Source organism: Gossypium hirsutum, chromosome A10 (assembly GCF_007990345.1).
Source record: "Gossypium hirsutum isolate 1008001.06 chromosome A10, Gossypium_hirsutum_v2.1, whole genome shotgun sequence".
NCBI lineage: Eukaryota > Viridiplantae > Streptophyta > Magnoliopsida > Malvales > Malvaceae > Gossypium > Gossypium hirsutum.
This window is the reverse complement of record NC_053433.1, coordinates 63,946,730-64,018,818: the sequence shown is the minus strand read 5'-3', so window position 1 is coordinate 64,018,818 and position 72,089 is coordinate 63,946,730. Positions and strand designations below refer to the sequence as shown.

The 72,089-nt window shown below is 32.7% G+C and overlaps 2 protein-coding genes across 3 annotated transcripts; one reads left to right on the top strand and one right to left on the bottom strand.

Moving 5' to 3' along the window:
* Nucleotides 1-9,316: 9,316 nt before the first annotated feature.
* Nucleotides 9,317-11,913, bottom strand: LOC107897842 (chalcone synthase 1-like). The gene is made up of 2 exons (NM_001326851.2): nt 11,645-11,913; nt 9,317-10,595 (listed from the first exon to the last, which is right to left on the bottom strand). Exons 1-2 carry the CDS (start codon nt 11,820-11,822, stop codon nt 9,604-9,606), a joined length of 1,170 nt encoding a protein of 389 aa, NP_001313780.1. The 5' UTR covers nt 11,823-11,913; the 3' UTR covers nt 9,317-9,603.
* A 17,368-nt stretch (nt 11,914-29,281) lies between these two features.
* Nucleotides 29,282-35,614, top strand: LOC107897843 (dihydroxy-acid dehydratase, chloroplastic). 2 transcript variants are annotated; one of them, XM_016823421.2, is made up of 14 exons: nt 29,282-30,183; nt 30,645-30,716; nt 31,374-31,421; nt 32,478-32,632; nt 32,711-32,905; nt 32,989-33,100; nt 33,258-33,327; nt 33,434-33,492; nt 33,601-33,724; nt 33,854-33,924; nt 34,272-34,373; nt 34,656-34,736; nt 35,033-35,191; nt 35,280-35,614. In XM_016823421.2, the coding sequence occupies exons 1-14, from the start codon at nt 29,662-29,664 to the stop codon at nt 35,328-35,330; spliced, it is 1,821 nt and encodes a 606-aa protein (XP_016678910.1). In that variant the 5' UTR covers nt 29,282-29,661; the 3' UTR covers nt 35,331-35,614. The 2 variants fall into 2 exon arrangements, with proteins under 2 accessions (XP_016678910.1, XP_016678911.1); XM_016823422.2 differs by lacking the exon at nt 32,711-32,905 and having other exon boundaries at nt 29,298-30,183.
* Nucleotides 35,615-72,089: the final 36,475 nt, after the last annotated feature.

The following is a 72,089-nucleotide window of genomic DNA, read 5'->3' as shown; positions in this document are numbered from 1 at the left end:
GAGTTGGGCTCATTATGTATTCATCGGTTTATCTGACTAGCACTGGGTGCAACATCCGTCAATTTAATTGACTAGTGCTTGGTAAACATTTATCGGTTCATTCGACTAGCGCTGGACACAAACTCTTTCGTGGTTATTCCGCTAGGCACCTAGTGTCGTGTATTAATTGGACTATACCACCAGGTTGTATGAACCATTGAAGAAGGTTGTTATAGGTATTATTAAAGAAGGATTATATTTACTTATGTGCTTATGTATTCATTGGAAGATATGTTATATTTCTTGAATTACATTATTAATGTTATAAAAATAAGTTCAATGTTTTAGATATATTTGAGGTTATTCAAATAAGTGAAATCTAATTAATGTGAATGGGTTCTCATGTTTACAGGTTAGGTATATAGTATACTTGGACTCAACATCCTACAAGAATCTCGTTCTCAACGTCAGTGATGTTCTCTTTTGTGTTTTTGACATGTACCTAGAGGGTATCAATTGATTTGAATCTTTTGTTTATAGATAGCTGTATAGGATGTTTGTATAGTGTTTTGTGAATATGTAAATGGCATTTTAGTATGTTATATCCTAATGTCAAGAATGCTTGTTTAGGTAAGACCTTTTGGTCACTTTTGTGAATTGTAGTGCATGACATTTTAATATAAGATGTTGCCTTGGAAATGGCCAATTATGATGGTATTAGGCACATAATAGAATGGAGTCTTTATTCATGGAAATAGGTAAAGTTCACATGTTTTGGTAAATGTGGTGTTGTTATAATTTGGTGCCCATTGCTTGTGTTCTGCGAACATTAATGTAGTACTTGTGTAGTCAGCTTGATGAAAGCATATATTTATCAATCTTTAACTTGTTTCCTTTCTAACCCAATGAACTAACCTACTTAATGATGAAAACCATGAGTCATTCATATATCTTTCTAGAATTGCATGTTTAACTAAACTCTCATATTTATGATGTTCTGAATTAATTCCTTGTATGAAGCATGCTGAAGTACACTTCTATTTTTCTTATTTCTTTTTCCTTGCATGTTTGTTTTGTTTCTTTACGGACAAGCAACGAGTAATTAGGTTCTTTATTGTAGTTAATGAGCTTGTTTTCGAGTAATTTGATTACATTACTATTAATTTCCAATTTTAGCATTTTGTGCTCGATTTCAATAGAATAAGTGTCTTTACACATTGTTAGGTGTTTAATGACCTGCTAGGCCAATCAAGGCTTAGGGAGAAACTAATGGGTTAATTGAGTGTGCAAGACACTATTTCGGGCCATGGAATTTGAAGAACGATCCCAATGTCGAGACATTCATTAGTGGTGTCGCGACAACCAACTTTGAAGGCTAGAATGGGGATGTAAATGTAATGACCCGAAAGTCAGCAGTGCCGAAAAATATAATTTTGGGACCCCATTTTCGTAAACCAAATTTGTAAATATTTTTATTAAAATATTTACGGAATTATGTTAAAAGTAAATTAAATATTGGTTAGGTGATTTCATTGAATTAGAACTTAAATTAAGATAGAGGGACTTAATTGCTTAAGTGAAAAAAGTATAATGATTATTAAACTATAAACTAATTTATAATTATAGGACTTGAAAAAAAAATTATACCCTTATTGTTAAATAAGGGGACGGTCATATCATATTTATATGTATATGTAATATATATTATGTTAATTATAATATTAAACTACTGTAAATAAAATAAAATAAAGATGAATAATAGATGGTGGATAGGAAGAGAAGCTTAAAAATTCCTTTTCAATTTGTTTCAATTTCGAAGAAGAAAAGCTTAGGAGGAGAAGAGAAACACACGGGGCTGAAAGTTTCAAGTTAATTTGGTTAGTAAATTTTGATCTTTTTTACTTAAATTTTATATTTTTGGAACCTTAATATCATGAACTAGCTTACCCATATTGGAACTTTTAGAATTTATGATGTTTGTGGAAGTTGCCATTGTAGAAAATTTCAAGTTTTTGGTGTTATTTTGATGGATTTTAAAGTTTAGGAACTTCTTCATTAAAATGGTAAATTCTAGGATTATATTGTGAATTGATTGAAAGTATGAATTGTTTTTGGACTTTGAGGAAAAACGGTTAACATGGGATTTGTTAACTAAATAGCATGTTTTGGAATTGAGGATTAAATTGTATTGAAGGTTAATGTCGAGTGCAAATATGTGAAATGTGGTTAAAGGGTTAATGGTTTGAGTAAATGTTTCTTGGTGAGTAAATAAATTAAATTAATTATGTTGTAAATTTTAGATCGAGAAACGAAAGGATCGGCTAGTAATCGTGGAAAGGAGAAGGTTGTCGAGTAATCATCATCGACCTTAATAGCCCTCACAATATGGTAAGTTCGTAGTCCTTGACTCGAACTCTTTATTTAATTTAATTAATTTGGTCATATTTGATATCAAATGATATCCATTAATATAATTGGTTAATTCTTTTGGATGGAATACTATGGAAAAATATTCGAATTTAATGAATTAGATCAATAATATTTTCATTAATATTGTTGTGGTTGATTAAATTATAAAATATGGTTTTGAGGATTTAATTCTTGGTGAGCACAACTATCGTCAGTTATCCGACTAGCGCTGGGCATAATAATTTGTTGACTTGTTCAACTAGTGTCGGGCACAACTATCATAGGTTATTCGACTAGCTCTGGGCTCAATAATTTGTCGACTTGTTCGACTAGTGCTAGGCACAACTATCGTCAGTTATATGACTAGCGCTGGACACAATAATTTGTCGATTTGTTCGACTAGTGCTAGGCACAAAAATGATCTTGTCAAGTTAAACAATAAGTGTTGGGCGCAAAACCTTATGTACGGTCTAACCATTAGGCATTGGATGTCATTTAGTGGATTATACATTTCGGTAAGGTATAATTGTAACACCCCAAACTCAGCCTAGACGTTATGGCCGAATCCGGAGGTGTCACAAAGAATGGGTTTGGAAACGAAGTCAAAACGATAAAACCATTTCAGTTTTTCAATTCTTATGTGCTTGTATCAATGTCAAAACGTTATCTAATTAATTAATATGCCTTTAAACGTGTTTTACAGCGGAAGCTTACGAAAACCGTTGTATTTCAAAAAGGTAGTTCATATTTTTAGAAAAACCTTTATTTGCGTAAAAATCGTTATTTTCATAAAACATTTTGCCAAACCATGCCAATTATAAAGCAAATGAAACCAAAACCAAGATAAAAACCATACAGTCTAGAGAGTCCAAGAAATTACAAACTCTCAATTAAATTAAGAAATGTTAAGTAAAAACCATAAAAATTACTAAGCATTACAATTCTCAGTCGAGTGGTCACCGCTGAGTCTCCGTCACACCAGTCTGCCTAAGTCTATGGATTACCTGAACAGAACAGACAAGCAGATGTGAGTTTTCGTAAACTCAGTGAGTAACCTAACATAATTAAGCATGCAAACATACAGAAATATCATATGCGATCAGATATAGATTCGGGCTCAGACCCATTTCAGATACAGTCAACAGAATCAGATATACAGAACAAAATATACAGAATTCTACCTCCATCCTCTACACACCAACTCTAACTATCCCAACACACCATGTGGGGTTAAAAATACCCACCTATCCCTACACACCTTATTGTGTCATTACGACACAAGTCAGATAATGTGCAGCCAAGCTGCCAGAATATAGGCGAAGGTCGCCTTTTAGAACACTTCCTCCATATATACAATCCTACCCCAAAACAGTTATAGAAATCAGATATAGAATTTACAGATTAAACATACTCAACATGTTTAATACAGAAAATAGAGATTCATGTAGCAGAACAGATGGACATGCATAATAGTGTCCTACTCAGAGTATACTATCAGAAATACCAGGTCACATAACTAGGGTTTGGTTAGACCTTACCGACCCTACGCTAGGCCCATAGTCGATTGGAACGACCCGTGTGCCCCACACGCCCAGATTGGCCTTACCCGTGTGGCCCACATTGCCTGGCCCAAAATCCACATGCCCATGTAGGCCCACACGCCCAACTTGGCCTAGCCCATATAGCCCACACGGTCGCACTCCAACCACCACACGGTCGTGTCTTACACACGACCGCACCTTTGTCAGACACACGGCCGTGTCTCGCACACGGCCAACCACACGGGTGACCACATGCCCATGTGGCGTCGACAGGAGGCAATTTTGGCTTTCGTCGAAACCTTGATTTTCACGATTTGAGAACACATCTGATACGATTTTGATGCTAAAACACTCTCGAGCCACACAGCACCCAAAAATGCTAAACGAATTTGACTACTATTCCACCAGAGGAGAAAAAAAAACTTACCTAAACTTTCTTGTGTGTCAAAACTATCTCCAGGATCAAAGATATTGTAACACCCTGATTTTGGGCCTAGTTAAAACAGTGGTTTCGGGACCAGAAATCCGACGATGAAAATTTTATTTTTTATTATATTTTTATGGTCTACGATTTCACGAAATAATTTCGTGAAAATTTCGTTCGAAAATTTTGACGTTCGGGCACTTAATTTAGTCAAAAGGACTAAATCGTAAAAAGTGAAAAAGTTGAGTTCTACATGCTAGAGGTGTCCAATTGTTATGAAATTTTAAATTGAGGATCCTTAAATGGTAATTAGGACATTGGTTAATTGGTGGACAAAAATAGACATAAAATGGATGTAATAAAATATTTTTAAGTTAGGGGTATTCTGGTAAACTAATAATTAAAAGAATTAAAAAATGGAAATAAGCCAAATTATCTATCATCTTCTTCATTCAACTGTTTCTACCAGAAGCAGCCATGGTTAAGGTTTGTTCAAACTTCCAATCTCGATTGTAAGTGCTCCTTAGCCCCGTTTTTAAAGTTCTTTACATTTTTGAAATCTCAGTAACTTGGTTAAGCTTATTCTAGCAATAATTTAACCTAGGGTTTATATTTGAAAAAATACCCATAGGTGAAATATGTTTATTTTGATGTTTTATGGTAGAATATGAAGCTTGAAATTGTGTTAAACAACTTTTACTAAGCGATTTTACGTGAAAACGAGTAAAACGACATAATCGGTAAAAATACCTAATGTTCATAAGTACATGTTAGAGTGTGAATTTAATGTTGCTATAGAAGGGAAAAATGATCAGCATGTCATAAAACATAATAAAATAGGATGAAGTTTAATTTACAAGTCTAGGGGGCAAAAATATAATTTTGACAAAGTTTAGGGGCAAAATTGTAATTTTTCAAAAATATGATTTTGGGTCAATTTGAATAATGTGAGTCTTAATTAGGCTATATTTGTAATGATAGAGTAAGGAAAATTGAAATTCAGGCTAAAATCGGTAAAATACCATGTTGTGGACAAAATGGTAAAAATGGTCATTTTCGAATACGAGGTAAGTTCATGTGTTAATAATAATGCAATATCATACTTGAATTGTAATTTTCTATTGTTATGGAATAAATTGTCTGATTTAATATGTTTAGGAGAAGTTGATGGATGATGTGTATGATATGGAAAATGTGATGCTTGTTGTGTCATGTGAAATTGAATGGCAAATTATTGTTACATGAATTGAATGTTAAATTACTATTACATGGGTTGTATGAATTGCTAATGATTATTTGTTGTAAATTGCAAATTGAAAAAGGACTATGAATAAATTTGTAACATGTTGGAAAGTGAGGAATTTCCCGGTTGAGCCTTCGGAATAGAAACGATACGAATGATCTATTGTGAGGTCACGTGTGTAGTATTAAGTGCAGGCTACTACGTGTACAGGATAATTGGTCGCATGTGTAGTACTAAGTGCAGCCTATTATGCGTACCCGATAACTTTGATCACGTGTGTAGTACTAAGTGCAAGCTACTACGTGTACCGGATAATTGGTCGCATGTGTAGTACTAAGTGCAGGCTACTATGCGTACCAAATAGCCTTGTCTACAAGTGTGAAAATATGTATAGGCAACTGAGTATCAGTTATTATTCCGAAGAGTTCAATGGGAAAATCGATTAAGTAAAAATACATGTAAACATGATTATATGATGAATAAGTGCAGGTATATGTTTATGAAAATTACGAGCAATGTGCTCGATATTTGAGTGAACTTCAATAAGACAAAATGGATTAAGTGAAATTATGTAAGAGTGAATTTTAGTAGTAAAACAGTGTTGGACAGAAGCAGTTGTGTGACTTTGAAAATTCACCAAAAAATTTTTAAGTTGAATTAAATTTAAAAAAAATTATTTAATTAAATATTAATGAGTCTATTTTCATATAAAAGAAACAAGGGAAGTAAAAGAGTTCTATATTATGTGATATTCTAATTTTTGTGAGACAGTGTTAGAATGAATTCGAGATCCCCTATTCTGACTTGGAAAAATTGTTAAAAATTGTACAAAAATAATTATGAGTTATAATTTATATGAATATAATTATAAATGAGTCTACTTTCAGGAGGAATGGACGGAAACATCATCCAAGTCCCGAAATATGAGATAAATAATTTTTAGTGAAGAGAGGTCAGAACTGTTAGACAGAGAAACGGGGAAAACTTTAATGAATAAATTGTACTAATTGGCTAAACCAAAAATTCTGGAAATTTTATGGGAGAAAGGTATATGAGTCTAGTTTCAAGAAAAAATAATGAATCTAAAGTTGGAGTTTTGTAACTCCAAATATGAATGATTTAGTAACTATAACTTGATAAAACAGCTTAACCTAAACATGTGTAATTGTACAATTATAGTGTTTTATCTTGAAAAGCATGTTAGTAATTGCTTATTAACTTCATATGGACTTACTAATAGTAAAGTTTACCCATCCTCTCCATTTCTTTAGTATTTGTAGGTCGGCTCGGGGTTGGAGATCGTCGGAGGCAAAATCATACTATCAAGCTATCATTTTTGGGAGAATTAATTAAATATTAGAAATATCAAGTGAGTGGCATGTATAGGAAGTTGGTTTGTGATATGTATTATTATTATGACTTTGACCATACGTATCGGTCTGCATTGAGTTATCGTATGTGATCATGAGATGTGGTCATTATCCATTAAGGTTTATAAGTTTAATTAATCATGTCATGTCCTATATTTTGATGTGATGATATAGTTAGCTTTGTTTGTTATGCATGATTGGTAATACATCAGGTAAGTTAAATGCAGGCCAGTGGATCATGAATTAAATGGAAATGAATAATGTTTCCTTGAATATGGATGTTTAATGGACAAATTGGTAACTACATTATGGTGGTATAAAATGAGAATAAGATTTAGCATGTCTAGTTCTAGTTAAGGTAAGACTGTATATTATATACAGGATGGTAAGCAAATAATGACATGTTATTGCATGATTATGGATGTGTAAGTGCTCATTTATGCCACGTTATATGTCTTTAAATATGAGTCTATGCATGTGTTCGAAAAGTTTTAAATTAAATGAAATTTTATGGCCCGATTTTCATCTATGTGTATGGTTAAGTCTGGTAATGCCTCGTACCCTGTTCCAGCCTTGGATACGGGTAAGCGGTGTTACAAAATGATTTTGATCTCCCAAATTAGAGTGGATCAAGTATCTCTCCTTCAAACACAAACCATCAACACTGAATAAAGAAATATTAGGCACATGAGTGTTCAAATAAAAAATAACTTGTAACTTTCTTTGAATATACATGGTCATCCATAAGAATTTCCAACGATGAGTCAAGAATTTCACATAATTATAAAAATCAAGAATGTTAAGATTGTGTAAAAATTCATCGTTAAAGGTCAAGATAGAAAATTTTGTTGCAAGAGAAAATATATAAAATGTTTTAGTAAACCTATCTAGTGCAACATAATTACTATTTCTAACCTTTACAAATCTAGATAAACCCATAAAATTAATTGAACTTTCAGACCAAGGTTTAATGAAATTTGACCAACAAGAAAGCATGTTATAAGCAAAAACAAAATCAATAGCACACTTATCAAAAACATTTATTGTATGTCTTCTTGAATCAATTTCTAACGTTTCCTTACCTTTCTTACCTTGTAGCACTTGTGGAGAATTATTAATATTCAACTTACCTCTCTCCGACAAGTAAAAGTGTCAATCGATGTTAGAGTAATGTAATTGGAAGTCCGCCAATGGATCCTTAAAATCATGTAACAAGGAAAAACCACTAGATAAATTTGAGTTATGGTTAGTTAAAACATAACCATTCCTCACTTTTGCATGAATATTTTGTTGTTTTTCATTTTCTTTTCCCACTTGAGAACTCTCCAATTTTACCTCATATGTATTGTTACTCACCAAAAGTGGACCATCAAGTAGACTTTTATCACTTAAGATCTTTTTTCTCTCTATCTTTTCAATTTTTTCTTCCTTACTTCCTATATCCCCCTTACAAGAATTATGGATATTCAATTCAATACAATACTCTTAGTAAGAGAACATGATGTTTCTATCTCATCTAACTTAATAGATTCAAATTAAAAAATCATCACCATTATCTTTTTCCAGTTCACAAAGTTTGCCATCACAAATCTATTTTCCACTAGAGTATGAGTCAACAAAAGGTACAAAGTCATATTTACTTTCTTCTCTAGTTGGATATTTAATTGGACATTGGAAACCCTTATGATCTTTTGAACTACACCAATAACTTTGCACAAAAGGTTATATCTCAATCGTATTCCCTCTATTTGAATATTTAATTGGACATTGGAAAGCCTCGTGATATTTTCAACTACACCAATAACAGTGCACAAAAGGTGATAGCTCAATCGTATTCCTCTTTTTGTTTGGCCCTCTCCCCTTGAATTGACAAACTAATTTATGATCACCTTATGATCCCCTTGAGACTCACGTCACATATTATCTATTAATAGACACTCTCCCCAAGAGAGAGTGTGATGAATATTTTATTATTATAAAGTGGATGTCCATTAGAATAAAAAGTTTGATGCACTTTAAGACACTAATATCCTTTAAGAATAAATTTTATATTATTTATATTTCTTATATACATAAATATTAACTTTAAAGAAGTATTATAAATATTTCTATTGATGAATACATACTTTTCTTTTGTTATCCTATTTTTTAATTATGTTACTTACTATTTTTTATATTTTATAGCAAGTTTGAGTTTTTACCTCAAAACAATAAATATAGCCCACCCAAAATTTAGGACAACTGTAGCATTTAGTTGGCTTCCTTATTTTGTAGCTTATGCAAACAAAGGAGTAGACTCAGTAGGAATAACAATTCACGTGTAAAAGAAATAATTAAAAAACATTTTATGGGAAAATAATACAACTGTTAGCATAAGGATCCATATATAGAGAGATTAACAGAAGTTTGTTTTTGGTAGAATAGTTTGCAAAGTAACTTATTATTGCCATAAATTTAATATAAGTTGATACATGAACTGAATAGGCGTTAAGCTTCCCGCCCACACCATCAAAGGCTTCTAGTCTTTAACAATAAACACACAAATTCATAGGATTCTAAAAAAGGAAAAAAGAAGAAGATAAAACTGCAAGCCAAGTGGAGCACGACCAATTACTTAAAAGGCATGTTTGTTTAACTTTAAGCAGCAACACTATGGAGCACAACAGTCTCAACAGTGAGGCCAGGTCCAAACCCAAAGAGCACTCCCCACTCCAATCCTTCTCCTGTGGTCTGAAGCCCATCTTCCCTTGATTTCTTCCTCATCTCATCCAAAATAAATAGAACACAAGCACTTGACATGTTACCATACTCTGAAAGAACGTGCCTTGTGGCTCGTAGCTTCTCTGGCTTCAGTGCTAATTTGGCTTCTACTTGATCTAATATTGCTGGACCACCAGGATGAGCAATCCAAAAAAGGGAGTTCCAATCGGATATGCCCAATGGTTGAAATGCTTCTACCAGGCTCTTTTCTATATTCTTCGAAATAAGCCCCGGAACATCCTTAAGAAGGTGAAATGTAAGACCAACTTCACGAAGGTGACCATCAATCGCACCATCACTATCTGGCAAGATCGTTTGGGCTGCTGAGACTAGTTCAAACATGGGCTTCTCGATTTCGGGCACGGGGTCTGCCCCGATTATAACAGCTGCGGCACCATCACCAAACAATGCTTGGCCCACAAGACTGTCTAGGTGAGTGTCACTAGGTCCACGAAAGGTAACAGCAGTAATCTCCGAGCACACAACAAGTACACGAGCACCTTTGTTGTTCTCAGCTAAGTCCTTAGCCACTCGGAGCACCGTCCCCCCTGCGAAGCAACCTTGTTGGTACATCATGAGGCGCTTAACGGAGGGGCGGAGGCCTAAAAGCTTGGTGAGCTGGTAGTCAGCCCCAGGCATGTCCACACCGCTAGTGGTGCAAAAGACAAGGTGGGTGATCTTGGACTTGGGCTGGCCCCACTCCTTAATGGCCTTGGTGGCTGCTTCTTTGCCTAGCTTTGGCACCTCAACTACCACCATATCTTGCCTAGCGTCCAGTGAAGGAGCCATGTATTCACATACATTGGGATTCTCTTTCAAAATCTCTTCTGTAAGGTACATGTATCGCTTCTTGATCATCGATTTTTCACCTAAATAATCAAACACAATAAACTTACTTTTAATTCTCCCAACTTAGCATATAAGAGTGTTTTAACTGATTTTTTTATCCAACTTCACTAGATAGGGAAAACATCAGTCTAGGTCTCCCCCTTCAAAATCCATTGCTAATTCAGTTTATAATATTATATAATACATATTGTCATTCTCTGTCTCATAAAAGCTTCAATCGTAAGAAACTTTTAGGTGGGTCATGGGCAGAAAGAATGCAATGCAGATTTATAATTTGAAAAAAAAATTTATTTAAAAGTACATTTATGAAAAAAACATTTAAAAATTTATAATTGAAATGATAAAATTATTTTTAAAAATTATAGAAATTTCATAAAAATACTATAATATAAAATATAAAAGAAAAATAATTTCAAATTAACATTTATTATTCGTCCAAAAAATTAATATTTATATAATACTTGAAACTATCCATAATCCTTTCCAATATTTAAATATGAGGATAAACGTATTTTAATGCGCTCGAATCTACGTTTTTTGTATTGGTAACAATGTCAATGCCAATCAAACTAAGACTCAATCAACTATATAATATTTGAAATCATAAAAATAATAAATATATAGTATTGTAAAAAAATAAAAAAAAATTATAAGCTAGAACATCTAACAACTTACTAATATTTGGTAAAAAAAAAAAGAAAAACTTATTAATTCACTTGTATAAATTTCAAACTTGTAATCAAATCCTTAATCTATTGATAGAAAACGTGAGACAAATTAAGTCTGTGGAGTTATATGATTTGAATAAATGTGCTTTACAAGAAATGAACCTAACAAACTTCAATCTAGTATTTTTGGAACCAGAAAAGAACTTTAATCTATTTTCAAGTCATACTGTATACGTAGCTAACTTTTTTTCCGTTAAAGCATTTGCATGAAAATGATATGAACCATGCACATCTATCTTTCTCCTCTTTTATTTTCATAGCCGAATCATGTATGAAACACAAAATCACATTAAGTTTGTATATAAGGTAATTTAGCTTTTAGATCAAAGTAAAAAACTTACACATGCGCTTGAACTTCTCTTTCAACTCGGTTTTGTGCTCACTATTTGTGATACGGAAATAGTAGTCAGGGTATGTGCTCTGATCAACACAATTAGGCGGGGTTGATGTGCCGATGGCCAACACGGTGGCAGGGCCTTGGGCACGTTGAGCCTTACGAACTTCTTCCACGGTCACCATTCTTTTTCGGATGATTACAAACAGCCAATGGTGGTGGGTGTGGAGTTGGACTAAGCTGCTATGCTATGAATGGTAAAAAAGAACAGAAGGTGTTGTTGACAGGCCAGAGTTTGGTCCTATAAATAAGATATAGGAGCTTGGGAGAGGGTAGTTGAGAGTCACGTGGTTGAGCAGAGCCAAGTCTACCTGGCTAGTTGTTAAGACTGGGTGGCACGTGACTTTGGTACATCCATCTAATTCTAGCCTCCACTCTTCTACCTCTCCATCCTATCCTCCACATTTCTGTTGGTTCTCACTTACCGCTTCATCAAACTTTTATCAATATACAATAAGGATTGTACCACGTTCCTTCGCATCTGTCCATATATTTCAACTAATTCTTTTAACTAATAAATATATTTTAGATGGTGAAACAAACTTAAAAAGTCAAGTAAAGATTAGAAAAAGTTTTTTTTAACTTCTAAACATATTTTAACTATGCTAATGACGTTCAAAGAGTGTGAGCATAATTTATGACAAAAATGTTGGAAGATATTAGCGTCACGTTGCTCACGAAAGTGGGTCGAGTTTAGCTTAAATATTAAAAAAAATACAAGTACAGCCGGGTTGATAAATACTCATATAGTAAAATATTTAAAAAATAAATATTTGTAGAAAGAGGCACATGTTAAATTTTTAAAGATTGTTTATGAAATAAAAAAGATACATTATCAATGTATTAAATATTAAGTCTTATATGATATAATATTATAGCATAATATATTTTATTATATAATATGAAAATTTTAATAACATTTTATGTATTACTAGTTATATACATATCTAGTAATATATTAGTATAATAAATAATACATTGATATTATAATTTATATTATTATATTATTTAATACTATATTGAGTATATTATAATATACCATATATTGTAATTATGTTATATTATATCATGAATTTATAATATATAATTATAGAAAAAATCATTATTAGTATTATTTATGTTTAATTAAATGTATATAAATTTTATAAAAACTATGTGTATATAAATATTGTGATGATTAATATAATTAATAATTCAACACCATATCAATTTAACTAAATTTAGCTGAAACGTTTAATATATAAAATACAGATTAATATAGTATAACATAATCTATTATTTATTAATGTTTTTATATATGAATTGTGTATTATCATAGACTACAATATTTTTTTGTTGTAATTAAGATATTCATCATTAATAGCAGTGATTAATCTTCTCGTTGCATGTGCTCTCCAAAGAACTAAACAATTGGTCATAAAATATGCTCTATTTCCATCAACAAAGATCGAAACCCCTACCACATAATTGAGGGATGAGATGAGCAATCATTAAACCACACCTCATGTTTATCATAGATTATAATTTAATGTACAAGTAGCTATTCTTAGTGGCGAGCTAACATACAAGATTGTAGGTCAATTGACTACACAAAAGTTTGAAAAATGATTCTACCAAATTTTTTGAAATATAAAATATTTTCTAAAATAAATTATTTCATAAAAAATGAATTAATCTTTCCACTCAGTAAAATCCAAAGAGTCGCTAATGCTTTTATTTTCTATAACACCCCAAAATTTTAGTTTTTGAATTGTTAAAATTTATCGAGTGAGTTAATCTGGTTATGTGGTTAAGTGTTGTGTTTATGCGTGAGGGGTTCTGGGTTTGAATTTCTTTTCTTTATTTTTGTTATTTTTGTTTCAACCCCTATCTTTGAACATCTAGCTTATAGATTATTTTCGCTCAATTATTGATAAGAATGACCTTATTAGTTTAGTGGTAAAGCTTTATCCTATCATGATAGAGGTCTTGTGTTTGAATATTATGTGTGCAAAGTAGGATATAGTTTTTGTTTCCATTACACTGTGCCGCCCATGTGGTAGAAATTGGGTTGAATTAGAATTCTAGAAAATCTGATAGGTGGTTAGTTAATAGGATTTAGTCAAATTTTATTATTTTTAAAATTTTGAAAATATCCCAAAGGAAAAAACTTTCTCTTACGTTCCTCTCCCGCTTTCTCTCTTCTCGTTCCCTTCTTTTCAGTTTTCTCTCTATCTCTTGGTTGTTTCTATTTCTTTTCCTTTTCCCTTTTTTCCCTCTATTTTTGCTCCTGTAAGCTTATGCTATTATCTTTTCATAACAACCATTATTCTATCACTTTGCTGCCCTTTTGTTTTCAATCTGACTTGGCGAGGATCGGTGCCTGCATTTGTTTTTGAACAACTTTTTTGGTGGGTGGTAAGGATTCTTTTTTAAGATTCGTATTTTGTTGAAAGAGTAATTTTCACATTTATGGGAGATGGTTTTCAATTTTATGTGACACAACTTTGATTATTTAAAATCCTTGGTTTAGGTGAAGTTTCGATAACAAGTAGTCTTCCTGTGATTCGAAAGCTCTTGAAACTGTTTGTTTATTTGGGGTAAAAGATCGAATATTTTAAGTGTTGTGGTCAAATTAGTGTTTGGAATTAGCATATCATGATTAATTATTTTGCTTTGAATATTGTTTTAGGGTTTGGAATTGTGTTGTTATGTTGCTATTCACAAATGTTCAGGTGTGTAACATTAATCTCGAAAAACAACGAACGACGTGAAGCTAAAAAATTCATTATTAACATCACATAGCTGTATGCTAGGCTATGTGAGCCATACGAGCTGGTTTAAACTGGCCATGTGGGCCACACGAGCATGTTTTAGGCCGTGTGGGTTCGTTTTCTATAATATTTAGATAGGTTCATACTAGAAGTACGATTTGAGGTTGACCACTTCGTAGGTTCCGTAATGTGTGTTGTATGTCATTAAAATATAAAATATAATATTCTGCTTCTGTTAGTACAAATTCTGAAAACATGATAGTATGTTCTAATATGTATAGCATGTATGATATATATATACATATGTCATCTGATTAGTGATTGCATGTGCATTGGGGTGGGATAATGATGTGACAGAGGAAGTGTGGCAGTTTAATGGTCTGTCATATCTGGTGGTTTTAACCATATATTCGTTCTAGTGGCTTGACCACATGTAAGTGATTTTGGCGGTTTATCGCATTATTTCTGGCAGCTTGACTGCACTATTTTGAAAAGTGACATATGCTCACTTATTGGTGTGTGTGATGGGTATTTAATCACCCTAATTGGTGTATAGGGTTAGATGAAGATAGTGTATAGTGAATGAGGGGTAGGATCTATATTTGTATTCGTGTTTGTATTAGTATTTGTATTTGCATAAATATTTGTATCTATATTTGTATTTGCTACTAAGACTGTATCTATTATGTTCTATTTTGTTTGATTGGGCTAAGTTACACACTGAGGTTGTTAGCTCACTTTTTTCTTTTATCCCTCCGGGTGATCAGCAAACCTAGGACTGGACGATGTATGGAAGCTTTGGATTCTCTGAAATAAAATGGTTTTAAAAGTCTTTGTATGGAATTTTTTTACTATAACTTATTTTGGGACTTTATTCTCCGTTTTTGAGTTACTTTAATGGATTTTACCACTGCTATATTTCTAAATTGCAAAATCATTTGTTTTATAAATCAAACCAAGATTTTGAAAACTCTATAACTTAGAAAATTTCTGCTACAAAATAAAGTGGTCACTCAAGTATTTTTCTGTAATAAAATAGATAGTTTTATTTGGTATTTTCCTTAAAAATTGAAAAACGATCTATCAAAGTTAACATTGTTATATTACACAGTTTCTCTTTCAAAATCTGGTTTTAAAATGAACTTATGTAATTCCTCAAAATCAGGTTTGGATGTTACATTTGGTGGTATTAGAGCCAAGTTTAAAACTCGAGTTGTGATTTTTGGGTTCAAAATTTTCTTTTTGAAAATCATTTTAATTTGAACTTTAGAATTTTGATTAATTATTAATATCTGAATTTATAAAAAGTGAATCCGAGCATCGGACGTCAATCTAAGTAAGTACTTTAGGTACTTTAAGTAAAGACTGTAGAGTAGATCTCTTCTACTTTAGAAAAGTGACTGACATAACTCTGATAAAAATTTAGACAAGATTTTTAATAAACCTAAGCTAATACCTAAAATTTTGAATTGTATATAATTATTCATAATGAGTATTCGAGGAACTCGTGGACGTGGTACTCGAGGGCGTGGTAGACTCCGTAGACGGGCACGAGCTGAGTCATTTTCTTTGGGCGGCATACCCAATTTAGAGACGAGTGAGACGGTAGAAACACCTACAATAGAGACTGAACCTCAGACTCAAAGTGTAGGTGATGACGTACTATCCCAAGTATTGTTAAGGGTATTGTAGAGGGTTGCTAGGATCCAAACTGGATCTGGAGGCCGAGCGTCAATAACTGACCGACTCTGGTCTAATGGGGTTGAGTTGTTTAGAGGTGTCGTTGGGATTACCCTTATTATGGTCGAGTATTGATTAGAGGCCACCAGAGTAAAAAGTAAAGGGTGCGGTATCTTTGTTTCGCGACAAAGTATATTATTGGTGGCAGTCAGTAGACCGAGGCACCCAAGCTAAGTGTGTGACCTGGGCTTTCTTCCAAAGTGCCTTCCAGAAAAAGTATGTGGGGGCGAGGTACATTGAGGCTCGTAGGTTAGAGTTTATCGGGCTGAAATAGAGTGATAGATCTGTGGCCAAATACAAGGTCGATTTTTTTAGGCTGAGTAGGTACGCTCAAAGTTTAGTGGCTATCAACTACGATAAAAGTGTCTATTTTGAGGACAGATTATGTTATGATCTGAAAGTGTTAGTAGCTCCGCAGCAGGAGTGAGTCTTCAAAACATTAGTAGAGAAGAATAAGATTACCGAGGAACTCAAGCGCGTGGAGCACGATGAGGGAGTAGGAAAGAGGCCAGAATAAAAATAAGAAGGATTTGGGTCATTTTAGTTCAGCTTTGCAGCCTAAGAAATAGGTTAGGTTTGATAAGCCTCAACAGGTTGAGGTGAAAATTGGTACTATTTGGATTTATATTTGTGGTGACTATGGTAGACGCCATCCAAGCGAGTGTTAGAGGAGGTTGGGAGCTAGTCTTCGATGCGGGTCTATGAAACACTGCATTAAGGACTATTTGTACCGGTTTAATCAAGTACAAGCTCTGGTTTAGGGGTCTAGCTCAGCCGCAGAGGGTAGTACAGTAGCCACTTAGGGACCGTGGTCAACCTAGGGGTGCTAATGATTTGGGTTGAGGATAGAGGGAATCGAAAAAAGGTGCTGATAAGAAAGAGGTAAGACAGTCGACTTTAGTGTACGCGGCGAGGCACCACAAGGATAAGGATGTGGCCAAGTGATAATCGGTACATTTACTATTCATTTTTACATATATTTTGCATTGATTAACATTGGTTCCATGCACTCATATGTAGCTAGTACTGTTTCTGGTAACTTGGGGATTCCTGCTGAGAATATTTCTAGTGGGATTTCTGTAATTAGTCTATTGGGTCAGTTAGTGCAAGTCAGTAAGGCGTATAGAAGATGTCCGTTAGAGATTCAAGGGGTTTTGTTTTCGGGTGATCTGATAGAGTTATCGTTTGGGAAATTTGATTTGATTTTGGGCATAGACTGGCTTGTAGAGCATCGAGTCAGTTTGGGTTGTGCGAGGAAGAGGTTAACTCTAAAAACCAATGATAGTGTGAAAATTATGATGGTTGGTGAGCATTGAGATTACTTATCTAGTGTAATCTCCGCTATTGTAGACGAAAAATTGGTCCGAAAGGTGTTTGAGGCGTATTTGGCCTATATGCATGACATGAGTGTTGTGGGTTCTACAGTTGTGGACATTCAAATAGTTAAAAAGAGTCTAGACATCTTTTATGAGGAATTGTCGAGGTTACCATCAGATAGGAAAGTCGAGTTTAGAATAGAGGTATTGCAAAAAACAACTCTAGTGTCCATCGCTCATTACCATATGACAACGAAAGAGCTGAAAGAACTAAAGGTATAACTTTATTAACTTCTCGATAGAGGGTTCAATAGACTTAATGTGTCTCCGTAAGAAGCACTAGTACTCTTCTTCAAGAAAAAGGATAGTACTATAAGGATGTGTATGGATTACTGACAACTGAACAAGTTAATAGTAAAGAATAAGTATCCACTACCAAGGATTGATGATTTGTTCGATCAATTTCAAGGAGCGACTGTATTCTCTAAGATTGATCTTCGTTCTGGGTACCATTAGTTGAAGGTCAAAGAATCTAGTGTGCAAAAGGCTGCCTTTAGGACTCATTATCTTCATTACGAGTTCCTTGCTATGCCATTTTATTTTACAAATGCTCTGGCTTCGTTTATGGATTTCATGAATCGAGTATTTCAATTGTATCTAGATCAGTTTGTCATGGTCTTCATCGATGATATTCTGGTATACTTTAATACTGAGGTTGAACATGATGACTCATATTAGAATAGTTCTACAGATTCTTCGAGAGAAGAAGCTCTATGTTAATTTGAGCAAATATGAATTCTGGTTGAGGGAAGTTACATTTCTAGGGCACGTAGTTTCTGCCGAGGTATCTGTGTGGACCCAAAAAAGATTGAGGCTGTTCTTAAGTGGAAACAACTTAAGAATGCCTTTGAGGTTTGAAGATTTCTCAGTTTCGTGAGGTATTATTAGAGATTTGTGTAGGGGTTCAAGCTTATCGCAGCTCCCTTGACTAAATTACTGCATAAGAATGCGTCATTTATGTAGACCGATGAGCAGCAATCAAGCACCCATTCTGATACAGCCTAAATCTAAGAAAGAGTCTGATGTGCATTTTTCTTGAAATTTTTGCTTCTTGGAAACGCCACTTTTTGGTCCCAATTTAGACTCATTCTGAGGTTATTTTCCCTTCTTGAAGTCTTTCTTGACTTCTACGATGTTTGCCCTAACATCATTGTTATTTGCTGCTTTGTTGAGCCTTTTTTTCGTATCTCTATTGTCTTCTTCAATCTGAAGTCTAACAATTAAATCTTCCACTAACATTTCCTTTCTTTTGTGCTTTAAGTAATTCTTGAAGTCATTCCAAGCAGGAGGTAGCTTCTCAATAATGGTTGCCACTTGGAAGGATTCACTTATAATCATCCCTTCACAAAGAATTTCATGAATGATCAGTTGAAGTTCCTACACTTGATTCACACTAATTTAGAATCAATCTTTACAAAATTCAAGAATTTAGCAACTAAAAACTTTTTAGTTCCAACATCTTCAGCTTTATATTTTATGGTCCAATGATGTCCATAATTCCTTAGTTATTTTCTTAACACTATACACTTTGTACAGTGCATCCGACAATCCATTCATGATGTAGTTTTGGCACAAGAAATCAGAATGTTTCTAATCTTCAACAGCAGTGAAATCGGTAACTCCATCTACCTCGCCCTCTTTAACAGTAGGAGGGTCATCTTTCAAAAATTTGGCCAAGCTCAACATGGTTAAATAAAAAAGTCTTTTCTGTTGTCTTGAAATTTTGTCTTGAGAGTTTTGCAGATTTCTCATTATGGCTTGTAACAGCCACCGCCAACAATATTGAATTTTGGATCGAAGATTGCGTTTGAACCAAAGCTTCAAATTGTGAATTGATTGAATTGGTAGGAGTTTCATTTTCTGTTAAAAAACAAAAAAAAAATTAGAAAAAATTATCAACTTTTTTAAACAGTAAGAATCTAATAAAACCCGAAACAAAAGTTATACAGTCTAATAAAAAATACAATAAAATAATGCACCAGGTAGTTAACCCTAAAAGAGAGGTGGTGCACTCGGCACGCTTAAATACCAAGTCTTTCAAAGAACCAATCCTAGACATGCATTCTCATATTGTCTTTTTAATTCATCGTTGATAAATTTCTTCTTAATTCACAATTTAAAGCTACAATTAAGGCCATCATAAACAAAAAAAAATCCCTTTGATTTGTTAAATGACAGAATTAAAATTCTGAAACAAAATCAAAATCAATTTTGTTAAACGGTAAGATTAAATCCCGAAACAAAATTATGTATTAAATCAAAATAGAATCTGTTAAACGGTGGGAATAAATCCCGAAACAGATTTTATTTAATTTTAATTCTAATTTGAAAACAAAATAAAATTAAATAAAATCTTATTAAATGACGGGAATAAATCCTGAAATAGATTTTATTTAATTTTAATTTCTCGTTTTGGCAACAAACTAAAAAATAGAATAAAATATGTTGAACGATAAGAATAAATCCCGAAACAGATTTTATTTAGTTCTCATTTGGAAATCAAATAAAAATGGAATAAAGTTTGTTGAATGGTGGGAATAAATCCCGAAACAGATTTTATTTAACTTTAATTCTCGTTTGGAAATAAAATAAAAATGGAATAAAATCCGTTGAACGGTGGGAATAAATCCCGAAATAGATTTTATTCACTTTTAATTTGGAAACAAAATCGAATAAATATGTTAAACGATAGGAATAAATCCTGAAACAAATTTTATTTAATTTTAATATTCGTTTGGAAATAAAAATAAAATAAAGAATAAAATCTGTTGAACGACAGGAATAAATCCCGAAACAGATTTTATTTAATTTAAAATTTTATTTTAATTTTTTCTCCTTGGTGTCTCATTCGTCTCAGATTAAATAATTGCAAAATACTAAATTATGTCTTAAGGTTGTTGGACAAAACACATTAGCGAACAAAATGTTTAAATATAAATAACAAAGATTTATATATAAAATAAAATATAAATAAAATAATTAAAATTTAAATTGTCAAATATGTAAACCAATAAATACCGTAACAAAAAGTTGAAATCGAAAAGAAGAGTAGAGATTTACTATACTTTGATGCCTGTTTAACACAGTTTCCTTAAGACAAATTTTGGCCGCTTCTATGGTACTTGGAGAAATGTTAGTTGACTGTCTCCTAGGATACAATAATACAATGATCAAAGCAGTAACATCTCTACAGTGATCAACGAACAAACGTTGTATTTTTCTATCAGCAAAACATTGGAAAACATAGAGAGGAAAAGAAGAATTTTGAGAGCAAAATAAATTCAGTGTGAGAGACTATGAGTCTATAAAAATTCTTCAGAATTCGTAGCCTTTTATAGGCATTCAGTATGGTGGAATTTTAAAAATTTCCACAAACTCTTCCATTAAAGGAGCCAATAAATCAATTTGATTAAAATTAAGTCAAATTTATTGAAATAAAATAAAATAAGATAAATGTCCTTTTAAAACAGATTTTTTATGTCTGTTAAAATATCCATAAGCTAATTTTGAGCCCAACCGGTCCAGACGTTTCACGTCGCCACATCATACAAGTGCGCCCCAACCCTTACAGGTTTAGAGCTGCACCCCCTATTGTAACAGCACGGTTTAGACCCTAGTCAAAATATTAGTTTTGGGACAACAAATCCGAGTCAAAAAATATTGTAATATTATTTTTGGTGTTTACAGTATGCGAATTAATGTGTGAAAGTTTCGTGTGAAAATTTTATCATTTGTGTGCTCGATTTTATAAAAGGACTTAATCGCGTAAAATACAAAAGTAGCATGCTATATGTTAAAAGTGCCTAATTGTCATGGCTTATTAAATGAGAAGTCCTTATGTTATGAATGGACCATGGATAATGGATATTGACATGAATAGCCATCCATTATGAGATTTTTAAATGTTATTAATAAGGACATTTTGGTAATTAGTTAAATAAAACATAATTTAATAAAACCAAAGTTAAAAGTATGTTCATCTTTTTCATTCCATAACCAAATAGGCAAAGAAAATAAAGTTTTGGAGAGCACTTAGGGTTCAGTATTTACAAGGCTCAATTGGTAAGTGTTTTGAGCTCGATTTTTAATGATTCTACGTTTTTGTGATTGTTGTTTTGTGTTCTATCAAGCCCATGCCCTAATTCATGAAATTGATTATGATTTTGAAAGATGTTATAGTTGAATTTATGAGCTTTGTGATGTTAATTGATGAAATATGAAAGTTTGGTGTTGGGTTAATATGTTTTGTATTGGGATTTTTGATGAATTTGATTATTATGGGCTAATTTGTGAAAATGAGAAATTGAAGGGTTAAAATGTGAATTAAGTGAAAGTTATGGGTTGCTAGAGACTATATGAAAATTCGGCTAAGCATGAGAAATGTGAAATTATGTGTATTTTGTGATTTTATGAAATAGAGACTAAAATGTCAAAATGTGAAATTTTAGGGGCTAAATTGTAAAATGCCTTAATTATGTGTTTGTGGATTGAAATGAATAAATGTGTGATTAAATTAGTGAAATCTGAATTTATATAGATCAAGAACGAAAGAAATCAGAATTAGATCGGGCAAAGTCGAAGGTTGTAGAATAATCGACTCGTTTAGCCATTCTCATTTTCGAGGTAAGTTTATATGCAAATAAACGTATTTCAATTGAATAATATATGTTTGATTGTTGTGAAAATGTATTGAAATGCTATGAGAGTTGAATAATTGAATCCGAAAAAGTATCGACAAAGTTATGACATCCGAAAGCCCCGTACGAAACATAGGAATAGTATAGGATACATATGTCATGACATAGGATTTCGAGGTGTGATATTGTGTAAGACCACGTCTAGGACATTGGCATCGACTTGTGATTTGCGTGTAAGACCATGTCTGGGACATTGGCATCGTATATGATTTCGTGTAAAACCTTGTCTGGGACAATGGCATCGATATTTGATTACATGTAAGACCATGTCTAGGACGTTGGCATTGTACGAGCTTTCTGAGCTATCCGAGTATCCTTATTGTTTTCGAACGGTTCAACGAGCATTATTGATAAATAAGTGATCAAGTGAATGTATATCCGATTCAGGTACGTACGCAAGGGAAATGAAATTTGGCAATGAGAGGTAAAAATGAATCATTTGAGATGTGAACTATATGAAAATGTGATGTGTTTATAAGTAAGTGATTATGAAACAAATGAACTATATGAGAAATGTGATCTTGTAATTGTGTTTTACCATGATTCATATAAATAAATTGGTCTATAATTGTTATGTGATAAGTTTATTTATATATGGCTTACTAAGCTTTGAAAAGCTTACTTTGTGTGTTTTTCAATTGTTTTATAGATTATCGAAGCTACCGTGAGCTCGGGGATCGTTAAGGATCATCGTCACACTATCGAACGATATTTTGGTACTTTTGAAGTTGTAAATATTAATGTATGGCATGTATAGGCTAGTGAGTAAATGATATGTTTTGTGTTAAGATTATAGCCATGAGATTTGGCTTATTTTTGGTTGGAAATGTTGTTATGTTTTTAGCTATATAAGTTGGCTTATGTAATGTGCTTGATAAGTGATATAATGTGATGTATATGATGCCTTATGTGTGACTTGTTTATGTGATGTTGAAATGGTAAGTTATGTGGCATGAAATAGGTAAAAATGTGATGATAGAATGCATATAGATGTTATGCAAGTTTATTGATTTTGGCATAATGATTTAGTAGGTTTTGGTTATAGAATTGGGTAATTGAAATGGTTGTGTATAGATGGCATATTATGTATATGATTTGGTATGTTTGGCTGCTTATTTATGGGATGTAATGGTTTCAAATTGGTTGCTATATGTGCATGAATTTAGGGTGGCAAATTGGCCTTGCAAATGCCCTATTTTTGTCCACATGGGCAGAGACACGGGCGTGTGTCTCAGCCGTGTGAGACACACGGTTATGTTACATGGCTGTGTGTCCCCTAGGGTAGTCCTACAATTTAAAGTTAGTCTCGAGCACGGCCTAGACACACGGGCGTGTCTGGTGGCCGTGTGAGGCACACAGCCTTGGCACATGGCATGTGACCAGCCGCGTGACCCAAGTCAGTTTCAACCACTGCCAAGGCACACGGGCATGTCTTTGGCCGTGTGGTACAAGTCAGTACGTATGCCCTATTTAGCGACGGCTTAGACATACGGGCGTGTCTAATGCCGAAGGTCTTGATGACCTAAGAAAAGGGCTTTGAAATGATGTTTGACTATGATACTATGATGTATGAATTGATTATTAAATGTTCCGATATGTCCAGTAATGTCTCATAACCTTAGTCCGACAACGAATACGAGTTAGGGGTGTTACACCTATGCACAAGGCAAAGTTCCAAAGTTAGTCATTCAATCACTTTTCAAGTGGGTTCTCATATATATACGCATCCCACACTTGGTATTGAACCAATGTGGGATCTAAGATTTTCTTTTCCTCAACAAATATTTCCAAGTAGCTTACTTTGAGCATCAATTTTTCATTCATCACTCAATCATTTTGAGCATATGATATACCGTTATAAAGGTCTCATAGAGTAGAATATGAAACCGTAATTTTATTATTCAACTCTCCACTATTACTTTTTGAGAATAAGCCTCAAACTTCCCATAAATTATAATTTTTTCCAACAAAACATTGATTAAGTCATATTTATCACACAATGAATTATTGTCATTGTTGGCACTTGCACCATTTTTTTTCGATTGTTTAGTGTTCGGTTGGACACCTGTGTGTCTAGATGTTTTTCAATCTTGTGTTACTTGAGCTAATTGTAAAGTGTGAAATTTCATTTATATACGAGACATGAAAATTGACAAATTGATATTTGCGGTGAACCTTATATTGGCGTATTGTGAAAGATTGCTCAATCATTTTCTTTTATATTGTTAATGAAATATTTTAAGGGTTATTCTTACTCGATCCATTTTTCATTGTTGTTGTTGGCTGTGGATTAACCTTTGTTAATTTTAATTTTTTTATTAACAAGTTAGAAATTGTGAAATGATATTTATGCTAAATATGATCATATAAAAGCAATAAAATAGCATGAACGTAAAGATTTTTTTTTTGAAATTATTTTATTTTTGGTAAACTACTTGTTAATTATTTTAAAATTTGGTTGTTTTTATTTTTATTTTTGATCGCTCCCATTAATAAGGTTGAGTAAAATGGTCACAATAAAACAAATAAAAGCCAAATGTTTCAAAACCCCAAAAAATAAAAATGACGCTAAAGAAAAAAAAAAAGGTTTGAAAGAAGATAAACACCTAAATCATTCAATTTAGGAGAAGAGAGTGAAAAAGTGCTTAGAGATTAGTAGTTTAGCGAGTGGAAGAAAACTTCGTTCCAGGGGAGGCATCAATGACATACAACAAGTGTCTGTCTCTGTCTAGTTTTTTTTTTTTTTTTTTTGTGTGTGGTAGGTAGATATCACGTTTACATTATTATTTGTATAATGAAATCAGCAAAATTAATTCGAATCATAAACCCAACAACTTAATATAATTTTAATTTAAAATGATTTCCAACTACAGCTTTTTAACTTAACCTTAGAATTACAATTAATTAAGAATCGGGTTACCCATATTTCTCTTTTTTTAAACTGTTACAAACAATTTCAACTTCAATTCCTTATTCCATTTTAATTTAATTCTATTTCGACTTCCCTCTCTTTAATTTTTATTTAAATTTTTTTTTAAAAAAAATACATTCGATATAACTAGAATTTTTTAACATATTGTATGTTCGTTTTATGATTCATGTTTAAAGTTTATAATTACTTTTCTGATAATATTATTTTTAAAATTCAAACATGTAATTGCATCTAACAATATTAAAGTGATCAGAATAACAAACAGCATATATTGCAAAAATGTTTGATGATAAATCCCATTAAATTATCTTGATTTGATGAATTTAAATTATTTTACTTTTTTACTCATAATATTATATAAAAAGATCCGGTTAAGCTGTAACTCTAATTATACTAACAAAACATTATGCCACTTGTAACTTATAAAAATTTGTGACAGTGCTAATTAAATTAATCCAAATCTTCTTTCCAAAGTTTCTTCATGTATAATATTTAATATTGTAGCAATAAATGATATAAATAGATAAGGATAGATTGACTCACAACCAGCTTTCAACCTAAATTTTAAGCTCCAAATTCGCAGTATAAGTTGGCCTTTCATAAGCAATGTTGATAATCTGAGATGATGTGACAACCATCAGGCTTAAAGCAATGGCTGAGCGAGGAGGCTTGCAGGGTTCTTATTCTCCTAAAATAAAAAAATATATATTTAATTCTTTTATAGTTAATAAAAATTTAAATTGACAATGATAAATTTATACTTTAATTTTCTTAAAACAATAAAATTGTATTTTTATTATTATAAAAATATATAATTTAATGTTGATTCCTTCAAAAAAAAATTTCTATTCCGGTACTAACTTAAAGGTATTTGTAGGAACATATTTGAATAACAAGAAGTAATTGTTTTTGTTTGCCTAAGTTATTTGAATAAAATATATTTGAATTTAAAAGTGATCAAAATTTTTTAATGATTTTTATCTAAGTTTAGTTTGATTTAAGGAATGGTTGGTTAAGTTAGAGGCTAGGTATTTGAGCATTTAAATTTGATTTTATGTTATAATTGCTCAAACATGTATTTATATTTTTTATTGTATTTGTTATAGTAATTTTTTTTAAATTAATTTGATTTAATCTTAAATTAATTCCTAAACTTGGATAACAATTCATGAATTATTGCAAAATTTATTTTTATATGAATATTTATATATTATTATGAAACTAAGAAAATTATTGTAAGAATATATGAGAAGAGTGAACAAAAATGAAAGGATAATTCAATTTTCTACTTGGAAGACAATAAGTTTATACATGCCCTTTATTTATAGGATGTTAATCACCAAAGGTTAAAAGCATAAATAAAAAGATATTATGGCACCCTATAAATTCTTTAAGGGATGCGAGAGAATAAATCTTTGGGCGAGGCAAGACTTGTATAGACATCCATTTATCAATGGATTTACAACACTCCATTTTAGATATCTATCAACAAAAATGTGCATTGTTAAAACCTTATTAGGAAAAAATACACGTGTGATAAAAATTTAATGAAGGAAAATGAGTGCACAATCTTTTATAATAACTACCTCGTTAAAAACCTTTACTAGGAAATCCTAGTGTGACAAAACATTAGTTAAAGGAAAAGAGTACAATATGTTTTAGCCTCCCCTAATGGCAACATCATATTAAATCTTTAAATTGTCATTCAAACATTGTGGTTGGTAATGCCTTGGTAAAAAATTTGTCAAATTATCTCTAGTACGAATTTGTTGAATTTTTATGTCACATTTCTTCTCAAGATCATGAGTGAAAAATAATTTTGGGGAAATATGTTTTGTGTTGTCACTTTTGATGTAAGTGCCCTTTAATTGAGTTATACATTGACCTGCTGTCAAATGTAGTAATTAATTCAGGTCATTTACGCATTTAAGGGGCTTGTTTTATAGCCACTTTAGTCTTTTATATTACGTTTCTGGTATTTAGAACTTAAAATTAAATATTAGTAAAAGAAGTGTTTTTTAACACATTTTGAGTGTTGTGACCCACTAGTCCGGCATAGGCCTTATGTAGTGCTAATATGTGTAATTGAGTGTGTAGGATGAAGATTTATAGGCCTAATTGATGTGGAAGCAAGGGACGAGTGATGCACAAGCTTCCCGGGATGTCAAAGCATAAAACGAACCAAAGTTGGCATGGAACACGTCGTGTCACACCATAACCCTTGCATGGCGCGGCAAAGGTTGACTTGCTGCCCAAGTATGTTGAGGCTATTTTCATCCGTACAATCGACTTTATACAAAGACCTAGGATGTGTCAAAGACCTAATTTGGACTGCCAACACTTTTATAAATAAGACATTAGGAGTTTGATGTAACTAAGTCATCTTAGAAGCACTAAAAACCCTAGTAGTTTAGGAGTAGGATTAAATTAATTTTCTTTCGGCTTTTCTTAACTATTTGTTTTTCCTTTTGGAATCAGTTTCGATCTAAGAGTTTATTTATTTTATTAAACTATTTCAGTTTATTTCTTCTATTTGCACTCGACATATTTCATTATTCCAATCAATCGATTTGTTACTCTGTTCTCCATTCGATATCAATCCACGATTATTCTAATCTCGTTTCTCTTTCAATTCAATCGTGTTCTTCACTTGATTTATTCAATTGAGATTGAGATTATGAATAACATGAATGGCTAATCCCTTAAAGGAGATTAACGAGTGGATGGGGATGTGATTAACGGAAGATTTAGGGTTTCCTGAGAGGATTAGTTGGTATAGATTACGTGTTCTTAAACCATTAGGCTTGGCAACCATAGGAAGTTATCACAAGTTAGAAGAGGTCGAGAGATAAGTCAAACCGAGTAATTGTAGTTTATTCTAGTTGAGAAAATAAGGTCAGGAGATAAGAGAGCATCAACCAATCGATTAACTAGTTAGACTTCGGGAAGTAATAATTGGTTAATCAATAGCTAATTCACCCTAAAACCCTAATCTAAAGGTAATTACAAACCTTAAAGCGAGTTAATCTTCCTGACTGGTTTATTGATTTAATTCATTTGTTTATTTTTCATATTTAATTATTTTAGTTATTTATTTTTATCTCATTAATCTATTTTATGGTTTGTTGTAATATAGGAATTAGTTACTACTACTTAGACTTATTATTGTAAAAAAGTTTTCATAATTTATGCCATCTTCCCTTGGGTACGAACAATCATCAGAACACTTCCAAGTCTTTCGTTGTAACTAAACTATATTACAATTTGACCTGTGCACTTGCAGGCATTGCTGTCCTAAATTCTTATATATTTTTTGGTGTTATATTTAATTATAAATGATAGACGGTTAAGTTTTTGGCACCATTGCCGGGGAGATTTCAACAATAAATATTGAAAATATTTTTTTACAATTAATAAGATAAGTAAAAACATTAAAACTTATACATACAATATTTAATTTTTGTTTATTTTTTTATTATTTTCCAGGTCGTTATGACCCGAAGCTCCGGTACTCCAAACAAACCATACTCAGATTCGAAGCAAATCATTAAGCGCAATCGTTAACTCATGAACACCAATCTACTTCTTGTAATTAATTTACCTTAAGAAAATTCATTATTTAAAGATTTACGAAAACAACAAGTGAATGACCGGAAAGAAATCTCAATGAATCAGAGAACGTTGCGTAAGTACGCCTTACCTACACTAAACGTGATGCACTAAATGCGATGCGAGAAAGCATAACAAGGTCCGCAATCAATGCCAATAATTTTAAAATAAAAACAACCACGATTCAAATGATTCAAAATAGGCTGCAATTTAAAAACAATACGGTGAATACCCAAATCAACACTTGAAACGGTTGGTTCAATTTAAGGGGAATATGATTCATTATTAGTGGTCCCATTATTATCAGTTGACCGAAAATGTAGCTTCCTCACACAGAACTTATGTCCCAGTATGATATATTTATAAATAAATATTTATTAAAGAAAAACTGGCATAAGACTGGTATAGATAAAAATTAATATAGAATCATCATCCGCTTACCTTATTTTGTGGCTATCTTTCAGAAGATAACAACAGAAAAACGACACACGCGCGCGCACATTACCAACCACAGTTTTGACCGGCTCTCCTCTTCGTCTTCCATTTACCCATAAACTATTTTATGCAATAAATAAAATAAAAGCATTGCCCTCTCACCCGTCTCTAAAGCCACCCTTATTTCCACTCCCTCCGCCGGTTAGTCCCTATACTCTGTACCACGCGCCACCGTGCTTTATACCTGAATCTAAACTCATCTTTTTGGGACCCACACGAAGATTTGTTCTTATCCTGTAACCTTAAATAAGCATGTGTATCAGTGCATGGTACGTGTGTCTAGCAGTCATTCCTTACAAGCAACTAAGTAAAGTGTAGTCAGCTTTTTTTGATCCCCTACCTTAAACCCATCCCCCGCCGCCATGCAAGCCACTATTCTAACCTTACGCGCCACTGTAATCCCCACGAATAAACCACTCACCCCTCCTCCAAACCGCCGCCGATGTCTTTTCATAACGGCACAATCCCAAGCAGCCGTAACACCCGACCCTCCCTCTCCACCCACAGTAAAACTCAACAAATATAGCTCAAGAGTAACGGAACCGAAGTCACAAGGCGGGTCCCAGGCGATGCTATACGGGGTAGGATTATCAGAAGACGACATGTCGAAACCCCAAGTGGGAATTTCGTCGGTGTGGTACGAGGGGAACCCGTGCAACATGCATTTGTTGAAGCTGTCGGACGAGGTGAAACGGGGTGTTGAGGACGCTGGGATGGTTGGGTTTAGATTCAATACGGTCGGAGTAAGCGATGCGATTTCGATGGGGACGAGGGGAATGAGCTTCAGTTTGCAGTCAAGGGATTTGATTGCTGATAGTATTGAAACGGTTATGGGTGCTCAGTGGTATGATGACAATATCTCTATCCCCGGTTGTGATAAAAATGTAAGCTCTTTGTTTCTAACTTTGCTTCTTCTTTTCTTTTTAATACTTTTGTAAGCATTTTGTGTTTTATTTTTCCTGATTTTGACGCTATATATGAACTTGCCTTACTGTGAAAGGAAAAAAAAACAAAAAGATAAATGTGATTTAGTTATATGCTCATCGCTTTTAATTGTGAGAAAGAGAAGAGGAAAGAAAAGGATGTAAACTGCATTTAACTCAAGAGTGTTCTTTATCTGGTTTGATTGAAAAAATAAAATTGATTTGAAGTGATCAAATTAATTTAATTTTTAGACATTTTCCCATGGGCTCTGATTGTTTGGACTTTGGTAGAGCTATAGAAGTAGTTTATGTGTTAATGCAGTTGTGGTTCATTAAAGTTCAACAATCATAAACTATGGTCTGATATAGGTTTGCTTTCTCAATTGTGCCTTCTATTAGTCTAATGCTAGCTAGTTCTTTAGATGCCAGGTACACTTATTGCAATGGGGAGGCTCAATCGGCCAAGTCTTATGGTTTATGGTGGAACTATCAAGGTTTTCTTCTTTGCTTTGTCTAGTGCAAGTGTCATCAATGGGCTACTCTCCTTTCATTGCAAATGGCTCATTTAGTCTTGATATTTTATTAGTTTTGCTCTTAGAACACTGTTGTAAGTTTTATTCAGAAAATCACTGCCACTGTTTTAAAAAAATCTAACATTCAGAACCTATCATATACAACAAGGCTATAAGGATTGGTTTCAAAGTGGAAAGCACTCATTCTTATGAGTCATAAATGCTGTATTCTTTTGTAACTTTCCCGTAAACATTACGTGTTCATTACATTTCTTATCAATGCATCCAGCAAAGAACAAATGGCTAAATTGAGTGGGCCTGGAATAACACGATATGCTGGCAAATATGTTACGCCGAAAATCATGTCTGAATATTTTTGAAAGAATTTGAGGCATCAAATGTTCTAAGTTCTGACCTGAAATATATTATGTCCTTGTACGATTGCATGTCAGAAATGAGGTTTATTGCAATCTGTTACTCTGCTTCTCCCTTCCATTGTTCATTATACATCATATAGCCATTTAATATACTATAGTGTATTTCATTGAAGTTCAGGTAACATTGCTGCAAATTTAAATAGTTATAGTTCGTCAATTTTCAAAAGGCCTTTATTTATTTATTGTACTTGTTCTTTTGCAGCCTGGTCATTTTCAAGGCAATACATATGATATAATATCTGCCTTCCAGGTATGCACAGTGATATGCTAAATGAATTTTGTTATGACAGTTGATTGCTTCTTATTATATCTTCATCTTAGCTGAATTTTTTCTTTGGTTTTGTTATTCCTATGCTCAAGAATTTACCTTTTTCAGACGCTTGGTGTCTGTTAATTCTTTGCTTTTAGGACAATAAAAGTTTGTGTGACAAATACAAGAAAATTTCTGAAAGTAAAGCAAGGAACTTGACATATTATGCTGATACTACAATCTTTTGTTAAGAACATTACACTTAGATAAAAATATACTATAAAATTTCCCTCAACTATGATCATTTTTGGCAAGTATATGGGCTATTTCTGTGAGGAATAAAATATGAAAGTTTACAATCATAAGATTAAACTATGACCTTCTGTGTATGCTTATGATCAAGAACCTCAAGGTTGTGTGTGGCAGACAAATTTAACTGCCAACCTTTTTTGTATTTCATTTTATAATAGCTGATGCTCTTTGGAGTTTGTCTTTTGCATTAATCTCTTCCTTTGCAAGCTTTTGGAATTTATACCCATTCTATCTAAAAGGGGAGCATTCTATCTAAAAAGGGAGAAGTTTACTTTTCCTGGTTGACTTATGAGCAATGTGATATTTTCCTATTTGCTGTCTTCCTAGAATCTTCTTGAGAAGTTAAGGATTGACTGAATATTTAGGTGGAATAGATTGTTAGTTCAATTGATCTGTGTCTGGTGTTGGCACACAAACTTTGGGGGCTATTTCTTGGTACATTTCCTTTGGATTCAGTTTTCAACCCCTACCTGAACTGAAGTAGTATTCACCTTTGAGTGACAAAGTTTGCTTTTGATTTTCATTATCTTTTTCCCATTTATATGCCCTTTGAGGATTAGAATAAGGACTGACAGACTGTTTTGAAGTTTGCCAAGATCTAGCAATTTTATTAGATAGTCTACCATATGGTAATATGTGAAGATTAACTTCTATGACGTGAATTTATCAGAAAATAAAAACAAATTTTGACAAATTCGGTAATCTTGTAACTGTTTTTTATTTTTTTTCTGATTGGCCTCATAGTGTTATGTAGAGTATGCTAGTGGATCAATAAGTGACGAGCAGAGAATGAATGTTGTCCGTAACTCATGCCCTGGAGCTGGGGCCTGTGGGGGAATGTATACTACAAATACAATGGCTTCAGCAATTGAAGCTATGGGAATGTCTCTTCCTTACAGGTAGAAATATGCTCTCTGGATTGAGATTTTGGTATTTCTGCCTTTTCTCTTAAACTTTTTCTTCTCGTTCCTGAAAAGCTCTTCAATACCTGCTGAAGACCCATTGAAATTGGATGAATGTCGTTTGGCTGGAAAGTATTTGCTTGAATTGTTGAAAATGGATTTAAAACCCCGAGACATTATCACCCGCAAATCTTTACATAATGCAATGGTTATTGTCATGGCCCTAGGTGGGTCAACCAATGCCGTATTGCATTTAATTGCTATAGCTAGGTGAGAAAATGTGCCAAACATCCCTTGGATATATCAAATTATCAGAAACTTGTGGAGATAACTCCTGGAAACATTCATGCCAGGTCTGTTGGTCTTGAGTTGACTCTTGATGATTTTCAGAAGGTTAGTGATGAAGTTCCATTTCTGGCTGATCTGAAGCCCAGCGGGAAATATGTCATTGAAGATGTGCATAAGGTAAATTAACTGAAAGTTATTTGCTGTCATTCAATTCCTTCAAGTAGTATTTTTCCTGTATAGCTGATGAGCGATGACATTAATAGCTTCCTCTATATATGTTGTATATCCTATCTTTTCAAATAATGAGGGATAAAAAAAAATCATGTTTTGATAGATTGGAGGAACACCTGCTGTTATTCGTTATCTTTTGGAGTTTGGGTATCTAGATGGGGATTGCATGACTGGTATGTCAGTTTGGGTTCCATACTTCCATTAGCATTTATTCATTTACGATAATTTTAGAGCTTTATTTTTCTATATTCTTAATATTTGGTGTTTTTTGCTCTCTAGTGACTGGGAGGACATTGGCAGAAAACGCAAAAAGTTATCCTTGTTTACCCGAGGGGCAGGTTGGTGCTGATGTCTTTCTTACTCCCCAAAAATAATTTGTTCCCTATTGAAATTTTTAGATGCCATGAAATACAGCTAGTCTGATCAGTCTCAAATTTGCTTTCAAGGATATCCTAAAACCGGTGTCAAATCCTATCAAGAAAACGGGGCACATCCAAATATTAAGAGGGAATCTTGCACCAGAGGGTTCTGTAGCAAAAATTACAGGAAAAGAAGGACTATATTTCTCTGGTGTCTCTTTTACCCTTTCTTTCTATTTTGAAGTTTTGTGCTTTATGTTCATTATTATGTTATGTGAGATTTTTTAATAATTAAAAATATATTGTCTTCATAACAATGATTGTAAAAATTGTTCTGTAGGTCCTGCACTTGTCTTTGAAGGAGAGGAAGCTATGCTAGCAGCTATCTCAGAGAATCCTATGAGTTTTAAGGTACATGTGTCTAGCATCGTAGGATGCTTTTAATTCTATAAGTGCTTAGTAAAGTGGTGGCCCTGTGTTTTTTGTTAACAATGGACCGTGAGAAATTGTATTACTTGAATTTTGTTTCAGATAAATAGTAGCTGCTTCATTCTAGTTGCTGAATGCTGAGAGTTTGTTCTGTGTTATCTGTTTGATTTGATATCTATAATTTTTTCCAAATTGTTTCTTATGATATTCTCTAGGATAAACCTTGTTGAGTACATTTTAGTCAAGAATGTGAGTTTCATTTTGCATTCCTTATATATGCATTTGCATTTGCTAAACATTTATTGTTGTTTCTGCTCGTAAATTTCCAGGGAAAAGTAGTAGTCATTAGAGGGGAGGGACCCAAGGGGGGCCCAGGCATGCCTGAAATGTTGACACCAACTAGTGCAATAATGGGAGCAGGTCTCGGAAAGGTATTGTGGTATTAAGTCCAAGTGATTTGCCACCAATGTCATATTTTTTGTTAAAGATCTATAAACATGCTATTCTATACACTTTTCACCGAAAAGGGACAAAAAGATTCAAAATCCCAATTCTATGGTTAATGGAAGCATAAGCCTTGTTGTTTGAGCAGTCCCGAGACTTACCTCTTTTTAGTGTCTTTTCAACTTGAATTACATCTTTCTAATTGCTGACGTAAATATTGTTCCCTTTAAAGTGCTATTTGATTTGAATGTTGAAAGTAAATACTGCAGGATGTTGCATTGCTCACTGATGGTAGATTTTCCGGAGGTTCACATGGATTCGTTGTAGGCCATGTTTGCCCTGAAGCACAGGTGCAGTAATTTCTCATGCACAGATTTACATGATAATTTTGGCACACTAATGAAAGATTAACATCGTGCATTTTTAGTCCTTGTGATCCTTCTCGTGTTTCTTTCTGTCTTAGCATAACAATATGCTTTATCCTGCATCTTGGACAAAATCGAAGCTCCGAAATAGTTTAAAATTATGAAATTAATGAATAAAATTGTGGAATATGAAGCTCACCTTATTCATAGGCAACAAACTAGTGAAATGGGTAAAGTGTGATAATGAAATATGATGATTAATATCGGCATTGTTTTTAAAGGAGGGTGGCCCCATTGGTCTAATCCAGAATGGGGACGTCATCAGCATTGATGTTCAGAAGAGGACCATTAATGTTCAGTTGATGGATGATGAACTAAATGAGCGAAGAAAGACATGGACTCCACCTCCTTACAAGGCTAACAGAGGAACTTTGCATAAGGTGAGGCTGATGATCTGCATTTTGCCTATGTTAGTAATAGGTGTCTCATCTCTGATTGTGTATGAACATATCTTTTTTTCATTTTCAGTACATCAAGAATGTGCAATCGGCTTCCATGGGATGTGTTACAGACGAATAAGCAATAGCCAAAATGATAAACTGGGAAAGATTATAGAGTGAAAATAGGCTTGAATCCGTGCTCACTCCATTGTGATGCACGAGGTCTTTTTGCAGCTCAGGCCTGGTTTAAACTTCTTGCTACAAATTTTTAGGTTTAATGTTAATTGGTTTAAACTTTCTGAGTTGGATGTTTGATATAGGCCTTTGTTATTTTTTTATCTCATGCGACGTTTACGATTTCTGATGATGTTGCCTGTGTGTAGATCTTGTGAGGGAGTTAAGTTGGGGTTTTACCCATTTTCACTTTTAGACAATGTTATTTGAACTGACCGGACTAGACTAGCCAGTTGAATCAGGAATCAGCCAGTGTACCAAGGCTTTGAATCAATTGACTGGAGAACCGGTAAGGATTGATTGAATTGGGTAAAAAAACTGGTTGAATCGGATTGTTTATTTTTTGAATTTTTAATGACTTTTAATCTAATCGGTTGAACTAATCGCATCAAGGAATCAATAGTCTAATTGGTTCAACCATTGGTTCAATTTAAAAAATATTACTTTTAGGTTAAATATTTAACAAACCCTAGTAGACTGGTTGGATTGGATTTTCATGGGATGGATTACACTGAACTAAATTATTTTTGAATTTCGGTTTTATCAAGTTAAATTTGTTTACTAAAATACAAAAAGTAAATAATAACATAATATCATGGTTGGAGGTCTTAGGTTCAAAGTTTTTACTATTTGTGAGTTCTTTTACATTTATTCTAGTTTTAGTTTAAGTTTAGAGGTATTTTAGTTGTTATTCTGATAGGGTTGTAATGTTTGATTTCCATTGTATTAATTCTAATTGCAATTTTTTTTAAAAAAAAGTAAAAATATTAGACATGGTGGTTTTAAATTTGAAAATTTAATTATACATTTTATATGTTTACTCAGATGCCATTATATAATATTGTGGACGGAGTTTATGTCGTTGAGGTGGTAAATAGTCACTTTTTAAATAAAATCTTGAAAATTATCTTAGATTCTTAATGATTTTATATACTTAGAATATGATAAATGCTATGTACTATTACAATATAATGTACAAATGTTATAACAATACAGGTCTAATATAATTAAAAAAAACCCTCAATAATAAAAAAATATATTTAATTGAACCTTTAATAGAAAATAAACAATCATTTAAAATCTTCAATTGCATAATTTTGTAATTTAGTGAAAGTACTTGACGATGTTAACTTTGTTGTCATTAAGTTGGTGAAGTATTACAGTTTTTTTTTTCTCTTTAGAGTTCTTATATTTTGGTTCACATGGAGGTGTATTTTTAATAATTTTATATATTTTTTATGATTTTAAAAAATAATAATAGAATCAATTTAGAAAATTTAAGTTTTGTTATGAATTAAAAGAATTGAGAGAGTAAAAGTAAAAGAAATAAGTGAGTAAAAGTAATATTGAATGAGAGAGTACACTCATCTATTATATACATATTATGTTGGCTCATTAAAAATCTTATCAGGTAAATTCAATGGGACAAAATCTCGATTAAGGGAAAAAGAGTACAACTCGTATTTACTCCCGCTCATGACAACATCACCGATATCTCATATATATGTATTCAATCTTGAATATTAACTTTTTAAATGATCACTTAAATGTATTTGTTAAATATTTATATCATTATTCTTTTGAAAGTCAAGGTGAGGAAAATTTGGAAAAATTTTAGAAAAATATATTTTGATCTTTTTAGGAGTTTCAATAGTAATTATAACAAACCTTAATCATGATTATTCTAAAAAAATGTATATAAGTATTTTGGATCATTTTTTAATCTTCCTTCAATTACTATTCATTGAGTTATATTTACCACATATATTCAAATAATTTCAGTTCATATAAATATTTATGCAAACATATTGAATAATTTTTCAGGAATTTCTACATGCATCTAGCATTCTAAATCCTTCAAGGATTATAAACTTCATTATATAATGATTCGATTGTAACAACAGCCATTAGGCACATGTCAAATCTTTCATGAAGCACCAAACTAATAAGATATTTAAATGTATTCGCATCCACCACAAAAGAATATTATACCTTCCATAATCAATGTCAGGACTTAGTGAAAAATTTCATTTAAATTTTTTTTTCACGAAACTACTCATTTGTACCACACTAGCTTTATACCTTTAGACATTTGGATTATTGGTTCAATAACTTTACAAATTTAATTCTACTTGAATTGCGTCTTTTCATTTTTGACCAGTTTATTCCATGTTTATATTTCTCGACAATTTTATTCAATATCTTTATTTTCTTTTATTATTTCAAAATTGCAAAAAATGTTGTTGATAACTTTTCATTTCTATGGTTCCATATTTTCTCGTATTAACATAATTTATTGAGATCTCTTTATTTTCATTACTTTCATCTTCAATTTCAAGTGCTTGAATCTCTTTTGGAGTTTTAATAATTAGTTATGTCTTGGGTCTCTTTAGGAGCACTGTAACACCCCTTACCCGGCTCAGTCGTTGACTCGAGCAATAGGATGTTACGAAGAAATATTAAACAATTACATTTAATTACAGATAAAAAAACTTAACTAAATATCATTTCATCACATAAGAACTAGTATATCTTGCAATTAAATCAATTTCGGATTAATGTTGAACTTATGAAAACTTTAAACCAACTGGACAACAAATAGGGATTAAATTCAAATTAAAATGCAAATTTGGTAAAAATCTGCAAACAGGGGTCACACGGCCTTGTGCGAAAGCTTAACCCGTGTGTGGTGGATCACACGGTCATGTCACTAAACCGTGTACAAGAACCGTGCTCATGTGAGATAGGCCACAAGGCCATGTGGATGGGTCACACGACTGTGTAAGCAAATCGTGTAACTCTCTACGCTCATCTGCACCAAAATCACTTAAATTTTTACAGACCACACGGTCATGCCATGAGCCCATGTATGGCACATGGTTGTGTGCTAGCAAATGTGTGCCTAAAAAAATGCCTTTTTAAGTAATCTATTCAATCATGAACACTTAAGCTACAAGCCATCATTTAAACCACATCTCAATCAATTCAAAAGCATTCAAATCGACCAAAATCATCATTTATATCAACAATCCTAAGTGCCTAAAGAATATGACATAATGGGCACCTCAATCATCAATTTAAAATTCAACCAAAAAAAGCATATACATACCAAACAAGTAAGCATTCGATGACACTTTCACTATCATCCAATTAAGCACCAAATAATCGTTCAAGTAATCTCAAACTTAAGCATCAAGCTTACCAAATCATTTCAAACATACCTAAACTTATAACTCATCTTTGTAAACCTATTATCTAGCATATCATTTAGACACCATCAAAGTAAGCAAATATCCAGGTCAAACTTCTCATCAAGATACCATCTTCATGACTAATGTCATCATACACATTTTTACATAAACATAATCTCAAAATGCCAAACTCACTCAAGATATAACATTTGCATAAACTTAAGATTTCCTAGGTACATGCCACACATAACCAAGCCTTAATATGGTCAAAAGACTATAGAATCAATACTGGGATATTGTGAGCTTCTTGCCAATCCGCCTGACACGTTTCGCAAGTTGACACTACAGGGAAAAAGGAAATAAGGGAGTAAGCATTATAATTGCTTAGTAAGTTCACAGGTATAAAAATCAAGTAACTTAACTTCGGTTATAATTATACACTACATGCTACTTAGCTTGGTAAAGTTTGCCTATCATGACAAATCACATATAAAAAAAGTGAGTTCAACATTTATCAAACCATATAGTAACTCAATCATATAATATTTCAATTCACTAATTCAATATTTATTACCATTCATAAAACAAATAATCATTTAAATCAATTCACTATATTAACTTATCATACAATCTATTTATCTACAATAAATCTCATTTCAAATTAATGTCAACCTTGATTTTTATTTCATAATTTGAATTTTCAATCCAACTCATAGTAATTCATTTTTATGCCAAATAGATATTGAATGTTAATTAAATCTCAATCATTACTTTATTCCATAATACTAATTCTAAATCACATTCATTGATTTATCGTGTTTTCATATTGGCCTCTTGGGCTTGTATAAATGATTCTCAATATTTATATATATCATTCGATCATCATATCATCTCATTTCAAAAATAGACATTTCATTTCACATTTTTATTTCATTTCTTATCCATTTTTCATCTCAATATCGAATACCACATCTCACATTCAATTTTACAATTTCATGGATTTCAAAAGCTTATTCATTATCATCATTTTTTATCTTTTATCTTCCTATTAACATGTCTTGGATGGATATACAGATCCAACCAACACACCAGTTTAACACTTAATGCCTCATCGAATAAATCTGAAGCAAATAGTTGCGCCTAACGCTTATCAAATAGTTTGACACTTAGTGTCTTATCGGTATAACCGAAGCAATTTGACACCCAGTGCTTCATTGACTTGTAATTGAAGTAACCTTGAACTCTTCTTATCATATGGCATGCCAACTATATCTGACTCTGTCTGAACAGTTAATAAGGTATTCATTATTCAATTTATTATCAATCAACATATCAATCAACCAAATCAAGAATTCCATAGATATATCATAGCTCATCACCATATTAGTAGAATTCTACATTTCAAATAATATTTGATATTTTTTAATCTATTCATGCAACACCCCTAACCTGCATCCGTCGCTGGACTAGGGTTAAAGATGTTACCGGACAAACCAGAACATTTACACACAATTCATATACATCATTTACAAACATATTCAAACATCAATATTAAGTCCCTTACATATGTCATCGAGACCTTAAACATGCATTAGAAAGGGGTTGGGACTAAACCGAGATCATACAAAATTTTTTAAAACTTAAACATTTTTCAAAGATGTATAGGTCATACGCCCGTGTGAACAGGCCGTGTGCCTCACACGGCTTTAGACACACCCGTGTGTCTAGGCCGTGTCAAAATAAGGCATACATACTGACTTGCTCACACGGCCACAAGACATGCCCGTGTGCCTTGGCCGTGCTGAAGCCCGACTTACAATCGTAGGGTACCCTAGGGGACACACGGCCGTGCAACATGACCGTGTGTTGTACACAGCTGAGACACACGCCCGTGTCTCTGCCCATATGGACAAAAATAGGCCATTTGAAAAGCCAATTTGCCAACCATTTTGAGTCAAACCTAAAAACATCAAACCAAGCACAATTGCATCATAATTTCAGCCAATTTCAATACCAAGACATACATTATTCATGCTATTACATTATCAACAAATTCCATTCTCAATTCATCAACCAAATCATGCCAAATCTAAACTAAAATCATACCAAATCATATGTTCCAATACTTCAATTTACATCATTCAATCTCATGATCAAACTTACCATTTTCTCAAATAAACATATACCATTACTTACCAAAATGACTAATTTCTATAGCCATTCAAATTACATCATAATAATCATATTGCATCACATATTTCATGCCAAGAACTCATTCATATACACAACCATAATCAAAGTACTTCTAGTCTATACATGCTATACTTCAATATATACATTTTCAAAAGGTACCAAAATATAGTTCGATAGTGTGGTGATGATCCTCGATGATCCCCGAGCTCCCAGTAGCTTCGATATCTATAAAATAATTGAAAAACACACAGAGTAAGCTTTCAAAAGCTTAGTAAGCCATATACAAATAAACTTATCATTCAAAACATGTATACATCATCAAATTACATATACTTTGAAGCCAATAACCAAAACAAACCTCTTGTTCATATACATATCACATATTCTCAAATCATTTGCACATATAGCATATATCCACATGCTTAGATTATATATCATCATTTGCATATATACTTACCTTTCATTCTCAAACATAGTATACAATTCAAATGTACCTGAATCGGATACACATCTTATATAATCATTCATTTTCTCGTAATACTTGTTCAACCATTCGAAATCATAAGGATACGCGGATAGCTTGCAAAATACATACAATGCCAATGTCCCAAACGTGGTCTTACATGTTGTAACACCCTACACTCGAGTCTTACACCGGGACGGGATGCGAGGCATTACCATACTTAAACACATGCATTCCAACATTTCCAAATCATTAAGACTTGAACAAATTTAAAACTTTTTCAAACTTTGTCTAAACTTCTTAACATAGGCCTACGAGACTTCAAACGACCATTAGAAACCATTCGGGACCAATTCGAGACCTTAACCAACTTTAGAAAATTTACCCTTAAAAGTGGGAAAACGCTCGTGTGGAAGGGCAACACGCCCGTGTGGTTATCATGACATGGCCGTGTTGATGGCCCGTATGACACACACGGCCTAAGCATCTAGGGGCACGCCCGTGTCCTATACCCGTGTGAATTAAATTCTAAATTCGAACCTACAGGGGTTTTCACATAGCCTGACACACGCCCGTGTCTTTGGCCCGTGTCCCTCACACGACCATGACACTCCTGTGTCCAAGCCCATGTCTAAATACCTTGACATTCTGTTTCTGACATTAGTATCAAATTTAGGGCACACGGCCAAGGCTTTTAGTAAAAATGACTAAATCGCGTAAAATGCAAAAGTTGCATGCTTTTAGTAAAAGATGTTATTTGGCCTTGGCTTTTAAAGTGAAGGTCATGAAATGGTAATTAAACCATTTGAATTGTGAGTGGACAAGTATGGACATATTGTCATGCATTTTGGTGGTTATTAATTAAGGTTAAAATAGTAAAAAGAGAAATAACATAATAAAATAAAGAAAACAAAAAGGAAGCATGCGAATTTACCTTATGTCAGCCGAATATTGAAGAGGAGAAGAAGCCATTTTTGGTTCTTGAGGTTTGGCCATACATCTTCATGCATGTAAGCCCGTTTGTGTTCGGTTTTTAATTATTTCTACGTTTTTGAGATCGTTGCAACTTAATCTAGCTAGCCCGTATCTCCGTTTTCAAAACTGTTATAGATTTTATGACATGACATTGATGTATATTCATTATTTTTGATGATTGATGATGAAATATGGAAGTTAGATGATAGTTTTACATATTTTACAAAGTGATTTTGTGTAAAAATGCAAATTTTGGACTAAATTATGAAATATGATAAATTCTGTGGTAGAAGTGTGAAAAAATGAAAAATATGGGCTGTTATGAGTATGTATGAAATTCGGCTAGCTTGGGCTATGATGAAATTGATTAAATTTGCATTTTATGAGCTTAGGGACTAATTTGTAAAAAGGTCAAAAGTGTAGGGGTAAAATAGTAATTTTACCAAAATATGAAATTGGGTTAAAATGAATAGAATATGAATTGAAATAGCTAAATTGGATTGATGAGATCAAGTTAAGCCTCGTACGAGTCTATATCGAGGGAAAAATAGAGTTTCGGACTAGTCGATCCATTTCAACGTTTTGACGATCGAGGTAAGTTCTTATGCAATAAGCATTGTTAAATTTATTCTTTTAATGCTTTAATATCGTATAAATTGTATATACGTGATTATTGTAATGTCTAACAACATACCGGCTAAATGTGGCACTTATGCGGTTCGAAAATAGCTTCAGCTAAATGTGGCACTTAGTGTGCGGTTCAAAAATAGCTTCGGCTAAATGTGGTACTTAGTGTGTTGTTCAAAAATAGCTTCAGTTAAATGTGGCATTTAGTGTGCGATTTGAGATAGCTTCGGCTATGTACGGCACTTAGTGTGCGAGATATTGAGTATGACACTTAGTGTGCGAAACATTGAGAATGGCACTTAGTGGGCGAGTTGTTGAGTATGACACTTAGTGTGTGAGACATCAAATATGCAACAGTATTTCGTGTACGCATGAACTTAATATGGATAGGTACAGGTATGTACATGTATGTTATGAGTTTGAAATCGAAGAAGTACTAAGTGTGTATATCAGCTTATGAATAAGCATGTGAAAAGTTTGTTAGAAATCTTGAATTTCATGTATTAAGTTTGAATTGATGAGTGGTAATTGTATTAGTTAAATTTGTGGATGGAATGAGAAAGGATTATGAATTTATTTAATTTTGAATTTGTAACAGCCCAGTTTAGACCCTATTTGGAACAGTGGTTTTGGGACCACAAATCCGAGCCAGAAAAATATTTAAAAATTATTTTTTGTGTTTATTATGTGTGAATTTATATCTGTAAAATTTTCGTGTTTTAATTTTATCGTTTGGGTATCCGATTAAATAAAATGACTTAATCATGTAAAAAGAAAATTTGATGGTTTATAGTATAAGGGCCGAATTGTTAGTGGCTTTTTAAATTGAAGTATTTAAGTTGTAATTAGTCATTTGATTACTAGTGGGACGGTGGTAAGTATATACCATATGGTTTTATAATATTTTATTAAAGATATATATATATGTGTGTAAATTAAATATTATTTTATAGTAAGGTGTAATATATATTATAAGACATAAACGTGAAAGCCATATCATGTGCATTAGCTTATTGTTTGGTTGGTAAAGGATATATATATATTATATGATTTTATTATTATTTCAAATGTAAAAAACTAAAAAAATTATAAGCTTTATAATATAAAAGATATTATAAAGTAAAATATGAGTGGGCATATGTTTTATTTCACCCATGCCGAAACAAAAGAAAAGAAAAAGAAATAAGGGAAGCTTAGGTTCGGCCAACTCCCAAGCTCAAATCCAAGGTTCGTTCTTTGTCGGTTTTCGATAATTTTTACGTTTTTGAGATCGTTGCTTCGAGTACTTCAAAACCCATACTTAAAATTTGAATTTTGATGAATATTTTGAGTTATGCCATTGATGGAAGCTTGTGATTTTTATGGTTTGATGGTGAAATATGAAAGATAGGTGTTGGGTTAACATATTTTTGTATTGGAATTTTTGATGATTTTCAGTAATTAGGACTTAATTGCAAAAATAAAAAATTGAGAGACTAAAATATGAAATTGATGAAATATATAGACTTGTATGGGTATGGGTAAAATTCGGCCCAACATGGGTATATTGAAATTTTGTATATTTTGTGTTTTGTGCAATAGGGATTAAATTGTAAAAATTGTAAATGTCAAGGGTAAAATGGTAATTTGCCCATTTATGTGTTTTTGAACTAAATTGAATGAAAATATGTTTGAATGAGCTTAATTTGAATATTTTTAGATCAAGAACCAAAGAAATCGGATTTGGACTAGGGAAAAACGAAAGTTGTCGACTAGCAGCTCCGTCCCGTTTTACGACGTCTGAGGTAAGTTTATAAGCAAATACACATGCCTAAATGTAGTTAAATGTTAAGTATATATGCTGGTATATAATATATGAATTTATACTTGTAAATGCTGAATGTGTATGAGTTTGAAAACTATGTTCGAGCTTTCGATTCGACCGAGTTACGACGTTCGAAAGCCCTGTATCAATCTTAGGAATAGTTAGGATACATATGTCATGACACAGGATTCCGACATTTGTGTTCCTTGTGTATGATTATTGAACCGAAAGTTAAAGGGTAGGTGTACATTTTGTGCTTATATTCGAATGAAGCAATTGAATTGCTAATGTGATATGTTATGTGAAATGTGTTAACATGTGAATAAATAAGCAAGACACTGGAAATGTATCCGGGCTAAAGACCCGCAGGCTTCGTGCTGGAAATGCATCCGGGCTAAAGTCCCGCAGGCTTTGTGCTGGTAACATAATTTCGGGTTTTATACCTAGCAAGCCAAGTGCCGATGAATTTGATAAAAGTATACAATTACAAGATCCTACACTAAGTTGACAAATTGAAAGCGCATTACATATTAAGTTGGCCAGGTACGTATCATGTACTCGTATGTGATTTGATTTGAATTAAATTATAAGTATATAAAGTGATGCATCTGTGAATAAGTGTTATGACTATATATGTGATCGTGATATATTAGGTAAACGTGTGAAGTTATGTGAAGTGATTCTATGTTTATATTCAAATATAAACACTTGGTCCTTGTGGAAAGATTTGTGGAAGTATATGATTTATTTTTAGGTGATTACGATCGTGGAAAATTAAATGTGAATATGATTTTTTATTTTTTTCGTTTCAATGAAACTAAAGCTGTTAGTGAAGCATTTTAATGCCTATGTTATTTGAGTTCGATCTTGAATGACATGATATACATGTTTAGATAATTTGAATGCAAGGAATGTGTGAAAGAGCAAATTGTAATAAATCTGCTTGGGACAGCAACAGTAGCTTGATTTTGGAAAATCACCATAAATTGTGGAAATTGAATTAGAAGCTGAATAAATTATGTAATTAAATCTTAATGAGTCTAGTTTCTTATAAAAGAAACCTTGTAGGAAAAAGAATTGTAGATAATGAGATATTTGAAGTGGCGTAAGATAGAGTCAAAATGACCTTGAAATTCCCTGTTCTGTTTTTAGAAAATCATTGTAAATTTTACAATGATGATTATAAGATAAAATTTATATACTTAGACTCCTTAATGAGTCTAGTTTCAAATGAAATAAACGATAATATAATTCGAATTCTGTATAATGAGAAAATTGATTTGTAGTGAAGAGTGGTCAGAATAGTCAAATAGTGAAACAGGGGAAAATTAAATAAAAATCTGGTATTGATTGGTAAAACTAAAAATTCTGAAAATTTGATGGCTGGAAGATATGTGAGTCTATTTTCAGGGAAAATTAACGGCACTTTATTTAGAGTTTCTTAGCTCCAGTTATAAATAATTTAGTGACTGTTGCTCAGGAAGACAGCTTGTAGTGAATTTGTGATTTTGTTGCAAACATGGTTAAAACTAGTTAATGAGATGCTTTTCGAGTTCTTATGATCTTATTTGTGAATTGAATATTTGGTTTTAATTGAGTTCAGATTCAAGTGAGATGAATTTGCTAAATATACATTATGTTCATGGATACTTGGCCAAAATGGCAATTACCTAGGAATGATTTCTTGAAAATTTGAAATAATTGATCTATAAGTAAATTAATTGTTTGCATTGCTTAAAACTTACTAAGCATTGAAGCTTACTCCGTGTTCTCTTTTCCATTTCTTATAGGTTTATCCTTTAGTTCGAGTTGGAAGAGCCGGAGATATCATCACACTATCGAGTCATTATGTGAGTTGAGAAGATTGTATATCATCATGGTTTAAGGCATGTATAGGATAGACTATAGGTAAAATGATATTTCGACTTTGTATACATTATAGCCATGCGAAGATGGCTTGCTCATTTTGTTTAGAGAAGCCTTATAATTGAACTAATGTGTTGATAATTTATGTCTGGTAAGTATCTCTGACCTTATGGAAGTTTTGTTCAGTCAAGTAATACCTCATAACCTTGTTCCGGCAACGGATACGGGTTAGGAGTGTTACAGAATTGAGATAATATGTTTTCACCGATGTTCAAATGAGTTGACGAGTATAGACGATGTTACAAAGAAATATAAGCGATGATGTGAATCAATTCAGGTACTTGTACGAAAATCGACAAGTAAGTGTTATCTGTGAAATTTATATGATGAGTAGGTGGAAATATATGATATTTCCTATGAATTATTTGGCTATATAAATGTGATAGCTATTGAATTGAATGTAGTATATCTTTACTTGTTTATGCATATGAAATTGTGGATGAATTTATAAGTTGTACTAAGATCAAACAAGCATGGAATTGTGTAGTCAAGTGAAATTCATGATTGAGTTTATAAATAAGTACATGAGAGAACGATGAAATCATATGAGCTATATTATATCTTTTTTAATTGTTTATGATATGGTTATTTGATATATGAGTTTAATATTCATACGAACTTATTAAGCTTTATAGCTTACTTTGTGTTATTTTCTATGTTTTTATAGTGATTTGGACGTTCGCTCGTGTTGGAAGTCGACGGAGATCGCATCACACTATCTGATTTTTGGTTTCGGTATTTTTATACTTGTGGCTTGGTTATATGGAAAGTATAGGCTTGAGTTGTGTGGAATGTGTTTGGTAATGTTGGTGTGTATTTGGCCATTTAAATTGGCCTAAAGTATGTGTTTGATAAACGATAAATGTGATGTTTATAATGCTTTTGTGATGACATAATGTGGTAAGGTTGGTGATAGTTCAAGATGATCATTTAGTCATTTTGGTATATGATGATGTACTTATGAAAAGCATGATTTTGTACTTGATAAATGAATGGTTAATAGATTATATTGATGAGTATGATATGTACTTTAGTATATGTTTGATTGTACAAATGGTATTGATTTGAGTAGCGAAATGATTGAGATGTAATGACATGATTTGTGCATGAAATTAGTATGGTTGGATGCCTATTTGTGTGTGATACTAGTATCATATGACTTGTTGCTGGTGGTTAAGTTTTGGGTGAGAAATGTCGCTTGAAACAAGCCTATTTTCATCCACACGACTGAGCATACGGGCGTGTGGCTCGACCGTGTGTGACACATGGCCATAGTACACGGCCGTGTGTCCCCTAGGGTAGCCCTTCGATTTAAGTCAGTATACCCTACAGACTTGGCACGGCCTATACACACGAGTGTGTGGATGACACATAGGCTAGACACACGGGCGTGTGTTCTGGCCGTGTGAGGTAAGTCAGTGAGCTCCACGAGTTTGAGCACGGGCTGGGACACAGCCATGTGATCCCAATTCGAATGTCCATATAGCCTGAAACAGGGACATGTCTCTAGGCCGTGTGAGTGACACGGCCAGGGCACATGGACGTATGACCCTTGTAGAGATGAAAATTTTCTATGTTTCTGAGAGATCTTTCGAGTTATTAGTTTAGTCCCGAACCTTTTCCAAGCATCTTTTAAGGTCTCGCAGAACCTTATAAGGGACAATGTGAATGAATGTTAAAAGTTTTAAATTGTATGCAAGATTTATGACTCGAACGTGCATAAATGTTAAGATGTAAGTCCGGTAATGCCTTGAATCCTGTTTCGGCTTCGGATTCAGGTAAGGGGCGTTACAGTACGGGTAAGAGGTGTTACACTTACCGTTGAATAAGTTTGGATATTGCTGTTTCATAGCATCTTTAGGTTCCTAGGTAGCCTCTTCAACACCATGTCGATACTACAATACTTTTACTAATGAAATTTTCTTATTTTGCTGTTCTTTAACCTCACAAGTTAAAAAATGGATCGGTTCTTCGTGGTAGGTCATATCAGACTGAATCTCAATCTCAGACGGAGAAATTACATGCAAAGGATCGGATCTGTATCTTCGAAGCATCAATACGTGAAACACATCATGAATCTTTTCTAGCTCTGGTGGCAATAATAATCTGTAAGCAACGGGCCTGATACATTCGATAATCTCATACGGCCAGATGAACCTCGGACTCAATTTGCCTTTTCTGCCAAATCGAAGCACTTTTTTCCACGGAGCCACTTTCAAAAACACTTTGTCATCAATCTCAAATTCAATATCTTTTCGTTTCAAATCTGCATATGATTTCTGATGATTAGAAGTTGCTTTTAGACTATCTCAGATCACTTTTACTTTCTGTTCAGTCTCTTTTATCAAATCAGCCCCGTGAATCTTATTCTCACTGAGCTCAGTCCAATACAAAGGTGTACGATATTTGTGACCATATAAGGCTTCGTACGGTGCCATTTTGATGCTCGATTGAAAGCTGTTATTATAAGCTAATTCAATCAAACGTAAATACTTTTCCCATGTACCTTCAAACTCAAGAATGCAACATCTCAACATATCTTCGAGAACTTGAATACTCCGTTTGGATTGACCATCCGTTTACGGGTGAAAAGCAGTACTAAAGTGCAATTTCGTACCCAGAGCATCTTGCAATTTCTTCCAGAATGGTGATGTGAATCTCGGATCTCTTTCTAACAGAATAGATAATGACAAACTATCCAATCTCACAATATCAAAAATATATAACTCAGCTAACTTATCAAGCACGTAATCGGATCGTACTAGAATAAAATGAGCTGATTTTGTCAATTGGTCAACCACTACCTATATTACATCTTTCTTTCTCCGAGATAGGGGCAAACCCGAAACAAAGTCCATTGTCACTCTATCCCATTTCCATTCCGGAATCATAATCGGTTGTAACAAACAAGATGACACCTGATGTTCAGTTTTAAGTTGCTGATAGATCAAACATTTCGAAACAAAGTCAGAGATTCATTCCAGACCACCAATAAAGCTGTTTCAGATTGTTATAAATTTTCATACTACTCGGATGAATAGATAAATCACTATTGTGAGCTTCATTCAAAATAATTTGAATCAATTCTGAATTTCTTGGAACACAAATTCGATATCTAAATCTCAGACAATCATCTTTATCAACTCTAAATTCTGAATCAGAATTCTCATTTTGCTAAAATTTCATTATCAACCTTCTGAACTTCAATAATTTGTTGTAAGAACAATGGTCCCGCTTTCAATTCAGCTAATACTGAACCATCATTAGAAAGAACCAAATGAGCATTCATCGCACGCAGAGCAAACAGTGATTTTTGACTCAAAGCATCAGCAACAACATTTGCTTTTCCCCGATGATAATCAATAACAAGCTCGTAGTCTTTTAACAGTTCTAGCCATCTTCTCTATCGTTGGTTCAAATCATTCTGAGTCATCAGATATTTCAAACTTTTATGATCAGAATATACGTGACATTTCTTACCAAACAAATAGTGGCACCAAATTTCCAAAGCAAATACAATCGCAGCTAATTCTAGATCGTGAGTCGGATAGTTCTTCTCGTGCGGCTTTAACTGTCTTGAAGCATAAGTAATAACTTTTCCTTCTTGCATCAAAACACATCCCAGGCCATTCAATGAAGCATTACTATAGATCACAAATTCTTTACCCGATTCAGGTTGTACTAACACTAGAGCTTCAGTCAATAGGGCTTTCAATTGATCAAAGCTTTTCTGACACTTTTCAGACCATTCCAATTTCATATCTTTCTGAAGCAGTTTCGTTAACGGAGTTGCGATCATTGAAAAGCCTTTTACAAAGCTTGTATAATAACCTACAAGTCCCAAAAAACTGCAGACTTCAGAAACATTTCTCGGAGGCTTCCAATCCAAAATAGCTTAAATTTTACTCGGATCGACTCGAATACCTGATGCTGATACAATATGGCCCAGAAAACCGACTTCTCATAACTAGAATTCACATTTGCTAAACTTCACATATAATTGCTTATCTCGTAGAGTCTGTAACACTATTCTCAGATGTTTTGCATGCTCAGATTCATCACGAGAATAAATCAACATGTCATCAATGAATACAACAACAAATTGATCTAAATACGGTCTGAAAACTTTTTTAATCAAATCCATAAAGATAGCAGGTGCATTCGTTAATCTGAAAGGCATAACTAAGAATTCATAGTGGCCATATCTCGTTCTAAAAGCAGTTTTCGGAATGTTTGAATCTTTTACTTGCAACTAGTAATAACCAGATCTCAAATTTATCTTCAAAAACACGGTAGATCCTTTCAACTGATCAAACAAATCATCAATTTGAGGCAGAGGATACTTATTCTTGATTGTCACTTTATTCAACTGACGATAATCTATGCACATTCTCATTGTACTGTCTTTCTTTTTCACAAATAGAAAGGAGCACCCCAAGGTGAGAAACTCGGTCTAGCAAACCCTCTATCGATCAACTATTGCAACTGAGACTTTAATTCTTTTAGTTCGGTTGATCCATTCTATACGGAGCTACCAAAATCAGAGTAGTTCCCAGTATTAACTCATGCCAAATGCAACTTCTCGAATCGGAGGTAATCCCAGAAGTTCTTCAGGAAACACATCAGGGAATTCACAAACAACAGGCACAGATTCAACTCTCTTTTCTGATACTTTCGAATCAATCACATAGGCAAAGTAAGCTTCACCACCTTTTCTCACAATACTCAGAGCTTTCATCAAAGATATCACAGTAGGCAATCCATTCAAACCACTAGATTCAATTCGAACTATTTCATCATTCTTGCATCTCAAATCAACAGTTTTCTGTTTACAATTCACACTAGCATCGTGCAAAATTAGCCAATCCATACCCAAAATTATATCAAACCCATCAAAGGACAATAACATCAGATCAGCCAAAAAACAAGTGTCTCGAAACATTAATGAACAGTTCTTGCAAACTGTATCAACCAAAACAGATCTGCCTAAGCGGTTTGAAACTTTAATTACGAATTCAGTAGACTCTATAGGAAAAGTCTTACTATTTACTAAGTTAATGCATATATAAGAATGCGTTGATCCAGGATGTATCAAAGCAATCACAGAAGTATGATAAAGTGTGAAAGTACCCATAATCACATCTGGAGATGAAGCTTCCTCACGAGCTTGAATGGCATAGGCTCTAGCAAGTGCACGAGCCTCGGATCTAACAACAATTTCTTTTGTTCCCCTCTAACTGCCACTTCCATTTCTCGTATTTCTGGGAGGTCTACCACTAGATGCATTGCCACTTGGCCTCAAATTTTGTACAATCTCTTGCTCGACAGATTCGGGGCAATCGCGGATAAAATGGTCTAATGATCCACATTTGAAACAAGCCCGATCATACAGTCTATAATTACCAGGATGTCTTTTACCACAATGTTTACACTCGGGTCGATCGGATCTAGCATTTCCAACACTAGCAACAAAAGTAGCTGGAGCTTTTAAGCTCGAATGCGATCTAGCACGATCTCTACTCAAAAGTTCCACATTAGCCTTTGAATGACTATTATCATCTAGGAATTTCTTCGTTGTCGAATGAAATAACTTGCTCGATGATCTTTTCCGCACTTCTCTAGCTTCTGAATCAGCTTTTCTTTTCTCTTTCCTGAGCTCTTCAGCTTTACATGCTCGTTTAACAAGCACGATGAATTCTTTGATCTCAAGAATCTCGACTAACAAACGAATATCCTCATTGAAGCCATCCTCAAATATTTTTCACATTATTGCCTTAGTAGATACACATTCTCGAGCATACTGACTCAGTCTTACAAATTCTCGCTCGTATTCTGTAACAGACATACAGTCTTGTTTAAGCTCAAGAAATTCTTTGCGTTTCTGATCAATAAATCTCTGACTGATATACTTATTTCGGAATTCAGCTTGAAAGAAATCCCAAGTGACTCGCTCTCTCGGAACCACAGATATTAATGTCTTCCACCAATGATATGCCGTATCTTTCAAAAGTGAAACGACACATTTTATCCATTCATCCAAATTCAAAGACAATTCATCGAACACTCTTATCATATTCTCTAACCAGAACTCAGCTCTTTCAGCATCATCATTTGTAGTAGCATGAAATTTTTTAGCTCCATATTTTCTAATCTTCTCAACCGGAGGCTTAATCACTTGATTCAAATTAGCTTGTGGCATGACTGGGACTTGCGGAGGATTTACCGGGGGTGGAGGTTGTTGAACAACAGGATTATTTCTAATGTATTGGGTAAACCAATCATTCATCATTTGATAGAAGGCTTGTCTAGCCTCTCCATCATGGCTACTCGTAGCTAGTGTAGAGTCGAATGGCGCTGTCCCTTGCGCAGTAGTAGGCGCATTGCTTTCTACATCATTAGCTACAGCTCGTTCGGGATCCATTTACTATATAAAAACACATTTTCATTTTCAGGATTCATTACACTATCGCAGTTCATAAATATGACCATTATAGCTAGACTCACATACGCTATGGTAGTCTTAGAACCGACTAAACCATAGCTCTAATACCAATAAAGTGTAACACCCCTAACCCGTATCTGTCGTCGGACAAGGGTTAAAGATGTTACCGGACAAACCAGAACATTTATACACAATTCATATACATCATCCACAAACATATTCAAACATCAATATTAAGTCCCTTACATAGGTCATCGAGACCTTAAACATGCATTAGAAAGGGGTCGGGACTAAACCGAGCTCATACAAAATTTTTCAGAAATTAAACATTTTTAAAAGATGTACAGGTCACACGCCCGTGTGAACAGGCCGTGTGCCTTACACTACTTTAGACACACTTGTGTGTCTAGCCCGTGTCAAAGCAGGGCATACATACTGACTTGCTCACACAGTCACAAGACACGCCTGTGTGCCTTAGAGGTGGTCAAAATTGACTTGGGTCACACGGCTAGCCACACGCCCGTGTGCCTTGGCCGTGTTCAAGCTCGACTTACAATTGTAGGGTACCCCAAGGGACACACGGCTGTGCAACATGAGCGTGTGTCGCACACGCCCGTGTCTTTGCCCGTGTGGACAAAAATAGGTCAATTGGAAAGTCAATTTGCCACCCATTTTGAGTCAAACCTAAAAACATCAAACCAAGCACAATTGCATCATAATTTCAGCCAATTTCAATACCAAAACATACATTATTCATGCTATTACATTATCAACAAATTCTATTCTCAATTCATCAACCAAATCATACCAAATCTAAATTAAAATCATACCAAATCATATGTTCCAATACTTCAATTTACATCATTCAATCTCATGATCAAACTTACCATTTTCTCAAATAAACCTATACCATTACTTACCAAAATGACCAATTTCTATAGCCATTCAAATTACATCATAATAATCATATTGCATCACATATTTCATACCAATAACTCATTCATATACATAACCATAATCAAAGTACTTCTAGCCTATACATGCCATACTTCAATATATACATTTTCAAAAGGTACCAAAATATAGTTCGATAGTGTGGTGATGATCCTCGATAATCCCCGAGCTCCCAGTAGCTTCGGTATCTATAAAATAGTTGAAAAAAACACAGAGTAAGCTTTCAAAAGCTTAGTAAGCCATATACAAATAAACTCATCATTCAAAACATGTATACATAATCAAATCACATATTTTGAAGCCAATAACCAAAACAAACCTCTTGTTCATATACATATCACATATTCTTAAATCATTTGCACATATAGCATATATCCACATGCTTAGATTATATATCATCATTTGCATATATACTTACTTTTCATTCTCAAACATAGTATATAATTCAAACGTACCTGAATCGGATACACATCTTATATAATCATTCATTTTCTCGGAATGCTTGTTGAACCGTTCAGAATCATAAGGATACGCGAATAGCTCGGAAAGTACATACAATACCAATATCCCAGATGTGGTCTTACATGTAATCAAACATCAATGCCACTGTCCCAGACAGGGTCTTACACGAAATCAAATATGATGCCAATGTCCCAGATATGGTCTTACACGTAAATCATAAGTCGATGCCAACGTCCCAGACGTGGTCTTACACAATAACACATATCGGATCCTATGTCATGACATATGTATCCTAACTATTCCCAAGGTTTGTACAGGGCTTTTCGGACATTGGAACTTTGTCGATACTTTCTTGGATATCTCATATTCAACTATCATATTATCATTCATCATTATTCAATAACATATTAGCGTAAGTAAACCATTTCAAATACATTTATTTGTATATAGACTTACCTCGTACGGATTCGGACGAATAGAGTCGACTATTCAATGACTTTTGACTTTCCCCGATCTAATTCCTTTTTCTTTGGTTCTTGATCTAAACATATTCAAATTTAACCACTTTATTCACCAAATCATTCGAATCAATCCAAAAACACATACTTACGGCATTTTACAAACTAGCTCTCACATTTTCACATTTTGAGACTTTAGTCCTTATTTCACAAAATCACAAAATACACATAATTTCTTTATACACATGTCTAGCCGAATTTTCATATAGCTCATACAAGCCCACATATTTCATTTGTTTCACATTTTAGTCCCTCAATTTCCAAATTTCACAATTTAGTCCAAATTACTCAATTTCATCAAAAATTCAAATACAAAATATGTTAACCCAAAACATATCTTTAATTTACCTTCGTCATGGGAAGAATCTGAACTAGAAATTTGTAGAAGAAGAGAAGAGAACCCGAGAGAGAAAATAGAAGAGAAATTGATAGAAGAATAAGAGGGAGTACTGGAAATTCTGTGTTAAACTTTTCATAACCGTTTTTCTATTCCTTTTTTCAAGTATATATGGAAACGAAATAACAACTCACACAAACTATACAATAGACAAAAACATGTCATTTAACTAAAACTAAAGCCGCATCGTTTTATCATAATTGAAACGAGATAAAACACAGCGTACAACACAACAGAATTAACAGAAATAACAAAAATATGAAAATATGAAAACCATTCCATATCATTAAACTTCACAAAGCTCACAATTTCATCAATGGCATATTTCAAAATCATCATCAAAATCAGAAATCGAGACATGGGCTTGATAGTATACAAAGTAACGATTACAAAAACGTAAAAATTATAAAAAACGGAACAAAAATCATACCTTAATCACCAAAATAAGTTGTCGAACCCTAGCTATTCCTTTTCCTTTTCTTTTCTTATGATTTTCGGTTATGGATAAACACAAATGGCTTAAATTTTCATGTTTTGATTAATTAATAACCATTAACTCATTATTTACCATTTTGCCCTTCATTAATAACATAAAAAATTTCATTAACCATAGGCATTTATGTCCATTCAAACTTTCAATGGTCAAATAACCACATAAGGACCTCACAATTAATAAGCCATATCAAATTGACACTTTTAACATATAACAAGTAACTTTTACACTTTATGCGATTAGGTCCTTTTATGAAATTAAACATACAAATGATTAAATTTTTATTCAACTTTCACACATGCTAATTCATATATTATAAGCACAGAAAATAATATTTAAATATTTTTTGACTCAGATTTGTGGTCCCAAAACTACTATTCCGACTAGGGTCTAAACCGGACTGTTACAATTCAATTAAGATCTTTTCACATACAACCAATTTAAATGAATCAATTTAGCTTATTTTTATCAAGTCATCACTTTATCACCTAACATATCATATTTCAGTCCAATTTAAAGTCAATTCCTTAATTTATCAATTTATACTATCTTCAATTATGTTCAATTTAATCTTCTATCTAACCTTTTTGCATCAAATTGTAAATGACAACATATTTACAACTATAATTTTAAACACATAAAAATTTAACACAAACATATTTTATGAACTTACTTAATACAACCAACAAGCAAATTAGTTCATAGGGACTATTTTACAATTTTCCCTTTTTCTCAATTTTTTTTGTACGATTCAATCCTTGATCTATATAATAATTAAATTCAATTTATTCAAAATTACATTATTATATTCATTTTATGTATGTGACTTATAATTTCCAATTTACAAATTTTTCTCATACTTTTACACATTATTCAATTTAGTCCCTAAATCAAAACTATTAAAAACTTCACATTTAAGCCTCAATACACATAACCAATTCTAATTTTGTCCATAATCAACCTTCACTCACTTAAAATTACAATATTTTCATACTATGTTTAACATTTTTACATATTAGTCCTTAAATGCAAAACTAACAAAATTTACTTAAAAAAATAGTTCAAAAACATTTCCAAGCTTCAAATTCTTCCATTTGACATCAAGAACATCCAAAAATAGTCAATGGTAATTTAAACAAACTTTAACAAATTTGAAAATGGAGATATGGTTTAACTGAACTTAATTGCAACTATTTTAAAAACATAAAAATTATTAAAAATGAAATTTGGAAAGCTTACCATGCATGGCTGAATGTCTAAATGTGTTTGAAGCTTTTTGGTTTCTTCAACAATTGTGGTGTTTTGGTATTGTAAGAAGATGATGAATGAAGGCCACTTTTTCTTTCACGTTTTAATGTTTTTTATTTTAATTAAATTTTAACTTAATTAATAAAATATAGTATAAAATATGCACTAACCATACAAGCCATTTCATTATGGTCTTTTGGCTCTAAACCCTCAAACATTATAAATTAAACATTTTGACAAATAAAAATCAATATCAATCAATATTTATTATTTTTATGATTTAACCATTTTTCATTAATTAATCATTCAATCACTAAAACTTTTAGACCAAACTTCAATTCACTTATATAAAAACTCCATAAATATTTAATAAAAATATTCACGGGCTCGATTTAAGAAAACAAGGTCTCGATACCTCTTTTTTTAAAACCACTTGACTTTCGGTATGCACCACTTGTACCTTCACCAAAATTTTTGGACCAAACTTCAATTCACCTATATAAAAGCTTCATAAATATTTAATAAAAATATTCACAGACTCGATTTACAAAAACAAGGTCCTGATACCTCATTTTTCAAAACCACTTGACTTTCAGTACGCACCACTTGTACCTTGACTAACTTGCCAATTAATAAAATCTATTAAATCACAATTCACTATTATATTATATTGAACTCACAAATATTAATTAAATATATCTATGGACTCTCTTGTCAAATTTGTGATCCTGAAACCACTGTTTCTGGTACCACTGAAAAACGGGTTGTTATAAGCACTTGCCTCCACTATATGACTATCTATATTTATTATATTCTTGTACGACATTTTTCATATTTGGAACTAGTTAATCTACCATGCTTCAGGCATGCATTAGGCTCATTTATTCTAACACGTTGTCTTCCTAGGACTTCAATTCAAATAAAAACATTAGCTGCTATATAACACTTGATTATTCTCACTAGGTTAATAAATACATCTGGTAGTTAACTTGCAACGAAATGAATTTTCCTTTTTGAACTTCTGATTCAAATTACTTTTTATGAGGATCTATATAATGATAGTTCATTCTAGGTAATTATTTCATCTAGCTAATATTTCTTGTAATAGCCTATTTTTTCAGTGAAATCGAAACAGTGGTTTCAAGACTACAAATCCGACCCAAAATATATTTTATTTTTATTTTATCATATGACCCGTAATATGTTAGAAATGACGTGTGAAAATTTTGATATGAAAATTTTATCGATTAAGTGTTTAATTACGAGAAGGATTAAATCGCATAAAATGCAAAAGTTGAATTCTAGTAGTTATAAGGATTAAATAGCTATGAAATTCAAAACTTAAGGTCCTTATATAGTAATTAGACCATTAAGAAAAGTATGTAGATTTTTAATGATGACTCATCCATGGAAATATAGAAAAAGTTCAAGGACTAAATTAGAATTTGAAATAATTAATTAAATTAAAAGATGATAAAAAAGAAATATCATCTTATTCTGTCATCTTGAACCTTAAAAATACATGGAAACCCTAGGAGAGAGAAAATAAGCTTTCAAGGCCTAATTAGATCCAGAAAACACAAACTTGAGGCTAGATCGAGGAAAAGAAAAGATTTCGGATTAGTAGACTTTTACGCGAACAAGTATCGAGGTAAGTTCGTGTAACTTAATCGGGTATGCAATTATGTTAATTGAATGCTACAATGTATGTAATGTGATTTATATAATGTGCCTTTTATGTATGGTATGATGGATAATTTATGTGTGCATAAAATGATGATAAAGGGGTTAGCCCCAAACAATGTTGAATTTCGATGAACATATGCACTTTCCCAAAATGGATAAGGTCCTGCATTTGTTGCGGATGAGATTTAGCTCGGATGAGTAATCCCATTGACCTTTTTATAAAAAGGATTTAACTTACCCGATGTGATACCTCTCGAGCATACGTTATGATTAGGGTTTAGGCTGGACTGGTAATGCTATTTGAGCTCCCCTGAGCATACGTTATATAAAGGATTTAGCTTGGACTGGTAATCCTGTTAAATGATATGTGGCTCGAGAGAGTGTTTCTTGGTTGAGTGCCCTAATAGGTACCCTTGAATAAGAAATTGACGAATTGTTGAATCATACACTTCAAGTGTACTACTTGATCATTCATTGGAATTCAATGATTCAAAGGACATATAACTCTTGATTTGGCATGAAAACCTTGAGATGAAATAGTAATGACTAGATAGAATATTGCTTGATGAGCTCATCTATGTTACTTGATTTATATGAAGATTTCGGTGACTAACATGTTTGATTGAATGTATATGCTTAGGCAAATTTAGCCAAATGGATGGAAACATGATATTGTATGTTTAGATTTGATAAGCAAGATTGGTAAGTTTAATTTCCGTTATACGAACTTACTAAGCATGTAATGCTTGCTCTTTCTATTTTTCCCCTGTCTTATAATGCTTGGAAGCTCGTGAGGGTTGGGAGATCATTGGAACATTGCCACACTATCAGCTAGCTATATTGGGTATATATAGTAGAATCATTTTGCTATAATGGCATGTATAGGAAAACTTGGCCAATGGTAGCTTGAAATGTTATTTTGTACCCTAGCCATTGGAATGGCTAGTGATGGTTCATTTTGGGTATGATTTAATAAGCTATTGTGATATATATATATACACACATGTGATATGCAAAGTTCATGTGATCAAATGTTGTTAATGCCTAAGTTAATCTAAGGTGAGTTTGTAACCATGTATGCATGAAATGGTATGCCTTGATGAATGATTTAATTGCCAAATTTGAATGCTTGAAATTGTTGGAATTGGTTGAGTGTTTCATGTGCAGGTTTTTGGGTGATTTTGGGTGAGAAATAAAGCTAGGAAATGGCTTTATTTTGTCCACACGGGCAGACACAGGGCGTGTGTCTAGACCGTGTATGACACATGACCTGGTAACACGGGCATGTGGTTAGGCTGTGTGTCCCCTGTACCTTAATTTTGAGAAACAGAATGCTCAAAATTGGGCACACAGGCAGAGACACGGGCAGAGACACATGGCCTAACAACATTTGATCACATGAACTTAGCATAACACATGTATGTGTATATATATATATCACAATAGCTTACTAAATCATACCCAAAATGAACCATCACTAGCCATTCCAATGGCCAGGTTACAAAATAACATTTCAAGCCACCATTAGCCAATTGTCCTATACATGCCATTATAACAAAATGATTCTACTTTATATACACAAGATAACTAGCTAATAGTGTGGCAATGCTCCAATGATCTCTTAACCTTTACGAGCTTCTGAGCACTATAAGATAGGGGAAAAATAAAAGGAGTGAGCATTACATGCTTAGTAAGTTCGTATAACGGAAATTAAACTTACCAATCTTGATTATCAAATCTAAAAATACAATATCATGTTTCCATCCATTTGGCTAAATTTGCCTAAGCATATACATTCAATCAAACATGTTAGTCACCGAAATCTTCATATAAATCAAGTAACATAGATGAGTTGATTAAGCAGTATTCTATCTAGTCATTACTATTTCATCTTAAGGTTTTCATGCTAAGTCAAGAGTTATATGTCCTTTGAATCATTGAATACCAATGAATGCTCAAGTAGTACACTTGAAGTGTACGATTCAACAATTCGTCAATTTCTTATTCAAAGGTACCCATTAGGGCACTTAACCAAGAAACACTCTCTCGAGCCACATATCATTTAACAGGATTACCAGTCCAGGCTAAATCCTTTATATAACGTATGCTCAAGGGAGCTCAAATAGGATTACCAGTCTAGGCTAAACCCTAATCATAACGTATGCTCGAGAGGTATTACATCGGGAATACCCGTCCAGGTTAAATCTTTTTTATAACAAGGTCAATGGGATTACTCGTCTGAGCTAAATCCCGTCTGCATGCAAGACCTTATCCATTTTGGGAAAGCGCATATATTCATCGAAATTCAACATTCATTCGAGAGTAACCCCTTTATCATCATTTCATGCACACATAAATTATCCATCATACCATACATATAAGGCACATTATATAAATCACATTACATACAATGTAGCATTCAATTAACATAATTGCATACCTGATTAAGTTACACGAACTTAGCTCAATACTTGTTCATTTAAAAGTCTACTAATCCGAAATCTTTTCTTTTCATCAATCTAGCCTCGAGTTTGTGTTTTATGGATCCAATTAGGCCTTGAAAGCTTCTTTTCTCTCTCCTAGGGTTTCCATGTATTTTTAAGGTTGAAGATGACAAAATAAGATGATATTTCTTTTTTATCATCTTTTAATTTAATTAATTATTTCAAATTCCAATTTAGTCCTTAACCTTTTTCTATATTTCCATGGATGAGTCATCATGAAAAATATACATACTTTTCTTAATGGTCTAACTACTATATAAGGACCTTAAGTTTTGAATTCCATAGCTATTTGATCCTTATAGCTACTAGAATTCAACTTTCGCATTTTATGTTTTTAGTCCTTCTCGTAATTAAACACTTAATCGATAAAATTTTCATATCAAAATTTTCACACGTCATTTCTAGCATATTACAGGTCATATGATAAAATAAAAATAAAATATATTTTGGGTCAGATTTGTGGTCCTGAAACCATTGTTCCGATTTCACTGAAAAAATTGGTTGTTACATTTCTCTCCCCCTAAATTTAGAAAAAAATGTCAAATCAAAATAATAATAAACTCATATCATAATTAAATTTTGAATTTGTTCAAAACATCTAATAATACAAGTAGATTCATAAGTAATATATATTCTCAATTTTTTTGAATACCGGTTTTGCACATTGTGGTAGAGCAACTTAACCATACATCGTACATTAAAATTTCTAATTCTAAAATGGGTTATATTTGGCTATAGACCAAAAGGCAATTGCAACGAGGAGTTTTAGTGTAACTTATTGGTATGGTGCATACAAGTGTTGATTCATGTAAAATATCATATTTTTATTTATATACAAAAGTTTTATTCTCAGTAGATATGGTTTAGTTACTAGTTGGAGGCATTTACTTCATAAATTCTACTAAACATACGTATAAACAATAAAATTTTTTCGATAGTTACCTACACTGAAAATTTAACATTCAATCATCATTGAAAGTTTGAGAAATAAGCTCACCAACATTAGCAACAATTGTCTTGATTGCATATTTGAAAGTTTTGTTCTTAAACAAATCATTAAACAAGTAATCTCGCAAACTACAGGTTGCAATTTGATAACTCATATGTGATTTACTTGTAGTTGCATCTTCCAAAATCATATCAAAACATCCATTTGTTGGATAAATGGACCCATATTTGTAACACCCCTAACTCGTATCTGTCGCTAGAATAGGGTTTCGAAGCATTACCAAGTAACCATAATCTAAATCATTCATTTTCAAACACTTCAAAAATCATAATATAATTCATCATTAACATGCATAGAGTCCCTTATTAAAGCCTTTGATGGCTTAAAATCAATTGAGAAATGATTTGGGACTAAATTGGGAACATTTGAAAATTTGAAGAAAAAGTTAGAAAAATTTTACTGCAGGGGTCACACGGCCATGTGGACATTCGAAGTAAGGACACACGGCCATGTCCCAGCTCGTATCTGTGCTCGTGTAACTCATTGACTTGGGTAACACGCCAAGCACGCCTGTGTGTCAAGCCGTGTACCCTTTGAAATGGCCTCACATGCTCGTGTGCTAGCCGTGTGTCTCACACGGCCAAGTTACATGCTCGTGTGGACCTAAAATGTGCCTTAAACAACAAGTTTACCATTTTCTACTTGCTTGGGCATTAAACAACTAAAAAACCATTCGTTTAACCTATTCAAAAAATGATCAAACACATTCAAACCATGCCAAAACAATCATCCTAAGTGCCTAACCAATGTACCCTCATTGGTACCACATTTATATCATCAAAACATATCATTAATACATCATTCAAATCCAAATTATAAACATACCAAAATCACTCCATTTAGCCTAGTTCATAACCACCTAAACATCAACTAAAATTCACAAACACCTAACCTATCTTGGTTCAATTCAACATACCATATTATGGAATCAAACACAAACACATGATTACATATGCACCAACCAATATTACACCTATAGCTTTATTTACAATCCATCCACAAAATAACTATCAACTAGACATCCTACGTACATGCCAACACAAAAGATCAACATCACCATATTTGAGATCGGGATCGTTGTTGGATGCTGAATCAGAAATCAAAAGTGAAGTACCTAACCTGCACACGAAAAACAAAGTCGTACGCTGAGTAAAACTTAGTGATATTTTTATAATCCGAACATTTAAAGACAATAAAATACAAAATGCATAATTGAATTATAAACACATGTTAATGACTAAGATCAAAACTATCATATGCCAACCTTTTGAATTCATACATATTAGCACATCATTTCATACTATACTTAAATTGCACATGCTAACATCTTTTATTTGATTAACAATGTCCTAATTCACACAATTGCTATATATATAGCTATTCACATATCAAACCAAAATTGTTTATACATTGGCATTAGCCATTCAATATTCAATTCATGAGTACATAACTCATGTATCTCATTTAGTCACAACATATCTCATTTTCATGTTTCAAATCATTATCCCATTTTCAATTCACATACAATATCATCCAATATCAATTATAGAACTGTTTTATTTAATTACCCCTATTAACACGACTCAGTCTCAGACGGATACATGGATACACGGATCCAACCAACACACCAGTTTGGCACCCAGTGCCTCATCGGATAAATCTGAAGTAATAACTACGCCTAACGCTATATACATTGACACCCAGTATATCATCGATTAAATCAAAGTAAATTGACATCCAGTGCCTCATCGACTTGAAGTGAAAGAAATCCCTGAACTCTTCCTATCCTATGGCATGCCATCTATATCCGACTCAACCCTATACAGTTAATAGGGTTTAATTTCACATTTCCAATATAACCAATATCCAAAATCAAGTTTTCATATAATCACATATACACATGAATTCAATTCGATCTATAATAATCAATGTCCAACTTTCACATTTGCACATATATTCATTTCAATTCAATAATCAATACATTCATAATGTATATACCAATTCAATTCATTTCAATAAACTATCAAAATGTCAAATACTCACCTCAAACACTTACCATATGCATTAAATCATATTACAACAATTAACAACTAAGTTTGGATTATAGAAATACAAACCGTGGATTCCGAGCTGTTCAATGTCGATTTTATCCTTCCTCTTTTTAGTCAAGGATTCCGAAACGACATTAGCTACAAAATTAAAACAATTAAAATTCATCAATACAACACAATTCAATTTCATTTTGAATATTTCAATTTTTACTCAATATTTTCCTAAATTCCAATTTAGTCCCTAAACTGAGACTAATTTTTATTCTTCACCTTTCATTCTATATTTTTATACAAATTTCAGTTTAAAGTAAATTTAACTCCCTATTTTAAATTAAACCCTTAAATTTCAAAATTTTCACAATTTAGTCCCTATTACTCAAAATTTACAATTTGTTCTACAATTTAATCCTTTTTCTATTTCTAGCTTAAAAATCTATCAATTTAATCCCTAATACTAAAACTATTTAAGAATAACATATTTAAAATCTTAATCAGTGCTAAAATTACAACATGGGTCGGGTAGTACTAAATACCGGGATTCCAAAAATTTAAAAATTACAAGAAAATGGACTAAATTGACTAACCAGTTGAACTTTGAAAGTCTAAAACCCTTATGTGCCGTCCAATCTTTTTATTCTTTCTTTTTATTTTTGAAATTGCATGTAAAAGAGAATGTTCATTCTCTTTCATTGTAACACCCCTATCCCGTAACCGTCGCCGGAATAGGTAAGGGGTGTTACCGGACAGACAGAGCATTTCCGAACAACACAGCTTCACAGATATCATATAACATTAATACATTTGCATTCATCAACAATTCATCCATTAATATGGTCTACGAGACCTAAAACATACATTTAGGGAAGGTCGGGACTAAACCGAACCCATTCAGAATTTTCAGAACTTAATCAAACTTTTCAAAACTGACAAAGTTACACGCCCGTGTGACTAGGTCGTGTGACTCACACGGGCACAAGGCACGCCCATGTGCTCCAACCGTGCAAAAAAGAGGTCCTATACTAACTTTTTAACACAGCCAACAGGCACGGCCGTGTGCCATGACCGTGTAAAATTTAGCTAGCTACTGACTTTTTCACACGGCCACAAGGCACGCCTGTGTTCCATGGCTGTGTGGCACAATGCAGGCTTGGTTTAAGCCAATTTTCCACCCCATATGGTTCCAATCCTACAAGCTTTAATATGCAAAAATTATGCTAACATTTCCAACCAAGTCCATGCTTAAATATGACCAAAACACATTAGAACATGGCACATTACCACATACACCAAAACAATACACAAACATATCATTTGCTAGCCAATTCAAATGGCATAACTTTTATACAATTCAAAACTTAATACATAGGCATTCTAGCCTATACATGCCATACATAGCAATATTTACACTTCAAGAGTACCAAAATGAGTTCGATAGTGTGGTGACGATCCTTGACTATCCTCGAGCCATCAGTAGCTACGACAACTAAAATACAGACAGAAATTACACAGAGTAAGCTACGAAGAGCTTAGTAAGCCAAACACAAATGGTCTAATTACTAAAGCATATATATCTAGTTCAAAACAACAATAAGAATTCATAGCCATTTCTCAGAGTTGTTCATAAACTTAACCATGCTCATTTGCTTGTATGCATACTATATTCATTTCCATGATTCCGAACCTACTTTGCAGAAACAGAGTCTTCCATATTCAGAAATTAAGTACGATACAAACATACCTATATAGACTACACATTTCACATGTTCATTTTCAAATCTCATACTTTGTCATCAGACGGTTTAGAAACGATACAAATATTCATAAACGAGTATAATACCAATGTCCTAGACATGGTCTTACATGTAATTCAGTATCGATGCCTCTGTCCCAGACAAGGTCTTATACGAAATCAGATACGATGCTGATGTCCCAGACATGGTCTTACACGTAAATTTCAAATCGATGCCTATGTCTTAGACACGGTCTTACATGATAATTCAGATTAATACCAACGTTCCTTTATCAGGATTTCAAGGCCGTCCAATGTAGATAACAATTTATAAACACAGAATTTAATCAACTTAACACATAAGTGTAGTTTGACTTACCTCGTACATATTTCGGACGAAAATGAGTCGACTATTCGACTACTTTGGACTTCCCTCGATCTAAGTCTGATTTTCTTTGTTCTTGATCTAATACAATTCAAATTCAACCATTCAATCATATATTTCTTTCAAAATAGTTCATGAATACATATTTGGGGCACTTTACAATTTAGCCCTTATAATTTTAGATTTTGACACTTTAGTCCATTTTTCACAAATTCACCAAGACTATAACTTGGCCAGATATACATGGCTTCCAATAAGCCCTTACAACATGTTTAATTCACAAATTAGTCCTTCAAAACCTCATTTTCACAAATTAACCCAATTAGTTCATTTCATCAAAAATTCAAGAATAAAACATATAACCCATCTAACAAGCCTTCATAATTCATCCAAAAACATCACAAAACTCATTATATCAAAAATGGCATTTCATGAAATCATAGAAACAGAAATTCAAACATGGGCTTTGAAGAACACAAAGCAATAATCACAGAAACGTAGAAATTATCAAAAACGGGTGAAAATTCATACCTTAATTTATCAATCAAAGTGCTGAATATACAAAAGCTTCAAACCTTTCTTTCATTTGCTGGTTTTCGGTTAACATGCATGAGAATAAGGCCATCTTTGTTTTGTTTTCATTTTTAATTAACATTATTAACCATTTAATAAAACATAAATTTCCATCCACTAATTCCTATAATTGTCCACCATTTAAAAAAAATGGTATAATTGATATGCAAGGACCTTTATTTTAAAAGCCAAGCCAAATAGGTGTTTTATCATCTAGTACTCAAGTTTTACACTTTTCGTGATTTAATCCTTTTTCATAATTAAGCACGAAAACAAACAAATTAAATCACAGAAATTTCACAGATGCAAATTCTCATATCATAGACACAGAAAATAAAATTAAAATATTTTTCGGACTTGAATTTGTGGTCCCGAAACCACTATTCTAACTAGGGTCAAAACCGGACTGTTACATTCATGCCACTTTCTTCTTATTCGTTTCATTTTACTTAAATTTTTATTTATTATTATAACTATTATTATTATTTTAAAACTTATAAATATAAATTATATTTCATTCATTAAACATATAATATATATTAAATTACCATATATATTTACTACAACCATCAATGTCGTTCACTATACATATATAAAGGTATATTTACTACATTAAATCCCTTAATTAATTTTTAATCTATAATTCAACATTCACCCTATACACGATTTAGTCCTTAAGCTATAATAACTTTAATTCAAGTAAATTCGCTTAACCGGAACCTAATTAACTACACAACTAGCTTTGTAAATACTTATTAAAAATATTTACGAGTCTGATTTACAGGAACAGAGTCTCGGGAGTGCACTTTTCGACACCCCTGACTATAGGGTCATTACAACATTTCTTTCAGAAATGCTAGAAATTCAATCTCAATTTTTGTAAGTGAGGTCCTAATAATTCATATTCTTTGAGATAAGCATCACTTAAAAAAACTTTAAGCATCACTTAAAAAAACTTTAAACTAAATAATCTTTAGATTCTTTAATAAACTTCCATGTAAATTCTTATTTTACTGCATCATTATTGATCAAATGGTCTAACTGATCATGACAACTAATTAGTATATTTGGACTAGTAAACTTTCAATTTACTATGCACGTGATTCAACAATACTAAGGTAAACTTCTGGTTTACTATCGCATGTGATTTAACCATACATATAGATATACTAGTATTTTATTGAAGAAAACACCAAATTAATAAGTCTGGAGATAGTTATGAAGTTCATCTTTGAAGCATTCAAATATAAAAAAATACGCAATACAATAAAATCATAGCCTAAACTACATGCATTGTTGCAACTAAAATCTATTAATTTTCAAAATTCTTGTAACACTTTATACCCCACCCGGCTGCCGAGCCCGAATACTAGGATGCTAGACCACCACCACACATCATTCACTTAGCAAACAGTTTCATAAGTAAGCAATCGTCATCTTTATGAGTTGTAGTCTTTCAACCACTTTTATCGTTAAAACATGCCATACATTAAAAACATCAATCAAACCTACAAATGGGCCAAATTACAAAATTTCCAAAACTGTTACGTAGGTATCGATACTGTCTCAGGAGTATTGATATTTTCTTTAAGTGGTACCGATACAACATGAAAAATCGATACCAAAATAGCATTCTCTTTCTTACCAAATATCAAAACGTCGATAATTATCGATACCTTTCGTAAGGTATCGATAAACTTACCCTGAGGATCAATACTCGAGCCAAAGTATCGATACCAATTCCATATTTTGTTTCCCTGCACCTTCAAAAATGCAAAGGTATCATTTTTAAAAAAATTACATATCGATACCTCCGCTCCAGATTATAAAATCTCAGCATACTCCAACATTAAAACCATTCAAACTTAATCCTAAACAACATGCTTCATTCACCATAGTTAAAGAAACGTAAAAAATATTTGAAATAGTAGTTCCAATATCATATTCAAGTCCACATACTTCCAAACATAAATAGCATGCAAACAACCCAAAAATTAACTTAGCAAAACTGATATAAAATCTACCACATTGCCTTAAACTCCCATATCAAAATAACCATTAACACCTACTATAATGACTAAAGAATGGCTTCGATTAGTCCCTTGAAGGCCACACAAGTCACACTGAAAATGCAACTACTCTGCAAAGGTTAAAATGGAGTGGGTGAACTTAACAAGCTCAGTGAATGCTCAAAGTGACCATTACGTAAACAAGTCATTATGCATCAACTAAACAAACAAATCTTGTATTCATAACATATTTAAGTTTGACATCATATTTCACATATTTAACCATATGATTATTTAAGCATATATCACAACACAAATAAACCATATTTAGTCACATTCAATCATATTATAAGATAGTTCGGTTATTGAGATTATAAAACATAATGTGGACTCTATCACCATACATCGGATACACGGATCTCTAACACACCAATAATGATTCATAGAGTCATACATGTCCCATAAATGTAGCATATAGCTAACACTCTCCAACACACCAAACACACATATCCCGGTAAATGGAGCTTAGCTCACATTCCCTTCTCTCTCCAAAAACTGTCCCTGGGCTTCAATGCCCAAAAATCATATCACAAAGTGAGTACTCACAATCTTATGGCATGCCAATTATATCCAACGATCTCATAATAACACAAGGCCAAAATATCCACATTATTATCACATATTTACTTATTAATTTTCCACATATTCACTATATATTCACATCATTAGCATATTATAAATACTGTTACATGGCATGAATAACATACCCACATATTTACTTTCACATGGCATGAACAATACACCCTCATATTCACTTTCATATCAATCATCATAAGCTTATAGCATAGGTCATAACAATCTCATATATGTTCATAATTTCACAATTTAACAAGCATACATATATCACATTTAATCATAGGTGCAAGAACACTTACTCTCAGAATTTAGAGTAGGGGTTTAGGCTACCTCTAAATTCCCAATTACAAAATAAATCATCTATGAGCAGTGATTCCAAAACACTCACCAAATATCAACTTTCACCGAAAATCGAGAGCTTGAACTAGCTCTTCCTCTAACTCATAGAAGGATCTAATGAATCCGAGGCTTTCACACATAACAATCACATAATAAACACAGTCAAATGATAGCCAATGACCCATTTAAACTAACCAAAACAAAAGCCTAAACTACATTTTCATGTAACTAAAACTTTTAGCATGATGGACTTAAAACGTAAATATCTTGACCTACACTTAACCTTTTCGCATGGAACAAGTTTCATTCATCTCCGTATTTATCTACGACTAAACCCTAACCTTTAAACCATACAAAACTACATGTTTCAAGGTATCAACATTTTTCGACAAGTTTTGACCATAATAACAAAAAATCATTAAAACATGAGCAATCATTAACAAAACTTCAAATTAATTTTAGAAACCTTCTAATCAAGTTAAAACAATTTGAAAAACACTTTTAAAACACATTTTCATCCAAAATCTCAAATTCCACCATTAATGACCCAATTTTTGGGTTTTAATTAAAACATACAATTTTATAACTAAAAACTCAATTTAAAGTCTAGATAACATTAAAAGCCAATGGAAAAGTGAATGGTTACCTTTGATGGAAGATTAAATGAGTTTTTATGCAGATTCGAAAAACCCACGATTGAAGAAGATGATGAAATCTATGGATTTTGTAAGTTTTTTTCTTGGAGATTTATGAAGGTAATTGACTTGGGAATGATAGGAAATCAAAGTATTATGGATTGAGAATCAAAATCAATTGAAAGATCAGGGGGATAGTAAGGGACGACAATAGCAAACTTGGGAGAGCAACTATCGTGAAATAGAACTGGGAATGGGGGTTTATTTTAAAACTGGCAAAACTGTAACATAAATGCTTACTCTTAGGCCCTATTTTGGGGTGTTACAATTCTCACAAAAAAATATTTCATTTGTATAGATATATGTGCTAAATTAAGCAAAGCATATAAGTATACCATAAATGAATAATAATTAAAAGTTGGAACACAAGATGAAATTACTAATCTTAATTTCAAGATCAATCTTATTATCAATCCTCACATTATCTTCATTTTTCCACTTTTGGTGGTAGGAAGAATTTTTATGATTATCCCTTTTACGATTATTATAAAGTCACTTACTCTGTCCACGTCAAAGATTACATCTTCTTATATTACTACATTTGCTTTAGGGAATAGATCAGGTCTCATACAATGGGTTTTATGATTTTTCATTTAATAACTCATTTTTAATTCAACCATAAGTAAACATGACATTAATTCATAATATATCTTAAACCCATTTCTTTTTATGGTATTACTATTGTAGGAGCACATTTGAAGCTTGAAAAATTGAAAAAGTTTCCTTTAACAAGTTCTTATTAGTAATATTATTCCAACATAATCGAGAACTCAAAAAGATATACTCACTTACAGATTTAAAATATTGCAACTTCAAGTGCATTCAATCATAATAAGCTTTAGATAAATTTATCATATTTCGATGTTCATATCTTTCACTTAAATCAATTCACAATTCCAGTGGATCTTTCATAATCAAAACGCAATCTTTCTCTATGCTTTTCAAAATAAAGATAACTATCCAAGTATCATGCATAATATAGTTTAATAACTTAATCTTTCTCTATTAAAAGATGTAGATATTTATAGCAAGAGTGATTCATACTAGATTTTTTTTTCTCATTCACAATCTCAATATGAGATCTATCATAGAGAATATCTTTTAAAAAAAATTAATTTCCTTTGAGACTAATTAAAACATAATACATTAATTATAACTTTGTTTATTCGGATAACAATGTATTAGCTCTTTTGGTTCCTTGAATTATTTTTATAATACAAAATATTAACGTCTTTCATTACCACATTGAACATAGGGTAACATTATATTAGCTCTTTTTGAGTCTTAAATTAATTTTGTACTACTAAAGTTTAGTTTGCTTGATTACCAAACAAGAAAAATGTTTTTTTTATCCC

Coding starts and splice junctions, on each gene's coding strand:
- LOC107897842 (NM_001326851.2), bottom strand. CDS start 11,822: ATGGTGACCGTGGAAGAAGTTCGTAAGGCTCAACGTGCCCAAGGCCCT. Junction 10,596..11,644: donor AGAGAAGTTCAAGCGCATGT/GTAAGTTTTTTA, acceptor TTGATTATTTAG/GTGAAAAATCGATGATCAAG.
- LOC107897843 (XM_016823421.2), top strand. CDS start 29,662: ATGCAAGCCACTATTCTAACCTTACGCGCCACTGTAATCCCCACGAAT. Junction 32,633..32,710: donor GGAATGTCTCTTCCTTACAG/GTAGAAATATGC, acceptor GTTCCTGAAAAG/CTCTTCAATACCTGCTGAAG. Junction 33,725..33,853: donor AGAAGGACTATATTTCTCTG/GTGTCTCTTTTA, acceptor ATTGTTCTGTAG/GTCCTGCACTTGTCTTTGAA.